The following is a 72,089-nucleotide window of genomic DNA, read 5'->3' on the forward strand; positions in this document are numbered from 1 at the left end:
TCAGGAAAAAGATTGTTTTAACCATAGAAATCAGAGCTGAGAGTGAAATAGGTTGCGTCATCCAATTATCTAGATCTCTATTATACTTTTCGAAAAAGGGTATAAAATTTAAATTGTACCAATAAGCTGGATCCTTTTGGATTTTAATACCTAAATAGTTTAGTGCTTCTACTATTTTAAATGGACAGGTATATCTTGTGCACTTATCTTCAACAATCCATAAAATTTCTGATTCATCTGTGTTGATTTTATATCCTGAGAAGGAACCAAATTGCGCTGCAAGTGTTAAAAATTGTGGAATCGAATTATCAGTATCACTTAAAAATAGTAGTAACTCATCCAATCCTAATCCCTGCCAATTCTTGTCATAGTCTAATTGCAAAGGGTTCTAGCGATAAATTAAACAAAAGGGGTGAGAGAGGACAACCCTGTCTAGTGCCTTTTTTCTAGTATAATATCATTAGTGGTCTCAAAATTGATTAACAGATCAGACATCGGGTTAATGTATACTGCTTGAATTAGATTTACGAAATTCCCCTTAAACCCGAATTAGGAAAGTGAAGTAAACAAATGATTCCAATTTATAAGGTCAAAAGCCTTTTCGGCATCAACCGCTAATAGTGCTAGGTTCAGTTCCTTTATTTTTTTCCTTGTCTTTATATTTGGTCCAAAAATATTAAAAACCGTTAAAACCCTACAAATAATTTTGGCTATATTTCTACCCGTCATAAACTCCACTTGGTCTTCGTGGATTATTTTCCCCAGATATTTTTTTAGTCTATTTACTACAATAGACATAAGGATTTTGTAATCACTATTGAGAAGTGATATCGGCCTAAAGGATGACACATTTTCTGGGTCTTTATCTTTCTTGGGTATCAAGGTAATCGTAGAGGCCGAAAAGTATTTTGAGGGCTTTTTATTTTTTACAAAATATACATTAAAAAGGTTCACTAGGGTACCTGTTATATGGTCTTTTAAGATTTTGTACTGTTCAATCGGGAGTTTGTCTGGTCCAGGCGATTTATTTGTTTTGCCTATTTTAATCTGAGCTACCACCTCTTCCGCTGAGATTGGAAAATTTATTCCTCTAAATCTTGCTCCGAAATCTTAGGGACCCTACAATTGTTCCAAAAAGTTTATTTATTCTGTATATTATCATCGTCCCTTGTATAGATCTTCTTATAGTGATTATAAAAGATTTCTCTGATCTCACAAGGGTTAGTAACGACTCTACCTTCATTCCTAATTTTTTTTATTGTTTTATTACTTTGTCTACTCTTAATCAAGGCTGAAAGATATTTGGCTGACTTTCCATAGTTTCCGTGAAATTTCGCTTTCTGTTTTAAATCCTCTTCTATAACTTTTCGTCTAAGAAATAGATCTCTCTCCTGTTTTTTTTCCTATATATTTATCCCAGCATCATTTAGAGGGGGTAGAAATGTATACTTCATAGCTGTTTCTGACTTGATTAGTCAGTTGAATTTCTCTTGCTTTATATTTCCTCTTCCATTTACACAGATAGCCCCTTATCTCCCCCCTTATAAATGCCTTAAAGGCTTCCCAAAGCACCTCTGGTTTAGTTGTATATTCTCTATTGTTATAGAAGTATTCATTCCACTTGGCTATCAACCAGTTCTTAAATTGTATGTTATTCATTAAATAGGTGGGGAAGGAAAGTCTGACAAAATTTGACCCAAAATTTGGACCAATCTTAATCTGAAGCGATATAACCGCATGATTAAGAACCGCTGTTTCTTAATTTCTGTTTCAGGCAAGCCTAAAACTATGGGCGTAGAATGCATCATCTGTTATAAGCAGCAGATTTTGTTTTGATAAATTTATTTTTTCTCCCATTTTCTGGCCCCCTGTATCATGTGACAGACATCAGCCAATCACAGACTTCTTAGATCATCTTGTCTGAGCAGAGATCTTTAGATCATCGGACCTTTTGTGAGCATTGTGGGATTGCTTGTAGAACTGAGCAAGAAACCATGGGGCAATGCATTAGTATAAGATGCATCTGGGATTTTGCTTTATGCAGCTGGAACAAGTTTTCTACACATGAAGCTACCAGTGGTGTTCCTGGAAATGTCTTCTTCTTGGGGGGGGGCACTTCCAGGAGGCCCCACATTACAAGTTATAAGAATTTACATTCAAAGTACCCTGTGTTTTTGTTTTGTTTGTTTTTTTGTGCTGGATTTTCTGATTTAAACCCATTCCAGTTAATTTATTAACTCTGTGATAATTCACTTATCACAAGTTTTTCAAATATTTTACAAGAGGAAAAACTGACAGCATTATTATTGTCTATAATGTACCAGATGTGACCTTTTGAAAACTTATCACAAGTTTTATTTATTTTTTAAATATTGCACTTTGTTTTCTGACTACAGTATCCCTCTAAGGAAAATTTATTTACAAATTGGAATAATAAAATGCACATTAAAGCATTTTCACTTATGTCCCTTTAAATCATATCTTTAAAAGTATTTATCCATTGAGACAAAAAAAGTATTGTTTTATAGAAAAGACACTGTAGTATGAACTATGTTAAATGCCCTTCTGCCTTTGTATAAATGTATTCTTCCTGACCATGTCTGATGGACATCGCTTTCATTTCTCTAGGTCAGTGATTCTCAACTACGAGATCCCAGCTCAAAACTAAGGATGCCACACAGTGTATCTAGATGTAACAGACAGATTTCTTAAGAGATTGACAAATAGATAATTAACAGATGCTTAACAGTTTATAGATCATTATCTCTCTCATGAAACTTCGAGGACCCCCAAAAAACATTCTAGCCTTAACACTCAAACAGCCCTAGGGCAAGGTTTAACTGGATGATTCTAAACACTACCTCATTATCTGTAAGAGTGAGCTGTGAAAGGAATGTATAAAAAATATCAACAGCACTATATAAATACTGAGAAGTTAACTTTACTCTGCTTCACCCAGAATGAGGGCTGATAATAAAAACAACTCTTACTTTCCTTTGTTTTTGTTTTTTCTGAAATTAAAATCCTCCATGTCTCAAAATTAAATCAATGTAAATATTTGCATAGGAAATTAGGACATCTAGGCAAGATTCTGCATAAACTGGAACGCACTCACCGGTCTTGCAAATAAAACACCTTTATTCAAGTGTCATACCTGAATGTTTTCGGGTCTTACCCCATCATCAGATTTATATATATATATATATATATATATGTGTGTGTGTGTGTATGCATCTATATATTAATTTTGTTATTATTATTTTTCCTGCCATATAACTTTATGAGGTTAATGCTGCATTTGGGGCATCACTTGGTAAATAAAATAAGTCATTGATGTAGCATTGATATTACAGATATATCAGTTGTATCCCAAAACAAAGGAGATTGGGAACTGCTAATCTAGTCCTTGTTTTCACAATACGTTTTGCCCATAAAAATGTACACACCAGCAGACCTAATAGGTTATTTTGCACACTTGAGCACAATACCCATAGAAACCTGCCTAGAGGGCAAAATAATAAATATGGCCTTATTCCTATGTCTTTGTTTTGATTTAGTTTGTTTGTTTGTTCTTTTTTAAGGAAAGGAAATTATACAAAACAGGGACTTATAAAATACTACTAAGGCTGCATCAGATAAGGCATACAATATTAAAAAGCTTTTTTAATCTAATTCTATAATCAAACATACCTATTTCTCTAGTCATTTTGGGAAGAAACTTAGTTCCTTTGCATAAAGGCATACTGAGATAGGCTCAGGAGTGTGCATATGTTTTGAAAACTATGAGGGTCAATCAGAATCTTTAAAAAAAAGTTTATCTTATGATTAATATAGAAAAATCAGATTTTTGTATGTAAATCATTTGATAAGCTTTACTAAAAGATTGTGATTAACTCCTACATGTAAAACATTCTTACAAACATTGTTGCAAACAGAGCCACCACATCATTTTAACAAAGGATACCAAGAGAAATTTGGTAAATGTATAATAGAAATACATTTTGACTTTGAAGTTCTTTTAATTGCATGGACAAGTTTGCTCCAAAATGTTCTGATTTCCATTTATTTGCATTGAAACTGAATAATTTAGATGTAGAAACAAACATTATATTTACTTGAATTGATTAGCTGCCAGCTACATAAGTTAAGGCATAACAGTTATAATTATCCATATATAATCACATTTAATTACACAAGATTTAAAGGGACGTGAAACCCCAACATTTTCATCATTCCGATAATATATTTCAAACAACTTTCTAATTTAATTCCATTATCAAATTTGTATTTGTTCTCTTGGTATCCTTTACTGCGAACAGAGCCACCACTTAATTTAACCAAAGTATACCGATATTTTTATGTATATTAATTAATTAGTTAATATATATTATATAAACTTGAACTGATTAACTGTCAGTTGCATAAGTGAAGGCATAACAGTTATCATTATCAATCTTTAAGCATATGTAATTACACAAGATTTAAAGGAACATGGAACCCAAACATTTTCTTTCATGGTTCAGAAAGAGCCCACAATTTTAATTCTAATTTACTTCTGTTACCAACTTTTCTTAATTCTCTTGGTAATGAAACAAATTTGATAATTGAAGTAAATTGGAAACTTTATTTTTTAAATTGTTTGCTCTGTTTGAATCACAAAAGAAAATGTTGGGTTTCCTATCCCTTTAAAGGGCCACTAAACCCAAAATCTTTCTTTCATGATTCAGATAGAGGATAGAAATTTAAACAACATTACAATTTACTTCCATTATTTATTTTGCTTCATTTTTTCAATTTTTTTAGTTGAAGAAAAAGCAATGCACATGGTGAGCCAATCACACGAGGCTTCTATGTGTAGCAACCAATCAGCAGCTAGTGAGCATATCTAGATATGCTTTTCATCAAAGAATATCAAGAGAATAAAACAAATTAGATAATATAAGTAAATTAGAAAGATGTTTAAAATTGCATTCTCTTTCTAAATCATAAAAGAAAAAATGTGGGTGGCATGTCCCTTTAAGATTTGCTAAAATGCACTGCAAGCTCTGTAAGAATATTACTTGCGCTTTTTGCACGACTTGAAATAGAACTTCATATAACTTACAGATGTTTTTACTTCTTTATCCTATAGTGAACAAAATCCCATCTACAGGACTGAAGCACACAAGACCCTATAGTCTCTTGACAAAAGAATGAAACTGTCATCTGCCCTGTTCTCATTCCTAGTCTTTGACACCCACCCATCACAATAAGGTTATCTAGCTTGTATGGACAATTGAAGCTGCATGCATAGGCCAAGGGTCACTGATCCCCTGTATTGTCCAACACTGGCACTGCACACGCCTTCCCTTAACATCCACTTCGTCCTAGTTTTAAAACAAGAGGTTAAGAAGAAAGAATCACTAACGGAAGGGTCAGGACCACAGCTATTGTCATAGCCTTCGATAGTTGGCAATAGAGAGCCCGAAGAAGTCAATGAGTAGACCACTTCTGTCAAATTACTGTATAACTAATAGCTTTTCTGACCCCAGATGGGGAATAACAACTTTCCCCTAAACTAGAACATGCATCAAGCTATTGTATTTCCTGACAAGATGAACCTACTGAATGTTTTAGAAATGATCAAGGACCCAAGAGTCAAAGGGATAAATGCATTGGAGAAGACAAGTGTTTGGATGATTAAATGGATATCAGCAGCTGAAAAAGATGACATCATTCATCTGTAATTGTAAAAAATACATATGTTTGTATGTACATATATATGTGTATGTGCAGGGGTGTAGAGCGAAGGTAGCAGTGAGCAGGGGGGCACTTTAAAAAGTAAATACGGCAGCTAATTTATATCACATTACGCTGTTTTCTGTGTATAGCATCTTACAAATACCTATATTTTCGTGTGTATTTGTTTTTCTATTAGGGTTATTTTTGGTGTTTTGAGAAAAGTTAGCAACCTTGTAGTTTGCAAGAAAAAACTGTGAGATCTTTAGTTTTAAAATCTTTACAGAATTACGCTGAGATTATAGAGACAATTTCATATATGCTTATGGAACACCTATGTTCAGCCCATTTTACAAAAAAACAACAATTACGCTATTACAAATTTCTTTTTTGTTTTTTTGCACACCCAGTGTACTTAAATTACAATTCACGCTCTACATATTTAATACAATTTATTCCTGTGTAATGTTCATATACATTTTATAAAATATGGATTTTTGATGAAGAATTTAGTTATGATTTTTGATGCACCGTAACAATACATTTTTTTCCTGCCTATTTTTGTGTGAATGGTTCAATTATTAGTTTTGTAAGATTTTTAAAATACAAATTTAATTGTGCAGTTTTGTAATGAATGCATCCCCTCCCCATACAAAAATGCATTATACAAACCCTTAGCGAGACACCCTGTTTTCCGGGTAAAAAGTAGCTTTAGATCATTCCGCCAGGGAAATAGAAGTACTAGCGAGCATTCTTTAATAATCTCACCAGCCCAGAGACTTTTAGATCATCGGTTCCTTAGGGAGAGGGGGAGAAAGAGAGAGGGAGAGAGAGAGGTTTAAAGCATGAAACAATATTTAGTGATACATTGTAATTAAATTCTTAAAGGTAAAAGTTATAGGACAGATTCTTGTCAAAATAGTTACACCCAAAAAGTTTAACTTGCTGAACATAGTACTTTGTGAAAGGTAATTAGAATAAGACATAATAGTATTACGTACTATTTGAAATACACAGTCCATTAAGCGTTCAGCTTGCAATATGGATGCTGAAATCCTCACTTGAATTCCACAGGCTAAACAAGCTTCTAGTAAAAATATTACAGAACATAATATGGAATATGAGCACTGCACACCAAAAATCCATTGCAAGTGCTCCTTTCATTTAATAATTAGGTTTAAGGGGCAGGATTTCTTGGTATTTGGAGGTCTCCTTGTTAGTTTATTTTGTATAGCCTAAAAAAATTTGCTGTTGTACTGCTATTTTATGTGAATAAAGAAGCAATTGCTTTGGATTTTTCATTTGCAGTTCTTAAAGTATTACATTATTTTCTGTTGTATTTTTTTATTTTTTTGTGTGGCCAATAATACACACTCTTTTGCCAAAGCACTAACCAGGTATAAGCACCAATGGGCCAATAAAAAATGGTAAATTAATGCAAGGTATTCTGAAATTGTTGATGATTAAAAAAGCATTACTACTCAAATATCCTAAGAATAGATATATATAATTACACACTATGGGGCCGATTTATCATGGCTCGAATGGTGCCAAATGCCACTGTTTACGACTGGAGTTAAGAACCGCTGCTCCTTAACCCTTTGAGTGCTAAGCACTTTCCCACCTGGGTGCTAAGCTGGATTTGAGGGGTTTTTATTTTTTACTTTTTTAAATAATTTTTTTTTTAACTTTTTTTTTCTTTCAGATACCCATTACTTATATGATTACTTAGGTGATTACCTTTACAATGGTGGGTCTTGGGGGTCTGTAGCTGCTTAAATGCCTGAGATACAGGCTTATAAGCAGCGTGCCCCATTTCCTTATACTGTCTATTGTATTTTTTAAATAAAGTTGAATGTCACCACACGAAATGTGAAGCCCCGGCGATGTCTGTCACTATGCAGGCCAGATCGCTGGGGTAGGAGTGAGTGGGAGCCCCCAGATCTCCCTCAAGGTGGCAGAGTGCTAGCGACGGCTTTGAGCCGTCGTTAGCACCTGACTGAGACAATTTGCAACGTCTCAGAGCCGTTGTTAGCACTCAAGGGGTTATGGACCGCTGCTCCTTAACTCATCAGCTGCCTCTGAGGCAGCGGATATTAATCCGCTGATCTCATTTGATCGGGTTGATTGACACCCCCTTCTAGCGGCCGATTGGCCACAAATCTGCAGAGGGCAGCATTGCACAAACATTTCACCAGAACTGCTTGTGCAATGCTAAATGCCGACAAAGTATGCTGTCGGCATTCAGCGATGTCTGGCGAACATGATCCACTATAGCGGATGATGTCCTCCAGACATTGATAAATCAGCCCCTATGTGTTTTTTAACTGACCTGGGTGTTGGCTAGTTTCTACCAATTCTGCTACCTTTATTGAACTGGCAAACACAAAAAGTACAAACCTACTATAACAAAACAACACTGATATGATGTACTAATCCACTTGGTTCTCTTATAACTAGATTATCATTACTATAAGTGTATCTAAAGAAATTATCAGGCTGGCATATGTGTGTAATTGAAAAATCAGTACTCTTTAAAAAAAACAAAAAAACTGTTAAAACAACCCTTTAAATATCCTCATACATTTTTTTCTTATTATTATTATTTTAGGAGGGACAAGAGTAATAAAAGGGGTGGATGATTCTGCATGTATATTAAACCTAACCTTAAACCTACAATAAGGGAAGATATGTATGATGATACAGGTGATAATGTAGACACCCTGTGCGTTGAAATAAGAAGTGGGGGAAAAATCCTAAATAAATATTACTAGGAACAGGCTACAAGCCCCCTAACATTAGTGACATGGAGTAAACTTAACTACTACTGCAAATAAGAAAGGCTGCTAATAATAACAGTGCTTTAATTATGGGATATTTTAACTACCCTTATATAAACTGGGTCAATGAAACTAGTAATTCAGCTAAGGGGGATAGATTTCAGGGATAACATTGTCACAATTAATAGAGGAGCCAACTAGGAGTAAAGCTATATTGGATTTAGTGCTATCAAACGATACAGATATAATATCAAACATAGAAGTTTTGGGTCTCAGCGATCATAACATGGTCACATTTGAAATCACTTTCCATAAGCAGTGTCTTAAAGGTTTAACCCTTTGAGTGCTAAGCACTTTCCCACCTGGGTGCTAAGATTTTTTTTTTTTTTTTTTTTTTTTTATTTCAAAAGTTTATTGAAATCCAAACATTTACATAGAAATAAACATACAAAACAAAATCAATTACACTTTTGAATCCTTTTACATCTGACTTTTTTAGAGGTATAAAGTAAGGGGATGGGGAGATGGGGGAGAGATCAGAGTACGGTTACAGTAAATACCAGGATTAAGAAGAAGAGATACTGTATAGCATACCATCCGGACCTGCATGTTTCCTTCATTTCACCAAGGGATTTTTGTAAGACTTTTTCTATTCTAGGGCTTATTTAAGCTGCGTAAGATGAGAGTTAGACACTTGTTTCTGTATATAGGTTTCTCACATAAAGAGCATCTGAGCATATACGTCTATATTTTTATTTTTCATGTAGGAGTATTCCTCCAACGAAATTGTGCGGTGACATTCTGAGTGTCATTGTACAAGGGAGGGTTATCTTATCTGACTACCAGTTCCTTGCTATCATAATTTTAAAGCTATTGCTCAGAATATAAAATAATGTTTTTGATGGAGTAGGAAGTTTGTTCGGAACCTTATTAAAAAGCCACAAACAGGGGTCAAGGGGGGTGGGCACTCCTAGAATTTTACTGGAATCCTGAGCTATCTCATTCCAAATAGGTGTTATTTTGCTGCATTGCCACCATAGGTGGGACATATGACATTCCCCAGAGCCACATCTCCAGCATGGTGCTGATTTGAGTTTATATAATATTTTTACACCTCTCTGGAGTTAGGTACCATCTCTGTAGTATTTTTAAGTTGAGCTCAACAAACTTGCGTGAAAATGAGGTTTTTTTAATGTTGGCAAAAATTTGTAGAGCATCCGCATATGTGATGTCTATACCTAGTTCGGAATTCCATCTGTCAAAATAATATGGAAGAGATCCATGTGGTTGTTGTGATAGGAGTGCATGAGTGATGGATAGAGCATGTCTGGTTGGAGTGTTTCTATGTCAAAGAGATTCGAAAGGTGTCATTGACCTAATCATGTTGCTAGATTGGGGGTGAGATGTGATGTAAGAATGACACTGTCTATAGAAAAGCCACTCTTTGAATACAAAAAAAACCTGTGGAAATTAGTTTGTCTATGCTGGGGGAATAATGTTCGCTTCCTAGATGATGGATCTGCAAGGATCTAACAGGGGTGCCTGCAAATGTAGACATTATCGAAAGACCAGGACGGAATTCGTTGTTGTGTGTCAGGGGCGTTAAAGGTGAAAATGTTGATGATATATTGGGATATTCGGTCAGTGTCTTATCCCAGACTCTGAAAGTTTCTTATATAATGTGTGAGGAGAACCTTAAGAATTTATCTCTATCTTTTGGTGACCAGCATAGTTGACCCAAATGCTGATTTTAGGCCATATCATGCTCTAGTTGGACCCATGTTTTGTCGTTCAAATTAGAGTACCAGTCTATAATTCGCTGCAGGAAGGTAGCTTGTCTATACCAATGAAAATCAGGGACACCGAGGCCTCCCATAATAATGGGGAGAAGCATTATCTTTTTGCTGATTTTCGCTCTGTTGTTGAACCAAATAAAGTCTAGAGTATTTGATTGTAAAGTACTTATGTAGTTTAAAGGGAGAGGGATGGGTAAGGTCTGAAAAAGATAAAGGAGTCTAGGGAGAATGTTGATTTTAATAACGTTGATCCTCCCTAACCAGGAGATATGTTTTCTTTTCCAAGAGGAAAGGTCTGTAATTATCCCTGCGAGAAGAGGTTTGTAATTGAGGGTGAAAATTTGATGGGGTGCTAAGATTTTTTAATGCTTTTTTTTATTTTTTTAACAATTTTTTTTTCAGACCCCCAATACTTACACTGTTGAAAGGTTAGGCAATTACCTTTCCAATGGTGGGTCTTGGGGGTCTGTAGCTGCTTAGATGCCTGAGATACAGGCTTCTAAGCAGCATGCCCCCTACTCCTATACTTAACATTGTTAAGTATAAATAAAGTTGCGCGGTGACGTCATCACGTTATTGCGCATGATGTCACCACGCAAAACGGATGTTATGTCACCACGCAAAAATCCCGGTGATGCCTGTCACTCTACAGGAACGATCGCCAGGGTAGGAGCGGGTGGGAGCCCCCAGATCTCCCTCAAGGTGGGAGAGTGCTAGTAATGGCTCTGAGCCGTCATTAGCACCAGAGTGGGAAACTCTGTGATGGCTAAGAGCCATCATTAGCACTCAAAGGGTTAAAGGACACTAAGCTCAATTTTTCTTTCTTTCATGATTCAGATAGAGCATGCAATTTTAAGCGACTTTCTAATTTACTCTTACTATAAATTTGTCTTTATTTTCTTGCTATTTTTATTTAAAATGCAAATAAGTAGATTTCCAGCCTCCAGGGAAAAAATAAAAGACCTTGGGCGCGATCCGATATAGATCGCAGTTTGCGGCGCAAGCGAGGGAACCCGCGTCGCCCGCAGTTTCAGCTTGCAACTCGAGCTATCCCATATACTGCGCCGTCAGATGCTAACGTGCCGTAAGTCTGACAAACCAGCGATGTCCAGAAATCTGCGCAAGTACAAATTTCTGGCGTCGCCAGTAACTTGCGGCACGTTAGAAACTGCTGGCGCCTACAAAACCTGACTAAAGTCTAAATCACCCGCACTGTCTAACACGCCTCCCTAACATAGCCCGACACGTCTAACACGCCTCCCTAACATAGCCCGACACGTCTAACCCTCTATCCGCTATCCCCCCTCACTATCCTAACAATAAAATATGTATTAACCCCTAAACCGCCGCTCCCAGAGCCCGCCGTAACCTAATAAAATTATTAACCCCTAAACCGCCGCCAGCTATATTAAATCTATAACCCCCTAAAGTGTGCCCCTAACACCGCCGCCGCCATCTACCTTACCTACCCCCTAAAGTGAGCCCCTACCCCGCCGCTATTTATTTTAAAATTATTAACCCCTAATCTAATCCCCCTACCCCGCCGCCATCTATATTAAATTATTTAACCCCTAAAATACTAAACTATCCCTACCACTAAACCTAAGTCTAACCCTACAAATAGCCCTGAAAAGGGCTTTTTGCGTGGCATTGCCCCAAAGTAACAGCTCTTTTGCCAGCCCTTAAAAGGGCTTTTTGCGGGGCATGCCCCAAAGTAACAGCTCTTTTGCCAGCCCTTAAAAGGGCTTTTGGCGGGGCTTTGTCACAAAGTAAACTGCTCTTTTGCCTACAATCTACATCCCCCTACACCGCGGCCACCTATAATAAATGTATTAACCCCTAATCTAATCCCCCTACACCGCCGCCAGCTATATTAACTATATTAACCCTAATTATATTAGGGTTAATATAGTTAATATAGTTATTATATTATATATATTAACTATATTAACCCTAATTATATTAGGGTTCATATAGTTAATATCGTTATTATAATTATATATATATTAAGTATAATAACCCTATCTAACTCTAACATCCTAACTAAACTCTTATTAAAATAAATCTAATATTAATATTATTAATTAAAATATTCCTATTTAAATCTAAATACTTACCTATAAAATAAACCCTAAGATAGCTACAATATAATTAATAATTACATTATAGCTATGTTAGGGTTTATATTTATTTTACAGGTAAATTGTTAATTATTTTAACTAGGTATAATAGCTATTAAATAGTTATTACCTATTTAATAGCTACCTAGTTAATATAATTACCCAATTACCTGTAAAATAAATCCTAACCTAAGTTACAAATACACCTACACTATCAATAAATTAAATAAACTACAAATATCTATCTAAAAATACAATTAAATAAAATAAACTAAATTACAAAAAAAACCAAACACTAAATTACAAAAAATAAAAAAAAGATTACAAGATTTTTAAGCTAATTACACCTATTCTAAGCCCCCTAATAAAATAATAAAGCCCCCCAAAATAAAAAAAATTCCCTACCCTATTCTAAATTAAAAAAAAGTTCAAAGCTCTTTTACCTTACCAGCCCTTAAAAGGGCCTTTTGTGGGGGCATGCCCCAAAGAAAACTGCTCTTTTGCCTGCAAAAAAAAAACACAATACCATCCCCCAACATTACAACCCACCACCCACATACCCCTAATCTAACCCAAACCCCCCTTAAATAAACCTAACACTACCCCCCTGAAGATCTCCCTACCTTGTATTCACCCAGCCGGGCCAAACTGATCCAGGCGATGTGTTCCAGCAAGCGGCAGTGAAGTCTTCATCCATCCGGGCGATGTCTTGAAGCAAGCGGCAGAGAGTCTTCTTCCATCGGCGACGTCTTCAAGCAAATCGGCATCTTCAATCTTCTTACTTCGCCAATCGGATTGAACTTGAATCTGATTGGCTGATTCAATCAGCCAATCAGATTTCTTTCATGTAATTAACAAGAGTCCATGAGCTAGTGACGTATGGGATATACATTCCTACCAGGAGGGGCAAAGTTTCCCAAACCTTAAAATGCCTATAAATACACCCCTCACCACACCCACAAATCAGTTTTACAAACTTTGCCTCCAAGGGAGGTGGTGAAGTAAGTTTGTGCTAGATTCTACGTTGATATGCGCTCCGCAGCAAGTTGGAGCCCGGTTTTCCTCTCAGCGTGCAGTGAATGTCAGAGGGATGTGAGGAGAGTATTGCCTATTGAATGCAGTGATCTCCTTCTACGGGGTCTATTTCATAAGGTTCTCTGTTATCGGTCGTAGAGATTCATCTCTTACCTCCCTTTTCAGATCGACGATATACTCTTATATTTACCATTTCCTCTACTGATTCTCGTTTCAGTACTGGTTTGGCTTTCTACAAACATGTAGATGAGTGTCCTGGGGTAAGTAAGTCTTATTTTCTGTGACACTCTAAGCTATGGTTGGGCACTTTATTTATAAAGTTCTAAATATATGTATTCAAACATTTATTTGCCTTGACTCAGAATGTTCAACTTTCCTTATTTCCAGACAGTCAGTTTCATATTTGGGATTATGCTTTAATTATCATATTTTTTCTTACCTCAAAAATTTGACTTTTTCCCTGTGGGCCGTTAGGCTCGCGGGGGCTGAAAATGCTTCATTTTATTGCGTCATTTTTGGCGCGGACTTTTTTGGCGCAAAAATTCATTTCCGTTTCCGGCGTCATACGTGTCGCCGGAAGTTGCGTCATTTTTTGACGTTATTTTGCGCCAAAAATGTCGGCGTTCCGGATGTTGCGTCATTTTTGGCGCAAAAAGCATTTAGGCGCCAAATAATGTGGGCGTCTTTTTTGGCGCCAAAAAATATGGGCGTCGCTTTTGTCTCCACATTATTTCAGTCTCATTTTTCATTTGCTTCTGGTTGCTAGAAGCTTGATGTTTGGCATTTTTTTCCCATTCCTGAAACTGTCTTATAAGGAATTTGATCTATTTTGCTTTATATGTTGTTTTTTCTCTTACATATTGCAAGATGTCTCACGTTGCATCTGAGCCAGAAGATACTACAGGAAAACCTCTGCCTGCTGGATCTACCAAAGCTAAGTGTATCTGCTGTAAACTTTTGGTAGCTATTCCTCCAGCTGTTGTTTGTATTAAATGTCATGACAAACTTGTTAATGCAGATAATATTTCCTTTAGTGATGTACCATTGCCTGTTGCAGTTCCCTCAACATCTAAGGTGCAGAATGTTCCTGATAACATAAGAGATTTTGTTTCTGAATCCATAAAGAAGGCTTTGTCTGTTATTTCTCCTTCTAGTAAACGTAAAAAGTCTTTTAAATCTTCTCTTTCTACAGATGAATTTTTAAATGAACACCATCATTCTGATTCTTTGGTCTCTTCTGGTTCAGAGGATTCTGTCTCAGAGATTGATGCTGATAAATCTTCATATTTATTTAAGATGGAATTTATTCGCTCTTTACTTAAAGAAGTACTAATTGCTTTAGAAATAGAGGATTCTAGTCCTCTTGATACTAATTCTATACGTTTAGATAAGGTTTTTAAAGCTCCTGCGGTTATTCCAGAAGTCTTTCCTGTTCCTAATGCTATTTCTGCAGTAATTGCTAAGGAATGGGATAGATTGGGTAATTCATTTACTCCTTCTAAACGTTTTAAGCAATTATATCCTGTTCCGCCTGACAGGTTAGAATTTTGGGACAAAATCCCTAAAGTTGATGGGGCTATTTCTACCCTTGCTAAACGTACTACCATTCCTACATCAGATGGTACCTCGTTTAAGGATCCTTTAGATAGAAAAATTGAATCTTTTCTAAGAAAAGCTTATCTATGTTCAGGTAATCTTCTTAGACCTGCTATATCATTGGCTGATGTTGCTGCAGCTTCAACTTTTTGGTTGGAAACTCTAGCGCAACAAGTAACAAATCGTGATTCTCATGATATTATTATTCTTCTCCAGCATGCTAATAATTTCATCTGTGATGCCATTTTTGATATTATTAGAGTTGATGTTAGATTTATGTCTCTGGCTATCTTAGCCAGAAGAGCTTTATGGCTTAAGACTTGGAATGCTGATATTGCTTCTAAATCAACTCTACTTTCCATTTCTTTCCAGGGAAACAAATTATTTGGTTCTCAGTTGGATTCTATTATTTCAACTGTTACTGGTGGGAAAGGAACTTTTTTACCACAGGATAAAAAGTCTAAAGGTGAAAACAGGGCTAACAATCGTTTTCGATCCTTTCGTTTCAACAAAGAACAAAAGCCTGATCCTTCGTCCTCAGGAGCAGTTTCAGTTTGGAAACCATCTCCAGTCTGGAATAAATCCAAGCCTGCTAGAAAGGCAAAGCCTGCTTCTAAGTTCACATGAAGGTACGGCCCTCATTCCAGTTCCGCTGGTAGGGGGCAGGTTACGTTTTTTCAAAGAAATTTGGATCAATTCTGTTCACAATCTTTGGATTCAGAACATTGTTTCAGAAGGGTACAGAATTGGTTTCAAGATGAGACCTCCTGCAAAGAGATTTTTTCTTTCCCATGTCCCAGTAAATCCAGTGAAAGCTCAAGCATTTCTGAATTGTGTTTCAGATCTAGAGTTGGCTGGAGTAATTATGCCAGTTCCAGTTCCGGAACAGGGGATGGGGTTTTATTCAAATCTCTTCATTGTACCAAAGAAGGAGAATTCCTTCAGACCAGTTCTGGATCTAAAATTATTGAATCGCTATGTAAGGATACCAACGTTCAAGATGGTAACTGTAAGGACTATATTGCCTTTTGTTCAGCAAGGGAATTATATGTCCACAATAGATTTACAGGATGCATATCTGCATATTCCGATTCATCCAGATCATTATCAGTTCCTGAGATTCTCTTTTCTAGACAAGCATTACCAATTTGTGGCTCTACCGTTTGGCCTTGCTACAGCTCCAAGAATTTTCACAAAGATTCTCGGTGCCCTTCTGTCTGTAATCAGAGAACAGGGTATTGTGGTATTTCCTTATTTGGACGATATCTTGGTACTTGCTCCGTCTTTACATTTAGCAGAGTCTCATACGAATCGACTTGTGTTGTTTCTTCAAGATCATGGTTGGAGGATCAATTTACTAAAAAGTTCTTTGATTCCTCAAACAAGGGTAACCTTTCTGGGTTTCCAGATAGATTCAGTGTCCATGACTCTGTCTTTAACAGACAAGAGACGTCTAAAATTGTTTACAGCTTGTCGAAACCTTCAGTCACAATCATTCCCTTCGGTAGCCTTATGCATGGAAATTCTAGGTCTTATGACTGCTGCATCGGACGCGATCCCCTTTGCTCGTTTTCACATGCGACCTCTTCAGCTCTGTATGCTGAACCAATGGTGCAGGGATTACACGAAGATATCTCAATTAATATCTTTAAAACCGATTGTTCGACACTCTCTAACGTGGTGGACAGATCACCATCGTTTAATTCAGGGGGCTTCTTTTGTTCTTCCGACCTGGACTGTAATTTCAACAGATGCAAGTCTCACAGGTTGGGGAGCTGTGTGGGGATCTCTGACGGCACAAGGAGTTTGGGAATCTCAGGAGGTGAGATTACCGATCAATATTTTGGAACTCCGTGCAATTTTCAGAGCTCTTCAGTTTTGGCCTCTTCTGAAGAGAGAATCGTTCATTTGTTTTCAGACAGACAATGTCACAACTGTGGCATACATCAATCATCAAGGAGGGACTCACAGTCCTCTGGCTATGAAAGAAGTATCTCGAATTTTGGTTTGGGCGGAATCCAGCTCCTGTCTAATCTCTGCGGTTCATATCCCAGGTGTAGACAATTGGGAAGCGGATTATCTCAGTCGCCAAACGTTGCATCCGGGCGAATGGTCTCTTCACCCAGAGGTATTTCTTCAGATTGTTCAATTGTGGGGGCTCCCAGAGATAGATCTGATGGCCTCTCATCTAAACAAGAAACTTCCCAGGTATCTGTCCAGATCCCGGGATCCTCAGGCGGAGGCAGTGGATGCATTATCACTTCCTTGGAAGTATCATCCTGCCTATATCTTTCCGCCTCTAGTTCTTCTTCCAAGAGTAATCTCCAAGATTCTGAGGGAATGCTCGTTTGTTCTGCTAATAGCTCCGGCATGGCCTCACCGGTTTTGGTATGCGGATCTTGTCCGGATGGCATCTTGCCAGCCATGGACTCTTCCGTTAAGACCAGACCTTCTGTCACAAGGTCCTTTTTTCCATCCGGATCTGAAATCCTTAAATTTAAAGGTATGGAGATTGAACGCTTGATTCTTGGTCATAGAGGTTTCTCTGACTCCGTGATTAATACTATGTTACAGGCTCGTAAATCTGTATCTCGAGAGATATATTATAGAGTCTGGAAGACTTATATTTCTTGGTGTCTTTCTCATCATTTTTCTTGGCATTCTTTTAGAATACCGAGAATTTTACAATTTCTTCAGGATGGTTTGGATAAGGGTTTGTCCGCAAGTTCTTTGAAAGGACAAATCTCTGCTCTTTCTGTTCTTTTTCACAGAAAGATTGCTATTCTTCCTGATATTCATTGTTTTGTACAAGCTTTGGTTCGTATAAAACCTGTCATTAAGTCAATTTCTCCTCCTTGGAGTTTGAATTTGGTTCTGGGAGCTCTTCAAGCTCCTCCGTTTGAACCTATGCATTCATTGGACATTAAATTACTTTCTTGGAAAGTTTTGTTCCTTTTGGCTATCTCTTCTGCTAGAAGAGTTTCTGATTTATCTGCTCTTTCATGTGAGTCTCCTTTTCTGATTTTTCATCAGGATAAGGCAGTGTTGCGAACTTCTTTTGAATTTTTACCTAAAGTTGTGAATTCCAACAACATTAGTAGAGAAATTGTGGTTCCTTCATTATGTCCTAATCCTAAGAATTCTAAGGAGAAATCATTGCATTCTTTGGATGTTGTTAGAGCTTTGAAATATTATGTTGAAGCTACGAAATCTTTCCGTAAGACTTCTAGTCTATTTGTTATCTTTTCCGGTTCTAGGAAAGGCCAGAAAGCTTCTGCCATTTCTTTGGCATCTTGGTTGAAATCTTTAATTCATCTTGCCTATGTTGAGTCGGGTAAAACTCCGCCTCAAAGAATTACAGCTCATTCTACTAGGTCAGTATCTACTTCCTGGGCGTTTAGGAATGAAGCTTCGGTTGACCAGATCTGCAAAGCAGCAACTTGGTCTTCTTTGCATACTTTTACTAAATTCTACCATTTTGATGTATTTTCTTCTTCTGAAGCAGTTTTTGGTAGAAAAGTTCTTCAGGCAGCGGTTTCAGTTTGAATCTTCTGCTTATGTTTTTTGTTAAACTTTATTTTGGGTGTGGATTATTTTCAGCAGGAATTGGCTGTCTTTATTTTATCCCTCCCTCTCTAGTGACTCTTGTGTGGAAAGATCCACATCTTGGGTAGTCATTATCCCATACGTCACTAGCTCATGGACTCTTGTTAATTACATGAAAGAAAACATAATTTATGTAAGAACTTACCTGATAAATTCATTTCTTTCATATTAACAAGAGTCCATGAGGCCCACCCTTTTTTGTGGTGGTTATGATTTTTTTGTATAAAGCACAATTATTCCAATTCCTTATTTTATATGCTTCGCACTTTTTCTTATCACCCCACTTCTTGGCTATTCGTTAAACTGATTTGTGGGTGTGGTGAGGGGTGTATTTATAGGCATTTTAAGGTTTGGGAAACTTTGCCCCTCCTGGTAGGAATGTATATCCCATACGTCACTAGCTCATGGACTCTTGTTAATATGAAAGAAATGAATTTATCAGGTAAGTTCTTACATAAATTATGTTTTTTCTACCTTAATTTCGATTGGCTGATAGAATCCTATCAGCCAATCGGAATTCGGCGGACGCCATCTTGGATGACGTCATTTAAAGGAACCTCATTCGTCGGGAAGTCGTCGTGCCGGAAGGATGCTCCGCGGCGGAGGAGCGAAGTAAGAAGATTGAAGATGCCGATTTGCTTGAAGACGTCGCCCGGATGGATGAAGACTTCACTGCCGCTTGCTGGAACACATCGCCTGGATCGGTTCGGCCCGGCTGGGTGAATACAAGGTAGGGAGATCTTCAGGGGGGTAGTGTTAGGTTTATTTAAGGGGGGTTTGGGTTAGATTAGGGGTATGTGGGTGGTGGGTTGTAATGTTGGGGGGTGGTATTGTGTTTTTTTTTGCAGGCAAAAGAGCAGTTTTCTTTGGGGCATGCCCCCACAAAAGGCCCTTTTAAGGGCTGGTAAGGTAAAAGAGCTTTGAACTTTTTTAAATTTAGAATAGGGTAGGGAATTTTTTTATTTTGGGGGGCTTTATTATTTTATTAGGGGGCTTAGAATAGGTGTAATTAGCTTAAAAATCTTGTAATCTTTTTTTTATTTTTTGTAATTTAGTGTTTGTTTTTTTTTGTAATTTAGTTTAGTTTATTTAATTGTATTTTTAGATAGATATTTGTAGTTTATTTAATATATTGATAGTGTAGGTGTATTTGTAACTTAGGTTAGGATTTATTTTACAGGTAATTGGGTAATTATTTTAACTAGGTAGCTATTAAATAGGTAATAACTATTTAATAGCTATTATACCTAGTTAAAATAATTAACAATTTACCTGTAAAATAAATATAAACCCTAACATAGCTATAATGTAATTATTAATTACATTGTAGCTATCTTAGGGTTTATTTTATAGGTAAGTATTTAGATTTAAATAGGAATATTTTAGTTTATAATATGAATTAGATTTATTTAATAAGAATTTAGTTAGGGGTGTTAGGGTTAGAGAGAGTTAATATAGTTTATATAAATACTATAGTAACTATATTAACTATATTAACCCTAATATAATTAGGGTTAATATAGTTAATATATATAATGTAATAACTATATTAACTATAATATACTTAGGGTTAATATAGATAATATAGCTGGCGGTGGGGTAGGTAGATTAAATTAGGGGTTAATAATTTTAATATAGATGGCGGCGGTGTAAGGGGTTCACATTAGGGGATAGATCAGTTAGATGGTGGCGGTTTTAGGGGCTCACAGTAGGGGGTTAGTTTATGTAGATGGCGACGGTTTAGGGGTTAAATACTTTATTATGGATTGCGGCGGGGGATCGCGGTTGACAGGGAGATAGACATTGCGCATGCGTTAGGTGTTAGGTTTATTTTAGCAGCCAGTTTAGGGAGTTACGGGGCTCCAATAGTCAGCGTAAGGCTTCTTATGGCTGCTTTTTGTGGCGAGGTGAAAATGGAGTAAGATTTCTCCATTTTCGCCACATAAGTCCTTACGCTGTATATTGGATACCAAACTGCGCGGGTTTGGTATACCTGCCTATGGCCCAAAAAACTACGGGCGACGGCAGAAATATACGCGTGTAACTTCTAGGTTACGCCGTATATAGGATACCAAACCCGCGCAAATATTGGCATCGCCGACTTTTGCGGGCGACGATTTTTATCGGATCGACCCCCAAAATGTCTTTTTCACAGGGTCCATGAAACAAACAACAACGTTTCAAACCACACACTGGTTCTTAGTCATGACTAAGAACCAGTGTGTGGTTTGAAGAACCAGTGTGTGGTTTGAAACGTTGTTCTTTTTTTCATGGACCCTGTGAAAAAGAAATAAAGGTCTTTTAATTTTTCCCTGGAGGCTGGAAATCTACTTATTTGCATTTATACATTGGGACCTGGTTATTCCTACTCCTTGCCACAGGAAAGAACAGATAAAGGTGCTGTATCCCATACTAATATTTTTATTTAAAATGCAGGAATTGAAAGCTTAGGAGCCAGCCCATTTCAGGTGCAGCAACCTGGATAGTGATTGCTTATTGGGGGCTACATTTAGCAAAACGATAATCAAACATAAGCCAGGTTCTGAACCAAAAATGGTCCGGCTCTTAAGCTTTAAATTCCTGCTTTTTAAATAAATATAGCAAGATAAACGAAGAAAAATTGATAATAGGAGTAAATTAGAAAAAAAATGGGTTTAGTGTCTATTTAACTAAGACCTTTAATTTTTTTTTTATTTTAAATAAGTTTTTATTAATAAGTGGGGTACATAAACCAAAAAACAACACAAATAGCATTTGACATAAATCGAAATGAGGTTACACGCTGTCAAGTAGAGGAGGAATGAGTTACGATCAGGAACAATGCATCTAGGATAAAACTCATAAACATAATAAAGATATTGCCTAATGCGTGCCGAATATATCTGTTGTGATGTTTTGGTCATTCTAAGGAACCATTAAAGTTTCATATTTTAATTAAAGTATCGCAGTGTATGCCATACTTAAGATGTCTGACAGTCATGTGCGAAAACTAATAGGTGTTCATAATAAATATGTATGATAGGTGGAGTGCGAGGATCTACTCTATATATCCTCACATGAAAAAGGGGGGGGGGGGGGTAGGGGAAAGGGAAGGAATCAGAGGTGGGAGGGGGGGGGGGGGGAATTTTGTGTCTCGGTATCTCAGCTCAGTAACAGCGGGGCACATCCCGCAGGACGACTAGGGACCCAGCCAGAACAGGCCAACAATGGCCAAGGGAAGGGGGAGTTACGTAGCCAATTTAAGGAGTGTTTCCCAAGGTTCCCATATCTGACTAAAGATAGCAGATTGGTTGTGTATGCGGAAGACATAGTCTTCCATTGATTTGATGTAGTGCAAGTGGTCAACCACTGCTTGCCATCGTGGGGGCTGTTGTTTCTTCCAGTTTCTGGCTATCAGCATCTTTACAGATGTCAGCAGGTAGACCAACAGATATCTCTTATATTTCGGAATCTTTTTTATCCCTATATGTAAAAGGGCTAGGCTCGGGGCATCAGGTGTCGGGAGCTCCAGTGCTGCGCAAATCGCAGAGGTCTTAGACCAGAGCGGTCTCAGTCGATCACACGACCACCACACATGTAGTGGTGTGCCAATCTCGCCACATTCTCTCCAACACAGGGGAGAGTGGCTAGGGTATATAGTGCGAAGCTTGGTCGGCACCAGGTGCCATCTGGTAATGATCTTGAAGTAAAGTTCGTATAGAGTGACACAATGGAGAGCAGCTTTGGTTAGTTGTATAGCCCTAGACCAGTCCAACGGAGTGAAGGTCAATCCCAATTCAGTTTCCCAGGAGATCATATGCCTTGTCTTTACAAGGGTAGGGAGCCCTAGAAGAGATTGGTAGTGAGCAGTCAGGGGTTTGTATAGTTGTTGGTTAGTTTTCCATCTTATCTCCCAGATGGTGGGGGCCCTAATCTTGTCAGTCAGAAATCCCCAAGCCTTCATAAGGGATCTAAGTCTCGTGAGGTCAAAGTCTAGCTGACGAGGGATGCCAAATCTGGCTATCATATCTTGGTTTGTGAGGAGGGTTTCATTCTGGTAAAAGTCACCCAGGGAGGTAATCTCATGGGTTCTCCAGAGAGCTAGCTTGACATTAGGTAGTTCCCGTAGGAGTGACAGGACAGGATGAATGGGGGACGGATGCGGGGCTATCAATTGGTTGTGTCTCAGTTGGAACCAAGTTGTTTGGCAACCTTTGATAAGCTGGTTTGAGACTGGTATTCGAGTAGCTAAATGTTGGGGGACCCAGAGTAGGTCTGAAAGATCAATGTATGCCGGGAGGGAAGCTTGTTCTAGTTCCCTCCACCTAGTAGGAGGTAAGGTAGGTCCCCACGCTGAGACATGCGTAAGCATGGCCGCCTGATGATATAGCTGAACGTTAGGTAGGCCCAGCCCACCTCTGGTTACTGGGGCCTGCAACGTGGCTGCCGCTACTCTCTGTCTCTTGCCTTCCCAAACATATGAGTTGAATAAGGTTTGGAAACCGCGTAAGATCCGTTCTGGGACTGGGATGGGGATGCACCTCATGATGTAGGTTAATTTGGGGAGGATCATCATTTTAAGGGCAGCTATTCTGCCCATCCATGAGATTTCCTCGTATTTCTTAGACTTCAGCTTAGGGTCTAATCTCTTTAGTAGAGTTGCATAATTCTCCTGTATCACTGTGTCCTTTACATGGGACAGAAATATCCCTAAGTGTTTGATACCGATCGTAGACCACTTAAATGAATAAGACCTCCTAAGATGTCTCTGTTCCTTCTCTCCAACAAATATCGTGTAGGCCTCTGTTTTAGCGACATTAATTTTGTAGTTTGATATTTTACCAAAGGTATCAATAATTTCAAGGAGAGGGGGCAAAGAGTCTAGCGGGTTTGTTAAGAAGAGGGTGAGGTCATCGGCGAAAAGCGCTACCTTCTGCAGGGTATCATGTATCTGAAGGCCTTGGACTCCTATATTTTCCCTAATTGCCTCTGCTAGCGGCTCCATAACTAGGGCGAAAAGAAGCGGGGACAGGGGGCACCCCTGCCTGGTCCCGTTGCTAATGGGAAATTTAGGTGAACAGAAACCCAATCCTTTAACCACCGCCGTCGGGCAGGTGTAGAGGGCTGCGACAGCAGTCTGGAACACTCTGGGGAGCCCAAAACGCTCCATAGTGCAGAACATGTATTCCCACCTCACCCTGTCAAACGCTTTTTCTGCATCCAGGGACAGGGTGAGGAGGGGCAATTCCATATCAGCTGCTTCCATAAATATATTTAGGAGTCTACGGGTGTTATCAGTACCTTGCCTGCCCTGGATAAATCCCACTTGGTCCAAATGGATAAGTGAGGGTAGATGTTTTCCAAGTCTAGTTGCCAAGACTTTGGCATAGACCTTGACGTCGACATTAATTAGCGAAATTGGTCTGTAGCTCTCGCAGAGCGAGGGATCTTTCCCATCTTTGGGAATGGCCAGAATGCTAGCCTCCAGGTATTCGGGAAGGAAAGTTCCAGTTTCTGCAACTTCCTGGTAGAGGCGTAGTAGAACCGGGGATAAGAGGTGGACAAGATTACGGTAGAATAGACCCGTGAACCCATCGGGGCCAGGTGCTTTATGAGGCTTCAAAGCGAGGATAGCCGCCTTTACCTCCTCTATGTCAAACGGGGCGAGTAGATCATCAACTGATTCTACATTCAAAGAAGGGAGGTTTAATTTTGCCAGGAACTGCTGGATAGCCAGTCTGTCTACCTCAATCCTTGAGGATTCATTTTTTAAATTGTATAGGGATGTGTAATAGGCAGCAAATGCCTTCCCTATGGCTTTTGGAGAACGAACTACGCCCGCAGGTGTGGTTATCCGGGGGATTCTAGCTTGAACCGCACGGTCTCGAAGTTTACGGGCAAGTAACCTGTCAGCTCTATTCCCTTTGTAGAAATATAACTGTTTAAGTCTCACTAGATTGGCTTGGACCCGAAGCTGCTCTCTCTTGTTGATTTGTTCTCTGATGGAACCTATCTGTTCAGCTAGGGTAGGCAAAGGAGCATTTTTGTTACTCAATTCGGTTTGCCTCAATTCAGCATATAATTTTGCAAGGGGGAGTTTGTTTTTAGCCTTCTGGATTGAGCTCATTTTAATAAAGTGACCCCTAAGATAGGCTTTAAATGAGGCCCACAATATTTCCTGGCTTGTGTCGCCCGTGTCGTTGAGTCTTAGAAAGTCTGAGACGGTCTCAATAATTTGAGGGATTTCTGTTTCAGAGAGAAAGTGGTCTGGGAGTTTCCAGGAGGGCCTACTGTCGGGGGGGCGCAAGTCCAAGCATCCAACACTTACCAAATCATGGTCAGACCATGGGCACGGTCGTATACGTGGGGTGCAGAATTGGTCTAACGTCCAGGAGTCACAAAGCAAGTAATCAATCCTGGAGTAGGAGTTGTGTGGTTTAGAGTGATGGGTGTAGTCCCTGTTAGTTGGGGCGAGGCAGCGCCAGATGTCGTAGAGACCATGTTGGTACATGAGCTTGCGCAGTGCATTGGATTGAGTATTAAGGTTGCGGTCAGTAGGATAAGCTTTAGGAGTCTTTTTGTCTAAGATGGGGTCCCAAACCAAGTTCAGGTCCCCTCCTATCAACAGGTGGCCTCTCCTAACTTCACTCAATCTCCTTAGAAACTTTCTCAAAAAGGGTATCTGCTTAACGTTTGGGGTATAGATTGAAGCCAGGGTATATAAGATACCGTTTAGGGTACAAATCAAAATCAGATATCTACCTTCGGGGTCACGTTCTATGTACTCCGTAGTACAGCAGACATCTCTGTGAAGTAGGATCGCTACTCCTCTTTTTTTTTCAGTGAAAGATGCAGTTTCACATATGGGATAGTGAGCTGGGTTACGATAAGGTCTAAGTTCTTTATTCCAGTGTGTCTCTTGGAGAAAAACAATGTGTAATCTATGGGCATTCAAAAAATTGGACAGGAGACTTCGCTTAGTAGGGGAATTTAAGCCCTGGACATTCAGGGTGGCTACAGTGATAGGAGCCATAGGGTTCGCAGAGTAGAGGTCTCTTTTGGGTAGAGGAGAGGGGAGGGGGGGTAAGGAGGGAAAAGCAGGTTGCAGGAGGGGGAGTAGTTGTGGGGAAGGAGGTAGATAAGGTGTTGAAAGGAAGATAAGCTTCGCTCTCCTACTTAAGGGTAATGTATAGTGTCACAAAGACTGTCAAGACTTAGTGTGATGTGTATATTACACTATCTCAATGAGTGCTCTTGCTAGCGATAGCAAGGGAACACAACTATCAAGGTGGGGGGGGAGGCCAAGTGTGAGGCCTAACCCCAGTCAGCCATTTGTGGCTCGTGCTTCTGATCTAAACTAGCATTGGGGTTCTTCTACCGGCGTCTAATAAATCTTATTACTTGGAGTGTGTGATGGCTCAAGCATAGTAAATACATAACTCAAGATAGGTCAAGCATTGGTGAAATTCAATATACCTAAACATGGCAGTCCAACTATAAACAAATAACAATCATTGGTAAAGGTAATATGGTAAGAATGGAGCTCATGCAAGACCCTATAACGTGGTGAAGGGAGGGCGGGGAGGACGAAGTCAGATAGTAACAAACGGTGGACCAAAGTCCAATTTCGTCTGATTACCCCCCGCATTCCCCACCACCCATAGTGTGTGGCAGCCCTCAGATGACAAGAGCAAAATTCCTAGAGAAAGGAAACATAAAATGAAAAAAAAAAAAAAAAAAAAAGAAAAAAAACAAACAATAGTGACATTACAAAGTTCTCAGGACATCTGAATATGCATTTGGGAATGGCGAAAAAGTCATAAACAGTGGCGGTAAGGACATCCTGAATAATAGCAAATTACGTTACTTCTGAACCGGTTGGTAAAACTGTAAATACATAACAATCAACGAAGGGGTAGTATCCCAACAGATCAACACTTGAGTGACACTTCAGCGTGGCGAGGGGAGCATGGGGAGGACAAAGTTAGGTGGTGATACGACTAAATTATAGTCAAGCTTCGTCTAATTACACCCCAGGCCCCACATCGCCTACGATGCGTGGCAGTCAACTTGCGGATAGAGCAAAGCTTAGGGAAAGCAAACTCTCTAAAATGTCAGTATGTTTGAATATGTTATCAAAATAGGGAACAATCCACAATCAATAGTAATGATATCATTTTGACACTCTAAGGCAGTAATTGAAATATGAAGGTAGAGAAACCTGATAAACAAAATTTTGCTGAAATTATCCATGAGCAGTCGTGAAGGTGGCTTTAGAGGGGGAAGATAGCCCCTAGAGGGGATATCTAAACTCTCAAAGGAAAGTACAGTAACTCCCTACACAGGGTGCGGGAGGAAGAGCTTAGTAAAGGGGATCTTAAGTTGTGTGAGGCTCATCAGTGGCACTACTGGTAGACGGGGTCTGGCCCGATCGCTGTTGATGTTTCTTCTGGGTGTTGTTTAGTCTCTGGGGAAGGGGCCGCCACTCAGGGGCCGAGGCTCTCAGTCCTCTGGTGGGATCTTTGTCGTGATGATCTCCAGGCGGATCTGGTGGTAACAATTCCCACCTCTGCATGAGTTCTCTAGCTTGTTGTGGAGTGGATACTGTATATTGGTGGCCATCCTTAGTGACGTGAAGCTTAACAGGAAATCCCCATCTATATTTTATGGCTTTGTCTCTCAACAATCTAGTGTAGGGCTGATAGTGGCGCCTTAATTGGAGAGTGTGTGGGGAGAGGTCTTGATAGACTTGTAGGTCAGAGTACTGTTCTGGGAGGTTTCTGCCACCTACTAATGCTCGGAGTAGTTTATCTCTAAAGGTGTAATAGTGTAGCCGCGCTACAACGTCTCTCGGCTTATCTCCTTCTGCTGACCTGGGTCTCAGTGCCCTGTGTGCCCTATCAATCAGCATTTCCTGACCTTCCTCTGGGCCAACAATAGTGGTGAAAAACTCTCGTAGGTATTTGTCTAGGTCCTGAGGGAGGACAGACTCCGGAATACCCTTCACTCGGATGTTATTGCGTCGGGTGCGGTCTTCGAGGTCGGCTAGCTTGACCTCTAGATCGGAGATTTGTTCAGCTAGGCACTGAGAGTAGCCAAGCAGGTTGGTATGGTCGATCATTAAATCTTCTTGCTTACGTTCAATGGTGTCAGTGCGTTCTCCAATAGAAGCTATATCACGTTTCAGATCTGCATGGCTCTTCTCGAATTTCTTAGAGAGGGAGTCGTGGTGAGAGGCCAAGAATGTGGTAATAGAATCCATAAGGTTGTTGTTAACCTCTTGACCAGTGCGTAGGGATCGCCCCACTGATTGGAGCAGGGCAGTCTCATTAGGGGTTTCAGCAGAATCACTGACATCTGTGAGTTCTTCATCTGTGCCAGCTAGGGATCTAGAGAGGGGTTTACTGAAATGATCCACCACTGTACGTTTAGGTGTATTAGAGGGCTTTTGTTTTCTTTTGAAAGTTTGGGGCATTTTTCGGCTCTGCATGGACATTCAGCAAAATTGAGGATAGTGATAGCACTATAGTGGTCTGCTTAAATCAGGCTGACTGGGGTCACGGCATCAAGGAGCTACCTACATAGTTAAAGGATATTTTACATCAAAACAGAATTGTTGTGGCCTGTGCTGCTATGAGGGGTAGTTAGCATACACTACTCCATCAGCAATGTTGTGGGGCTAACTGCACCAGAAACCAATATTCCCTTTCGACTCGGGGAAGAGGGATACGACCCAAGGGAAGGGGAAAAGGGAAGTGGAGGTGACCAGCCTGGACAAGCCAGGCCGGAAAGGGTGAGTCTTGAGGGATTTCTCTAGCTCAGCTACACGTATATATCTAAACACAATACAAATTAATTATGAGGAGAGCAACCTGTAAAGAAAAATAGCAGTTAGGCAAGCAGTAAGACAGAGCAGCTATTAATTGCAATTTTGTGTGTCCAGTATATCTACGATGTCTGAGGGCCTGAAAAGGATTAAGGTTGTTAGGCAGATTAAAATAACACTCCACCTTAAGCTGATGCTCAAGGACACCTGTGCTGACGCAGCAGCAATAAATGAACAACAACAGTACACTGATAGTTGGAAGTTCTTCTGTATAAAGTGTGGCCTTAGGTATATGTGAGAGTACAACTGTAAGGTCCGTTTAGCGTGGGTAATGAGTAAGTCCCAACAAAGTTACTTTCTTTGGGAAGGTATGGTTGAGAGAAAAAGTCTCTATAGCAGGGGTGCTTCTTATTGTATCTGCTGCCGTGTGACAAAGTTACATGTATGCTGGCTACTCACCGGGGTCAGAGGAGATAGAGAAGGATGTCAGCTGAACAAGCTGGCTCTTACCCGGTCTTGCAGTGGAGCACTTATGGAAAAGCTGATGGATAGTATATCTCAGGGGCCGTGAGCCGTGTAAACAGCCGGGCACTCTGCGGAGGAGCCGTAAAGGTGAGAGGGCCCCAAGATGGCGGGTCTTCGCGCCTTTTCTTAAGGCCTGCTGGAAAAGGATCGCAGTTGGTCCCCAGGGACCACAGAAATCTGACAGATCTTCAGGGTCACCGGACCCACCGGGAGTTAAGGATGGTCAGTATAGCGGTCAACCACAGGTCCGGTAACTTCAGTTATTTCAGAGGTAGTTCAGGAGAGCTCCCAAATGCCGGGCAGCCCCACTCGCGAGGGAGAGAACAGCAGCGAAGCACTCCGGAGCGGATCCCCGACCCTCCGGAGTGATGCGGTAGGATGAGGCTCAATCAGAGGCTGGACAGGCTAAGGCGGGTTGAGCGGTTACTCCGGAGCGGAGCCCCGACCCTCCGGAGTAGGTGGAGAGCTGCCGCACTAGCTGCGGGACCAGTTAGGAGTCTGTCCGTTGCTGGTGGTAAGTGGCGTTAGTGGCACGAGAGGCAGGCCAGTTGGTCTGGGTGGTAAGGGAGTCGGCAGTCTCACTCGGGGTACCTCTCTGGCAAGTTCGGCAATGAGCGGTGAAAGGCTGGTCTGTATACCGCAGCGGTGTAGCAGAGAGTTTCTGCGTAGGGGAGCCCAAAAGATCAAGTTGGGTATAATATTTTGCCCCTATTTAGTGTCCACGGTGCTTCTGATAGCAAGTTGGGCAAAGGAACCCAAAAATAAATCTTTATATAGCGTTTTATGGTTTTAGGGCTCAGGAGCTCAGCACATGCACGTCTGAACAGTTCAGTGGCTAACTCCGCCCCCCCAAGACCTTTAATTTTAAGAAAGCAAAATTCAATGATTTAAAAACATCATTAAATAACATTAATAAATAATAAAAATACAGAGGATAAATAGATAACATTTAAAATTACGTTAAATAAATATACACATGAACACATACCACATGGTTATAAAAGTTAAAGAAAATCCAAGCCAATATGGCTAAATAAAAATGTGTTAAGAGAAATTAGGAAAAATTGTAGGGCATTTCAAATATTCAATTAAAATAGTACAGACTCAACATACAAAATATATAAGGAATGTAACAAAGCATGCAAAAAAACAATCAAATTATCCAAAAATAAAGATTAATTGCAAAGGATTCTAAGTCAAACCCTAAAAGGATTTTTAAGTACATAAATGGCAAAAAAATCTAAGAAGGACAATATAGGTACATTAAAATGTGTGAAGGGTAGCATGATTAATAGTGACAGGGAGAAGGATGAGGTACTAAACCAATTATTTTCTTCAGTATACACAAGAGAGGAACCCATGGGGGACACTTTAAAACAAACTAGAACATACAAGCCCATACCATTAACTGGGTTATGTCTAGAGAATATCAGGAAAAAAATGGATAATATTAAGGTAAATAAAACTCCAGGCCCAGATGGAATACACCAAAGGGTTTTACGTGAATTTAGCACTGTTATAGACAAACCTCTAATCTTATTTTTTCAAGACTCATTATTAGGGATGGGCGAATGTGTTTATATCCGAATTCGAATGTTAGAACGAATGTTATTGTAGAAATTCAATTTACATAATACAATGTTGATAAGAACAAATATTCTTAAAAATTCGATTTTCGAATGTTATTTACAGTTTTCGAATGTCACATTCGAATTCGAATGTCACATTCAAATTCGAATGTTACATTCGAATATCACATTCGAATTCGAATATTACATTTATAAAACACAATTGTAGATTAGAAACACTATTTCGAATGTCACATTCGAATCGAATATCACATTCGAATTCGAATATTACATTTATAAAACACAATTGTAGATTAGAAACACTATTTCGAATGTCACATTCGAATCGAATGTCACATTAGAATCGAATGTCACATTCGAATTCGAATATTACATTTATAAAACACAGTATTAGACTAGAAATACTATTTTGAATTCGAATGTCACATTCGAATCGAATATCACATTTAAAACACAGTATTAGACTAGAAATACTATTTCAAATTCGAATGTGACATTCGAATTCGAATGTAGCATTCAAATTCGAATGTAGCATTCGAATTCGAATATTACATTTATTAAACACAGTTGTAGACTAGAAATACTATTTCAAATTTGAATGTCACATTCAAATTCGAATATTATTATTATTCGAATGAATATTTCCGAATTTTATTGAAAAATTCGAAAACAAAAATTCGAAAATAGAATGTTAGAATGTTATATAAACATTCGAAATTTGATTCGAACGAACGAATGTATCAAAATTCGTTTTAAATTTCGAATTTTTAGAAACATTCGCCCATCCCTACTCATTATCCTCAGGCATAGTACCCCAGGACTGGCGTAAAGCTGATGTGGTGCATCTAAACACTGTAATAATGGTGGGCAGGTTTTTGATCTTGAAATACTGGAAATCCACCAAGGCCCCTAATTTGGCAGAATTTAGGCACAAGCTTAAAAATCAGCTTATCATGGAGCAGATGGATACTTCAGTAAATACCGAGGCACAAATCAAACGCTTCTTGTTTAAATGGTTGAACGTCATTATCAGTTTCCCTAAAGAAATTCAAGTGCTGTTAATTCTACCTTTTCGGGGTACAGAGACACTAGAACTCGCTATTGCAAATAAAGAATTCCCAGATTTGTAGTTGGATTAGTGTTATCCTTATTGAAGGCCATGTACAGTGGTGGGGAGGGTGTGTGTGTTGGGTGCCCTTTTTTTTGTGTGTGTTGTTTTGTCTGCTTCAGTGCAATTATTTTTTTATTTTTTTTATTTTTTTTATCCAAATATAAAATGTGGAAATTCCAACACAGCTATGAATAAGAATTTAAGATAATTCAAATAATATGAGTAGCAAGTTTGAGTGTACATGCTATATAATATTTGATTATATGCAGCCCTGCGTGGCATGTTTCTTTTGTTTGTGATATTGTATCTTGACTTCATGCAGCCTGCATATACTTGGCATTGTTTTTCTTTTGTGTTGGACTCAAATAAAGAGAAAAAAAAAGCTGATGTGGTGCCACTCTTCAAAAAGGGAGGCAGGGCTGATACAGGAAGCTATAGACCAGTTAGTCTCACATCAATAGTGGGGAAGATACTTGAAGGGATTATAAGGGATTATATTGATGAGTATATTCCTGTAAACAAGATTATGAGTTTAAATCAGCATGGTTTTATAAGAAATAGATCATGTCAAACTAATCTAGTTAGATTCTATGAGGAAGGAAGAACAAATATAGATAAAGGGAATCAGTTGATGTGATATACTTGGTATTTGCAAAGGCATTTAAAACAGTGCCATATGAGAATTTAAAGAGATACTAAACCCCAATTTTTTCTTTCATGATTCAGATAGAGCATGTAATTTTAAGCAACTTTCTAATTTACTCCTATTTTATTTTTTTCTTTGTTCTTTTGCTATCTTTATTTTTAAAAGCAAATATGTAAGCTTTAAAGCCAGCCCATTTTGGTTCAGAATATAGGTAGCACTTGCTGATTAGTGGCTAAATGTAGCCACCAATCAGCAAGCACTACCCAGGTGCTGAACTAAAAATGGTCTGGCTCCTAACCTTACATTTCTGCTTTTTCAAGTAAAGATATTAAAAGAACAAAGACAATTTTATAATAGGAGTAAATTAGAAAGTTTCTTAAAATTGCATGCTCTATCTGACTCATGAAAAAAAAATTGGGTTTAGTATCCCTTTAATGTACAAAATTAAGGGACTGGGAATAGCTAATAATCAGCTGGATTACGAGTTGTGCGTTCGTGTTTTAACGCTGAAAAAATGGTAATTTCAGCGTTAAAACAGCACCGCAGCCATTACAAGTCTTGTTGATATAGCTGTACCGCAAGCCTTTTAGCCTGTGCCACAACGTCAGTCCCGCACACGTAAAAATTACGTTTTTTCATGGGACTTCCATAGCGCTGCCATTACGAGTTTTGCAGTGAGGCTAAAAAGCTTGCGTTCCAGCCTATACCGACAAGATCCGTTCCGCAATCTTAAAGCAGTAGTTATGAGTTTTACGCTACAAAACTGTAACATAAAACTCATAACTAAAGTGATACAAAGTGCACTAAACACCCATAAACTACCTATTAACCCCTAAAATGAGGCCCTCCCCCATTGCAAATACTATATTAAAGTTATTAACCCCTAATCTGATGCTCCCGACATCGCTGGCACTAATAAAATTTATTAACCCCTATTCCGCCGCTCCCCGACATCGTCACCATTATAATAAAGTTATTAATCCCTAAACCGCCACCCTGCCGCATCGCAAACACTATTTAAATATTATTAACCCCTAATCTGCCATCCGCCCACATCGCCCCCACTGTACTAAAGTTATTAAGCCCTACATTGCAATAAACTAAAATAAACTAGTAACCCCTAAACCTAACCATAACCCTAACGTAACCCTAAACCCTAACACTTTATATTAAAATTACAATTTCCCTAGTTTAAATTAAATAAAAATTTACCTGTCAAATTAAAAGAACTAAGTTTAAACTAATATAATTATTAAACTAAAATTAAACTAACTACCAATTAAATAAAAGTAAACTACACATTAAAAAAATCCTAAAACTACTATAAAAATTACAAACTAATTACAAAAAATAAAAATACTAAATTACGAAAAATAACAAACGAAATTATCCAAAATAAAAAAGAATTACATCTAATCTAATAGCCCTATAAAAATAAAAATGCACTGCCCCAAAGATATCAGTTCTTTTCCATGAAATAAAATACAAAGAACCCCCAACAGTAAAACCCACCACCCAACCAACCCCCCAAAATAAAAAACCTAATTCTAAAAAATCCTAATCTACCCATTGTCTTGAAAAGGGCATCTGTATGGGCATTGCCCTTAAAAGGGCATTTAGCTCTTTTGCTGCCCAAACCCTAATCTAAAAAAAAACCCACCCAGAATACTCTTAAATAAACCTAACACTAACCCCCGATGATCCACTTACAGTTTTTGAAGTCCCGCTTGAACGATCTTCATCCAGGCGGCGAGAAGTCTTTTTTCATTCCAGGCGGCGAGAAGTCTTCATCCAGACGGCCTCTTCTATCTTCATCCAGGCGACATCTTCTATCTTCATCCAGGCGACATCTTCTATCTTCATCCAGGCGACATCTTCTATCTTCATCCAGGCGACATCTTCTATCTTCATCCAGGCGACATCTTCTATCTTAATATCGGTGGCCTGGAGTGGGTCCATCCTGAAGACATCCGGCGTGGAGCATCATATGGTCGACGCCGTACACTGAATCTTCAATGCAAGGGAGCCGTTTCAAAATGGCGTCCCTTGCATTCCTATTGGCTGAAAATTTTGAATCAGCCAATAGGAATTAGAGCTGCTAAAATCCTATTGACTGTTCAAATCAGCCAATAGGATTTAAGCAGCTCTTATTCTATTGGATGATGAATCCAGGTAAAGGAGCAATACAATTGTGGAACTCATTACCAGAGGAATAAGTGAATGCCAATACCTTAGATACATTTTAAATGGTTTGGATTAATTTCTGGCTTAAAACAGAATTCAGGGATATCACTGCTTGTGTTAAATGGGTCACCTTTTTAGTGGGATTAATTTAGGCTCAACTGCAGCTTTTTTGTAAGTATATTAGATTTGCATAGCTTGAACATGATGGACTTTTGTGTTTTTCAACCTCATCTACTATGTTACTATGTATGTACTGTATGTATTAGCAGATGTAAACCAGGTGGCAATTATAACACTATGGTCTAGATTAAGAGTGGAGTAATAGTGTTTGCAAGCGATATCAGGTTTTTGAAGCCGTTTGCACACAAGTTTAATTCCGCCCGTATTACAAGTTGAAAGTAAATGTGACTGTATGAGCGCAATTGCAATTTACTCTAAAATTATTACTGCGACTTCAGAGCTCTTGTTAACTGTAGCGTGAATAAAAAAAATGGCACAAAACACATCAAAAATACATTTAAAAGTACAGTTACACTCATAATAACAATATCTAATACAATTTATTTTAAAACATTGCATAAAAAAGTTATAAGGGTTCAAAGATATGAGGTCTCAGGTGTTAAAAAAAAAGAAATGTAAAGGACTTTAACATAGAAATACATACATAGAAATATGTATTTAGATGTGTATATATGTATTTACAGACATTTATACACATATAAACACATAAATACATATGTCCACCTGTATACATATATATTTTATGGTGCTCGGACAAAATTCCGACGGACAAAATGCCGAAACACATTCGTCCGTCAGACATATGTCCGATATACACTGCTTCCGACTGCACGCCGAACAGCACAATCACGCAATCACGTAATTGCATAATTGTCATCAGTATAAAAGCGGAAAATTTAAATATATATTGTGGCTACTGAGGTAAAAAAAACAACACAAACACTTAAATAAATAAATTTAAAAAAAACATCAAATTAAAAAAATGGAGTTCATAAAGACGTGTAAAGGAGGAAGAAAAATGTTATATGAAGGTTATGCATACATTGTAGACAAAAAAAAAGAAAATGTCACATATTGGAGATGTGAAAAAAAAGGTTTTTGTGGAGGAAGGCTAAAAACCATTAATGATATAATTGAAAAAGATGCATCAAATCATTCACATCCACCTAATGCAGCAAGAATTTTATCTATGAAAACAATTGAAAAAATAAAAGAAGTTGCTAAAAATTCAGAAGAAGTAACATCAAGCATAATACAAAATTGCACATCTAATTTCCCCCTTGAAGCAGCAGGAGCTCTACCTAAAAAAGAAACTCTTGCCAGAATGGTACGTCGACATCGAACAACACCAAATGGAAACATTTTAAATGATGATTTAAGAAAAACAACCAGAGGAGAAAATTTCATCATGCACGAAAGTGAAAATTTAATCATTCTGTCTACTAAAAAAAATGTAGATCTTCTTTCAAAAAAACAACACTGGCTCTGTGACGGAACATTTGACTCAGCTCCTTTAGGTTTTCAGTTGTATACAATACATGTTTTAATAGAAGATAACCATACCATACCATTAGTATACTGCATATCAAAAAATAAAAATCAGGAAACTTATAATTTAATTTTTAGTATTATAAAAGAAAAAAATCCAGATATCAATCCTATATCAATTACTGTAGATTTTGAAAGAGCAGCAATAAATTGCATGACAAATTTTTTACAAAATACAATAATTTATGGATGCTTTTTCCATTTTTCCCAATGCCTGTGGAGAAAAATACAATCTTTGGGCTTAAAAATATGGTATAATAATGAAAAAAATGCTCTGATCATAAAATGCTTAGAAGCATTAGCATTTGTGCCAGTGGAAGATGTAGTTGAAACATTTAATGACTTTGTAAAATCAATAGAAAAACAAAACAGTAACATTTTATCTGAATTTTTAAATTATTTTGAAAAAACCTGGATTGGCGAACTACAAGAAGGTACAAGAAGAAAACCTACTTTCGATATTACGATGTGGAACACTTTTGAAAGAACAAAACTAGGGTTACCTAGAACAAACAACTCTCTAGAAGGATGGCACAGAGCATTTGACCAACGAATGTCAATAACCCACCCAAGCATTTGCAGACTAGTTTCAAAAATAAGAAAAGAACAAGCAGAATGGGAGTTAACAATTGAAAAAATTGATTCTGGAGTTGAACTGAGAAAACCCAAAAAAAAATATGAAATCATAAACAACAGGATAATGAAAGTTTTAGAAAAATACAGTGAATACTCAAGATTAGACTTTTTAAAGGCAATAGCACATAATATATAAGATTTACTTAAATAAATCAAGATACATTCGGCCGAGGGCAGATACGATCCAAAATTTTCTGTTACAATCAGTGACTCGGGCGCCGCAACCGCCTCTGGGAACCTATCCATGGGTCCCTACCCTCACGATGTACTTTTAACACATAATATAATTATTATAATTATAATATTATAATTAATATGTTATATATAAGTTGATTTAATTGTCTTTTGTCAGTCCACTATTAAAAATGTTATAAATGTTATATATAAGTTGATTTAATTGTCTTTTGTCAGTCCACTATTAAAAATGTTATAAAACCGTGATTTTTAAGCTTCATTCCCACCCAGCAGCCGGATAAATGTCTTTCGGAATATTGTCCGTCGGACAAATGTCCGTCGGAAAAGCGTCATTCGGATAACAGTCCGGCCACGTATTTTATTATATATAAATAAATATATATATATATATATATATATATATATGTGTGTGCATTGGAGCCCTTTGCAGTCAAGTAGATGAAAACATGAAAGATCACATTTATACAATATTCATATTTAATATTAGTGTTATACTATACATGTTCTGTAAATGTCACATTTCTAAGTTCTTCGCATAGGTGATTATGTTCTATGTATTTTTAAATTGATATTCCTATATATATCTGTATATATCTATACATATATATCATCATCTATGTATATATACATTATATATATATATATATGAATGAGGTAAGAGATTTTGGAAAGAACAGCGTTTGCAATGCAAGAAGCTGAACCGGAGGCGCACAGCTGTGTAGGTAAAAGGGAGGAGCTGCTGGAGTGAACAGTTTTATGTGTGTAGAGATTACCCTCTAATGTCTACACACAGGTGAAGGAATGTAAGAGGAAGATTCAGTAGACTGCACAGCGCTAATCCCTAATCTGGTGAGATGAAAATAAAAGCCTATGCAGAATGCAACAGCAATTATACATCTATTTCTAGGTGAATAAACTAATTCATATGAAGAGGATCCATCTAAAGGATAAATACAATATATAAATAAGTAAATAACAGTCCTTCACAATACCAGCGTTACGCTAATACACAGTATCGGATAGAAAATGAGAAAAAGGTTGAACAGCCCCAATTATTGTAAATAATAACAAAGTAAAATGAGGTAGATAGTAAGGTCAGTAGTAAGGTACAAATGGCTTATGCGTCCATAAAAATGATTGGAAGGTTAATTTGAAACAATATATATATACACACTAACGACCTCTAGCCTAATATATGTATATGTATAGTAACCGGTGTAACATAGAATCTAATGGAGTGAAGACAATGCTCAAAGTTCATTTACAGAGTTTCATCCACACAGTCTATACAGTGTCTAGCGATATTCAAACGTAAATGTTTCAGGGACTCTTCTAGTAAAATATCCTTAACCGGTCTCACAGTTCACTTACTTCTGTGCCCCCAATCATATGAGGTAAGTGGTGGGTGTTCAGAGAAGCCCGGTGTGGGAGTGATTTCCTCAGATTCAATAGAGTCCATTCTCCTGTCATCAGCGTTAGTCAGCGTTTCCCTGCTTCCTCTCAGTTGCACGGTTGGTTCACCTTCCACTGTACCTCCGGTGTATGTAGTTAGGGATAAAGAAGGAGACCGGACATAGTGTAATACGTTGAACCAGAGGTATATTTATTAGGGTAAAACTGATACTCACAAGTCTGCCCTCAATATTATATGAGGTATCAAAGCAGTGAATAAAATTAATTGCTGTACAACCGGAACTCAGTGCCCGCGGGACACCACAAAAGGACCGAGTAGCACACAGCGTTATGGAACAGCCAGATTCAACACCCGGGTAGCCTGACGCGTTTCAAAGTCTATAATGACTTCTTCATCAGAGGCGGTGTTGAATCAGACATATCGTAAGATATTTGTATTCTCCCGCCTTTGCTTGGAGTGGGTGTGTGAAGCTGGCTGTTCCCTGATTGGTTACTACAGTAGTTCTTTGTATCCAATCAGGCTTATTTGAATACGAACATTATAAAAAATGCAAATACAAATTTGTTATAGCTATTGCAAGGCTAGTAAATCTTGATTGAACATTTAAAAAAAGAAAACAGAAAAACAATTTTTATATACATATATACACATTCTGCTATAGCTAAAAAATGCTGGGCTAAAATATTTGTATTAAAAACAAAAATACAAAAATAGGAAAAATAATAAATTCTGCTCTAATGGGGTGCATAAACCTTATGAACCACCGTGTCCTTATTGGACAAAATTTAAGGCAGCAGCACTCTCACAGACTCCAGAGCGTATTTACACCAGGGTGCATAATAAGTTGATACAGGTAAACAAAGTAGTTGCACTCACTGGATTTATGTAAGCACAAACAATTTATTTTGTGACGTTTCAAGGTATTTACCTCTTCCTCAAACAACAAGCAGTGAACAATGAAACAATATAAAGGCATACAGGAAGTCCCTCCCCAGGTGACCCACCAATCACAGAATAGACAATTAAAGGACCAGTCAACACATTAGATTTGCATAATCAACAAATGCAAGATAACAAGACAATGCAATAGCACTTAGTCTGAACTTCAAATGAGTAGTAGATTTTTTTATAACAAATTTCAAAGTTATGTATATTTCCACTCCCCTTGTACCATGTGATAGCAATCAGCCAATCACAAATGCATATACGTATAGTCTGTGAATTCTTGCACATGCTCAGTAGGATCTGGTGACTCAAAAAGTGTAAATATAAAAGACTGTGCACATTTTTTTTAATGGAAGTAAATTGGAAAGTTGTTTAAAATGACATGCTGTATCTGAATCATGAACATTTAATTTAACCTGAGTGTCCCTTTAACATCATACACGTAATACAAAATATCAACCTCAATCCCTAAAGTGACAACCATGTAATGTAATCCTATCTCTTGCTATTTAATTCTATAGAATAAGGAACCCACTCATGTACATGGCAAACCAAATCCTGTTACACAACATAACTGCAAATCCCAATGTGAGTGTGTTAAAACATATATATACAGAAAATGTATACAAAAATTTAATGACAACTGAACCATTGTATGGGACAGCCAGCTAAGGGTGATGTGATCATGTTAAACTAGGCAATATATATAGGATACAAGGGTATTCAAGAACGACAAGAGATTTGCTACAAAATTATACCAAAAGCCCACAGATCGCAACTCGATTCTAGTAGCAACCAGTAATCACCCAAGGTCATTGATCAGAGTAATCCCCAAGGCACAGTTGACAAGAGTAATTAGGAATAATACACTACCATATTTGGCTTCCACTCAGGTACAAGAGATGGCAGACAAATTCCTCAAGAGAGTATATGCCAAACAAATGATAACTACTGTTGCAGAAGAGGTCAAGACAATGAATCAAGCAGCTTTACTGAAGGACAAGGAAACACAGATCAGTAAGGACAAGGTGACAGTAGTCACTAAGTTTGGGCCTACATCTCATCATTTGTCCAGCATTAAGAATAATTGGTGGTTAATACAAACGGACCCCAGTCTACCATTTACAGACACCACAATACCAAGAATGGGGTACAAAAGGAGCAGTAGCCTAAAGGATCTGCTTATGAGAACTGATCCAGTGCACTGCTATAAACAGGAACAGTGGCTAAAGACCAGGAAACAAGGATCCTACAGGTGTCCGAGCTGCACGACCTGTAGTGCCATGATACAAGGTTCCATATTCAGGCACCCACATAAGAATAAACAGTACAAGATCCGGCACTACATGACCGGCACAACTAAGTTTGTGGTATACCTGTTAAGCTGTGTGTGTGGGAAATATTATGTTGGGAAAACTGATGATGACATCAGAAAAAGAATGGCTATCCACTATCCAAACTGATCAGGCGGTGGCACGGCACTTTTTGGATGCCCAACTTATAGTCAAAGATCTTAGATTCATTTTGATTGACCATGCTCCCCCCTTAATCGAGGTGGCGATAGGAGAAAGAAGTTGCTGCAGGTTGATGCCAGATGGATCTTTAGACTAGATACTTTATATCCCAATGCGAACATTGACTGGCATTGTTTTATGTAATACCTTAGCCTGACTCTCAAAATGAGTATACATACATAAGGTCATGATAGTGACTTTTTTCCCATTTTTTAGCTCCCCTTTATTGATGTTCATAGGTATATTTCCATAATTATTAATGTTTGTATTTATTTTTTGTATTTATTTATGTTCTTGTTATCAGTTGCAGAAGCTGTATTTTAGAGCAGAATTATGAACATTTAGCATTCACCATTTTTCATCAGGATAAGGATACATTTTGTGCTTAGACTGGGTGTTTTTGTGATCTTTGTGATCTTTTCAGGTAAGTACTATGTAGTTAATAATATTGGATTCATTTTCACCCTGGGTTTGGGTATAATTGGTTTCCCATAATTGTATTCAGGTATCTCTTAAATAGAATATAGGGGGTTTAATAGCACTATTTTGCTCTATATATTTCACACACAGCTGGGGCTATCTGTGTCCCCATACACAGCTGTTTGTGTCTGTCTAGTGCGGTGCAACCGTGCCCTCCCCATACCGCTATTGGTGTGGTGAGGGGGCGGTTCTAGCATGATAGAAGCAACACGCTTACTTATCTCCGCTCCCTTTTAGCCTGCGAAAACAGCTGGGTACGTGTCTCTACGTCTGTCAACATTTTCCAATGTTTTCTGGTAGCCTGCACAACATTGGGTTACATAGATTTACATACACCACTGAGTTTTTACAGCGTATTTGGCGATTTTTTTAGCCCTCCTGTATTCAGCTATTGGCCTGTTAGGTAAGCGTTGCAGCCATACATGATATATCATGCTGATTAAGCCCCACCCCCTGGAGCCTGTGAAAACAGATCTCTTTCCAGCAATACACTTGTCAAAGCAGCCTGGGCTATAACTGAAATTATAGTGGTTAGTATATACAGTGGGGCAAAAAAGTATTTAGTCAGCCACCAATTGTGCAAGTTCTACCACTTAAGAAGGTGAGAGAAACCTGTAATTTTCATCATAGGTATACCTCAACTATGAGAGACAAAATGTGGAAACAAATCCAGACAATCACATTGTCTGATTTGGAAAGAATTTATTTGCATATTATGGTGGAAAATAAGTATGTGGTCACCTACAAACAAGCAAGATTTCTGGCTCTCACAGACCTATATCTTCTTCTTTAAGAGGCTCCTCTGTCCTCCACTCATTACTTGTATTAATGGCACCTGTTTGAACTTGTTAGCAGTATAAAAGACACCTGTCCACAACCTCAAACAGTCACACTCCAAACTCCACTATGGTGAAGACCAAAGAGCTATCGAAGCACACCAGAAACAAAATTGTAGACCTGCACCAGGCTGGGAAGACTGAATCTGCAATAGGCAAACAGCTTGGTGTGAAGAAATCAACTGTGGGAGCAATAATTAGAAAATGGAAGACATACAAGACCACTGATAATCTCCCTCGATCTGGGGCTCCACGCAAGATCTCACCCCGTGGGGTCAAAATGATCACAGGAACGGTAAGCAAACATCCCAGAACCACATGGGGGGACCTAGTGAATGACCTGCAGAGTGCTGGGACCAACTTAACAAAGGTTACCATCAGTAACACACTACGCCGCCAGGGACTCAGATCCTGCAGTGCCAGACGTGTCCCCCTGCTTAAGCTAGTACATGTCCGGGCCCGTCTGAAGTATGCTAGAGAGCATTTGGATGATCCAGAAGTGGATTGGGAGAATGTCATATGGTTAGATGAAACCAAAGTAGAACTGTTTGGTAGAAACACAACTCGTCGTGTTTGGAGGAGAGAGAATGCTGAGTTGCAACCAAAGTACACCATACCTACTGTGAAGCATGGGGGTGGCAACATCATGTTTTGGGGCTGTTTATCTGCAAAGGGAACAGGACTACTGTCCGTGTACATGAAAGAATGAATGGGGCCATGTATAGTGAGATTTTGAGTGCAAACCTCCTTCCATCAGCAAGGGCATTGAAGATAAAACATGGCTGAGTCTTTCAGCATGAAAATGATCCCAAAAACACCACCCGGGCAACGAAGGTGTGGCTTTGTAAGAAGCATTTCAAGGTCCTGGAGTGGCCTAGCCAGTCTCCAGATCTCAACCCCATAGAAAACCTTTGGAGGGAGTTGAAAGTCAGTGTTGCCCAGCGACAGCCCCAAAACATCACTGCTCTAGAGGAGATCTGCATGCAGGAATGGGCCAACATACCAGCAACAGTGTGTGACAACCTTGTGAAGACATACAGAAAACGTTTGACCTCTGTCATTGCCAACAAAGGATATATAACAAAGTATTGAGATGAACTTTTGATATTGACCAAATACTTATTTTCCACCATAATTTGCAAATAAATTCTTTCCATATCAGACAATGTGATTGTCTGGATTTATTTCCACATTTTGTCTCTCATAGTTGAGGTATACCTATGATGAAAATTACAGGCCTCTCTCATCTTCTTAAGTGGGAGAACTTGCACAATTGGTGGCTGACTAAATACTTTTTTGCTCCACTATACATTACATCTTTATGACCCTGTTAGAAAAGGACATGCAGTACTATTATGGGGTCCCCTTGTATCCTATATATATTGCCTAGTTTAACACGATCACATCACCATTAGCTGGCTGTCCCATACAATGGTTCAGTTGTCATTACATTTTGTATACATTTTATGTATATATATTTAAACACACTCACATTGGGATTTGCAGTTATGTTGTGTAACAGGATTTGGTTTGTCATGTACATGAGTGGGTTCCTTATTCTTTAGAATTAAATAGCAAGGGATAGGATTACATTACATGGTTGTCACTTTAGGGATTAAGGTTGATATTTTGTATTACGTGTATTATGTTAATTGTCTATTCTGTGATTGGTGCAAATAGCCATCAATGCAGAACATTGGATTATGAAATATGCAATATTATTTTCTTATGTTGCGCTTTTAAATAACTGCAATTGTGTTTGTGCGACTTGTGTGTTTTTCAACTTTTTCAGCTCCATTGAAGTCTATGGGGTCAATTTATTAAAGTGCGGATGAACATGATACGATGTAGCGTATCATGTCCGCCGCACATCGATATACGCTGTCGGCATTTATCATTGCACCAGCAGTTCTTGTGAACTGCTGTTGCAATGCTGCAATGCCGCCCCCCAATCGGCCGCTAGCAGTGGGTGTCAATCAACCCGATCGTATTTGATCGGGTTGATTTATGTCCACCACCTCAGAGCAGGCAGACAGGTTATGAAGCAGCGGTCTTTAGACCACTGCTTCATAACTTCTGTTTCCGGCGAGCCAAACACCTAAAGTGGAATTATTTTTCAGATAAATTTACCCCTATAGGGGAATGTGATTTTGCATTTGTAAATTTTCAAAGTCTATTTGTTACCGTGACTTTGCGAATGTGAGAGCGCTAACTTTTTACTTTCAACTCGTAATACGAGTTTGAACCGCTGAGCACAAAAACAATCATTCTAGTAGTTATGATGCTCGAACACGAGCGCAAACTACTGCTCCAGTCATAATCTAGCTCTATGTCAGTTTACAAGAGAATGAATGCTAAAGTGCCACACTCATACATAGATAATATAAGTGTTTTTATTTCCTTCACAATAAAACATACATTTATTTACTGAATATTGGGCACTGGGCAGAAGAATATGAGTTGAAAAAAAACCACATCACAATCCCTTTCTTTTAAAGGGACAGTCTACAATAGAATTGTTATTGTTTTAAAAGCTAGATCATCCCTTTATTACCCATTCCCCAGTTTTGCATAACCAACACTGTTATATTAATACACTTTTTACTTCTACTTACTACTTTGTATCTAAGAACCTTCTTCCAGCCCCATGATCACATGACTATGACTGTTTATTATCTATTGTCTTGCATTTAGCATTGTGTTGTGCTAAATCTTAAATAAACTGAACACAGTGCTATCTATATGGCCCACGTGTACTTTCAGTCTCTTTGTGTTGAAAATAAATTTAAAAAGCATGTGATAAGAGGCAGCCCTCAAGGGCTTAGAAATTAGCATATGAGCCTACCTAGGTTTAGTTTAAACTAAGAATACCAAGAGAAAAAAGCAAATTTGATGATAAAAGTAAATTGGAAAGTTGATAAAAACTACATGTCCTATCTGAATCATGAACGTTTAATTTTTTACCAGACTGTCCCTTTAAAGGGACAGTCTAGGCCAAAATAAACTTTAATGATTCAGATAGAGCATGTCATTTTAAACAATTTTCCAATTTACTTTTATCACCAATTTTGCTTTGTTCTCTTGGTATTCTTAGTTGAAAGCTTAACCTAGGAGGTTCATATGCTAATTTCTTAGACCTTGAAGGCCGCCTCTTTTCAGAATGCATTTTAACAGTTTTTCACCACTAGAGGGTGTTAGTTCACGTATTTCATATAGATAACACTGTGCTTGTGCACGTGAAGTTATCTGGGAGAAGGCATTGATTGGCTAAACTGCAAGTCTGTCAAAAGAACTGAAATAAAGGGGCAGTTTGAAGAGGCTTAGATACAAGATAATCACAGAGGTTAAAAGTATATTAATATTACTTTGTTGGTTATACAAAACTGGGGAATGGGTAATAAAGGGATTATCTATCTTTTAAAACAAATAAAATTCTGGTGTAGACTGTCCCTTTAAAGTCTACCTGGCTACTCATGTCCCCTGTACGGATATAAGGCTGTTTCAGAGGGACAGCAGGAGGGAGCTCAGAATCAGAGACTTTCCTTCTCAAATTGGGACAGTTGGGAGATCTGATATTACAATGTCCTATTGTTAATGATACCAAGAAAAATATGACACATAATGCTCCCTCCTTTGTACAATCATTATTTTATTTTCTAAAATGTTTTGAATTCTATTGGCAAACTTGGTTAGATTTGGAACTATGCACTGATATAATCATGTCATGTCCAGAAAACAAAAAAATGAAATCAGAAATTATAGTTCCTAAAAAGTAGCAGTGTTGAAGTCAGAACAGGGTCAAACAAATCCCTATATCACTATTATCTCAGCTGAGACTCTGCCACACAGCCAGGATTACTCTGTGTAGCCTGCAGCAGTGTTGTATAGTTAGCAGGATTATCTTTAATATAAAGTGTAGAGGAAGGAGGGAGGCTGACAGGAGCCGGGAGGGTATTTCCATTTTCTTACCTAAAGTGGAATTATTTTTCAGATTTTTATTTTAATAATATCATTGCTAGTACAGGATGCAATTTAAAGGGACACTAAACCCAAATGTTTTCTTTAATGATTCAGATACAGCATGCAATTTTAAGCAACTTTCTAATTTACTCCTACTATCAATTTTTCTTTGTTGCTATCTTTATTTAAAAAGCAGGAATGTAAAGTTTAGGAGGCAGCCCATTTTAGGTTCAGCACCCTGGATAGCGCTTGCTTAATGGTGGCTACATTTAGCAAACCAATTAGCAAGCAAAACCCTGGTACTCAACCAAAATTGGGCTGGCTCTTAAGCTTTACATTCCCGCTTTTTAAATAACGATAGCAAGAGAACGAATAAAAATTAATAATAGTAGCAAATTATAAAGTTGTTTAACCCCTTAATGACCACAGCACTTTTCCATTTTCTGTCCGTTTGGGACCAAGGCTATTTTTACATTTCTGCGGTGTTTGTGTTTAGCTGTAATTTTCCTCTTACTCATTTACTGTACCCACACATATTATATACCGTTTTTCTCGCCATTAAATGGACTTTCTAAAGATACCATTATTTTCATCATATCTTATAATTTACTATAAAAAAAATTATAAAATATGAGGAAAAAATGGAAAAAAACACACTTTTTCTAACTTTGACCCCAAAAATCTGTTACACATCTATGACCACCAAAAAACACCCATGCTAAATAGTTTCTAAATTTTGTCCTGAGTTTAGAAATACCCAATGTTTACATGTTATTTGCTTTTTTTGCAAGTTATAGGGCCATAAATACAAGTAGCACTTTGCTATTTCCAAACCACTTTTTTTCAAAATTAGCGCTAGTTACATTGGAACACTGATATCTTTCAGGAATACCTGAATATCCATTGACATGTGTATATTTTTTTTTAGAAGACAACCCAAAGTATTGATTTAGGCCCATTTTGGTATATTTCATGCCACCATTTCACCGCCAAATGCGATCAAATAAAAAAAATCGTTCACTTTTTCACAAATTTTTTCACAAACTTTAGGTTTCTCACTGAAATTATTTACAAACAGCTTGTGCAAATATGGCACAAATGGTTGTAAATTCTTCTCTGGGATCCCCTTTGTTCATAAATAGCAGACTTATATGGCTTTGGTGTTGCTTTTTGGTAATTAGAATGCCACTAAATGCCACTGCGCACCACACGTGTATTATGCCCAGCAGTGTAGGGGTTAATTAGGGAGCATGTAGGGAGCTTTTTGGGGTAATTTTAGCTTTAGTGTAGTGTAGTAGACAACCCCAAGTATTGATCTAGGCCCATTTTGGTATATTTCATGCCACCATTTCACCGCCAAATGTGATCAAATAAAAAAAAAAGTTACATTTTTCACAATTTTAGGTTTCTCACTGAAATAATTTACAAACAGCTTGTGCAGTTATGGCACAAATGGTTGTAAATGCATCTCTGGGATCCCCTTTGTTCAGAAATAGCAGACATATATGGCTTTGGCATTGCTTTTTGGTATTTAGAAGGCCGCTAAATGCCGCTGCGCATCACACGTGTATTATGGCTAGCAGTGAAGGGGTTAATTAGGTAGCTTGTAGGGAGCTTGCAGGGTTAATATTAGATTTAGTGTAGAGCTCAGCCTCCCACCTGAAACATCAGACCCCCTGATCCCTCCCAAACAGCTCTCTTCCCTCCCCCACCCCACAATTGTCCCCGCCATCTTAAGTACTGGCAGAAACTCTGCCAGTACTAAAATAAAAGGTATTTGGCCCTTTTTAAAAAAAAAAAAAAGAAGCATATTTACATATGCTGATGTGTACGATCCCCCCTTAGACCCCAACCTCACTGATCCCCCCTAAAAAGCTCTATAACCCTCCCACTCTAACTTAATGGGCGCCATCTTGGGTACTGGCAGCTGTCTGCCAGTACCCAGTTTAGAAGAAAAAAATGTTTTTTTTTAACATTTATTAAAGGTTTCTGTAGTGTAGCTTCCCCCCACACAAAACCAACCCCCCACCCCTCCATGATCACTTTTTGTGCTTTTGCACAAACAAGATTAGGTCTTAATTATTAAAACATTTTCCGTAGTGTAGCGGTTCCCACCCGCTCCCGCCCCGTGCACGCGCCCGCCCGCCACCCTCCGTGCACGCGCGCGCGCCCGTGCGCGCCCCCCGACGATCGCGCCCCCGATCCCGCCCCCCTTGACGTCATGCGGCACACCGATGGCCGCCCACCCGCCTCCCAAGTCGGCTCCCACCCACCAACGAAACCGGCCATCGATGTCCGGTGCAGAGAGGGCCACAGAGTGGCTCTCTCTGCATCGGATGGCCGTAAAAGGTTATTGCAGGATGCCTCCATATCGAGGCATCACTGCAATAACCGGAAAGCAGCTGGAAGCGAGCAGGATCGCTTCCAGCTGCTTTCCACACCGAGGACGTGCAGGGTACGTCCTCAGGCATTAACTGCCTTTTTTTTGAGGACGTACCCTGCACGTCCTCGGTCATTAAGGGGTTAAAATTGCATGCTCTATCTGAATAAATAAAGAAAAAATGTGGGTTTAGTGTCCCTTTAATTTAATTTTTGTTAACTTTACTTCATTACAAAGCCATTATTACAAATTATTATAATTGTGCAACATTGTTTTAACCAGCAGCTATGCAATCCACTGAAAACCTGTTATTGTTTTATCTTAACATGACACATTATCAAAGAGTTCATTTTACATTATGAAAATTTGTAGTGATGTACAAAATAATATTTATACAACAAACCTCTGTTTAAAGTATCTTCTAACTTTGTACATCTTCTAAATTTGTACATCCTCAGAATTCTAAAAATCAATATTTTCTATATTATTAATCATTCAGTATTGCAAGTTCTCAATCTCACTATCCTCTCCTGTGTCATCAGGAATATAGCTTAGTCCTAAAAAGATCAGTGACTGGGGGGCGGAGATGGCGCTCATGAGAGATGGCCCCATGTCATGACTGCCTAAGTTCTTTGCTTTATCCTTTGTATAGCTGTGTCTTTTCACACTTACATAATCTCCTCCCCATCAAGCTGTTTAAATTTCCCTCCTACTCATACCAAATTGCTTGATTGTTGAATCCAGCTTCTCACCCTCAAACTTCCTTGCAACCTTTGAGACAGACGCAGCTCAGCTCTCTACCAAACACTGGACCGGAACCGGCAAGCGGTGACGTCACACGCCATCGCACACGCTGCAAATCCCCAGACTCTGCAGGGGAACTACTCTGTGTCCGGACACCACTCACCCATTACTTCTATAGTAACTTTAAAAAGCGCTTCCTTCACTCCTGTACCGCAGTAAGTTACCATTATTCAACATTTACTCCAGACATGTCTCAGAACCTTTAGTTAAGATGCCTTCGTATTCAAATGCGCTAATATTTACCTAACTTCGTTATTTGTCAGTCTCAGTACCTTAAAAAGCTCAAGTGTCATTAGCTGTATTTTGCCTTTTTCTTGTACTATTTTCTGTGCTGCCAATTATGATCAGATACTATCTGTTTAACTCTTTAACCTTGCAATTGCATGTTATTATTTAAGTGGGAACCAGTTTGTCAATACTGAGTGGGGCTATATGCTCTGTGGTCTCAGCCATTGTCTCACCTATCCTTATAATAAAAGTGAACTGTATCCATTGATTCTGAACCTTGCTGCCTCCCTTCACCTATACAGAATCATTGATACTTTCACAACACTTTTAAAGCTGCAGTTGTGGTCCTAAAATTCCCTCTCTCCTTTACAGGGGTGAGATTACCTTCCACAGGCTGACACCCCACTATAGATGAGCTCCATAGTTCCAGCTCAATATAAACAAAATAAAGCACTGAAAAATGCATTACTAACTCAACTAAGACATGGACCTGAATTACCCTAGCTAAAGATGCAACATCTGATAAGCCGATCGCTCGGATACTCACTACACAGAGCACTTAATGCCTTTGTTGCTGGACGGACATTGCGGCCTGCTAAACTATGGAGACACAGACGTGTACACAGATCAGTTTCGGCAAGGCGACGAGGCGAACAGGCTAATGAACAGGCTTGCTAAACCGAGGTAAGTCAGCCATAATATAACACCACGCAAAGACCTTGGGAAAGCAGAAGCTGTAAATCACTAACATAAACATGTGGCGGTCGCCATTTTAAGGACTAATAGGAAGGGCGCATCGGAAGACACAACAGATTACAGCAGCTGTAATAAATATACTTTAAAGAGTTCACGGATACTACCACAAACAGAAGAGATTGTGGTAGTATTTGTGTACAATCACAAAACAGATTACAGCAGCTGTAATAAATATACTCTAAAGGGTTCACGGATACTTCCACAAACAGAGGAGTTAATAAATATCTGTCTCATTAATCCCTGGAGTCTCAGCAGGGGGAATGAGCCAATGTTTCTGGTGATACATAATTGAAGAGACTGTAAAACTACTGTAATCATCTTCCTTGTATTTGGAAACTACACCCAACACTTTTTATCTGCATCTACATTGGAGTTTGAGTTGCAGGAGGGGGTTGACAATAAAGCTCACAACCTCACTTTATAATAGCAGAACACCATCCTCTTCAGAGTCAGAGTCAGATAGGGAAAAAGATATGATCGCTGTTCCCAAGTCTATATTATCCTCCATGCACAATTTCGAGCAGCCGCTCCAAACCAGCCATCCAGCACACAACCAACGGCTCAAAGTGATGACGTCAAACGCCAACCAGCAGCAATACCATCGATACCGCACAAGGCAGGGTGCAATGCCACAATGCAGCGAACCAACTGCAGATAAACGTTTTGAATAAAAGGTCCAGCAGCACTTAGCAGTGAGATTAAAAAGAAGTTTATTCCAACATATAGGTAAAAAATACAAACATGGACAGGGGCCTGAGGCATTTCGCGCCCCCTAGTGGTGATTGCTCATAGACTGAGGATAACACATATATGACCCTCTTTTATACCGGTCACAGATGTTAACATATTAACTCTTTAATGCAAAAACCCTATCAATACTTAAAACATTAAAATAATACGATATGTCACGGTTACTCTCCAGATAATGATGTACAGAGAAACCCTTCCAGAAAGTTTCACTATTAAACATTCATTTGTTGAGATTGCATGAAGTAAGCACCATTGATTGATTATTAAAGAACCTTAAGATGAGGATTTTATATGACAAATGACTGCATATTAGTGGTGAGTGACTTCCATTACATCCTGAATGACAGATTATTGTTCTAAACAACATATTATTTTGAACAATGTTATGCTAGTCAACTGTCTTTGGACATATTATCATAAATCGAGATAAGTGAATAACTAACTAAGGCCTCGCTTCCATTGAGTCGTTAAAAATGGAGCCGTAAGCTACCGAAGCGGCCGACAGCTAAAAGTAATTTACGGCACCATTTTAGTACCAGGTTTCCATTGAAATATTTTGCGGATAGCGTGCAGTCGCTCTTTTCGTGTAGCTGTACGTTAACGTTGATTCCATCTGACGTCGGATTTCTTGAAAATTAATTAGTTGCTAAGGTAACCCGACCTTACGCTATAGAATTTACGTTTAACGTCATCTTACCTACATATTGAACATGGCAAATATTGCACTCTAATAAATATACTGCAAAAGCAGTCTTACAGTTTGCATAAAATCCAATATCATAAGTCAACTCATCCACAGACGATCTGAATACATTTGTCACTTCCATCATACTACATGTCAAGCAAGTTCTTGCTCCACATCTGAAGCATCCTCTCCTTCTTAGCCATTGATCACCCCTGGTGGTTATTACCTTCGAAACCCTACTAGGGGCCAATCTGGATGCCAAGGTTACTGGTTTCTTTGGAACAAATTTACATTTATCAACATACTTTTGTAGTATGCTGTCACCTAAAAGTATTGGTAAATTTCTCTTAAGGATTTTTACTATCTGTGGGAATTGGTTAGTGTATTCTGTAGTGAATACAATATTCTCGCTAAAAGAGCTACCAACACTTCTTTCTACCTTATTCTGTACTGTCATTATGCTGATTTCTAATTTAGTTTTTTCTAACTCATTTAGCTCATATCCCCTAGCTACCAATCTCTTAATTAATTCATCAGCCTGCTGCATGCATACCACATTGTCATTGGTGTTACGCCTCAATCTAATAAACTGTCCCCTTGGTATGGCATGAACAAGATGTGGAGGGTGACACAAACTTGCATGGAGAATAGTATTCCCCGCTATCGGTTTTCTAAAGGTTTTCAACACTATTTTCTTATTCTCCACATCACCCTCCAATGTCACATCCAAGAAGTCAGTTTTCAGAGAGTGATAACCTCCAACAAATATCAAATACATGTCATTGTCATTAAGAAAGGCAAGAAAAGTGTCAAAACTTGTTTCATCAAATGTCTCACCGATGATCAATATGAGATCATCAATGAATCTCCTATAGTACAGCACATTTTTGGTGTGCTCACTATAATTAATGTTGTACATATATCTTAATTCCCAAAAGCCTACATACAAGTTTGCAAAATAGGGAGCAAATTTCGCCCCCATTGCCGTTCCACAACACTGTAAATAGAATTTGTCATCGAACATTAGAAAATTAAGGGTTAAGGCAAATTCCAAAATGGAGCAAATATATACCTTAACATCCTCATCCATCCCATCTAAACAGGATTTTAGCTCACTCATCACACAAGTCAAACAATGTATAAAAGACAAAATATCAAAATTGAAAAAGGACATCCAAGAAATTGGCAACAAAGTCAACAAATTAGACACATATTTCTCAGAAACCACAAAAATTAAAAACCATGTAGAGGAACATGACACTTCCATACAACAATTGAAAGACAAAATAGAGGATTTGGAGAACAGATCCAGAAGACACAATATTAGAATAAGAGGCATACCAGAAATGGTAACGACTGCAGATTTGACATTGTACTTGCAATCTCTATAAACAGCTATAAGAAACTCAGAAGACTCCACTCCTATTAGTATAGATAGAGCACATACAGCTCTGAGACCTCCACCGCCAGAGGGAGCTCCTCCTAAAGACGTTATAGTCAAGATATCAAATAAAATAAGAAATAATGAGAGGAGCTAGGGAGAAAAGCCCCATACAAAAAGATGGGTCTGCCCTACAATTCTACGCTGACTTATCAGCAAGGACACTATTTCGAAGAAAGGAACTTTCACCGCTAACTCAACACCTGAGAGAGATGCATATAAATTATAAATAGGGCCACCCATTCCAATTGATCATAACAAGGAAAAATAGAAAGGCGATATGCTCTTCACCAGCTGAGATCATGGAATGCTGTCGCAAACTAGAGATTCCCCCTCCAAATCTCACCCCAGAAACTAACTCAGAGATGACAACAAGAAAGAAGATGACCCTCATATCAAAAGAACAGATCGGCTCCAAAACAATCTTCTAAACACAAATTATCTAAATCATAATATTTCCACTAGATGATGTCGTCAAACATACATTTTATATCCCAAAATGTAAAGGAATTCAATGCACCTAATAAACACAGCAGTGAGAGATATCTTCAAGAGGAAAGGGGATATAATAGGTTTACAAGAAACTCACTTCCAAAGAGGCTCAGTCCCAAAATACATTCACCACACATACACGCAACACTTCTTCAGTGCAAACTTCAAGGAAAAAAAGAATGGGGTAAGTGTCCTGATACACAAAACAATCCCTTTCACCCTTATAAATCAGACAAAAGATGCAGAGGGCAGATTCATTGCAATTAGTGACCTCCTATTCAATAAACCGGTAACAATAATAAATGTATATGTCCCAAATAAAAAACAAACTTCCTTTTTCAGATCCATTGTTCCCCTGATTAAGGATATTCAGACACGCCCACTGATAATGCTAGGAGATTTCAATATACCCTTGAACCCCAAACTAGACAGCTATAATCCCAATTCATGTATAGCACAAAAAACCCTCAAAGCAATTTATTAAAATATTTGGTTTACACGACCCCTGGAGAATAGACAACCCAGAGAAAAAAGACTTCACATTTTTCTTAGCTCCTTATAAAACATATTCTAGATTTGACCATGTACTGGTAGACCATTTAGTATTAACACATGTTAGAGAAATGGTTATATCTCACACAACATGGTCGGATCACTCAACGGTGAAATGTAATATTCAGTGGCCATCGTCTCCTCTCAGAGATTAAAACTGGAGATTGGATTAAACAATTCTAACAGACCCTAAAGTATTTGACTCCCTAATGTCAGAAATAAAAGAATTATTTTCTATCAATGCTCAAGGAGATATCTCAGCCACTACAATTTGGGAAACCCCCAAAAGCTTTGTAAGAGGAATACTAATCAAAACTAAGGCCATTAGAGACAAAACCCGAAGGGAAGAATATGATCACATAATTAAAAACTATCCCAACAGATGAAAAACTGACACAACAATTAAAGTTCTATAGGGATAAGATGAACACATATCTACAACAAATGGAGAGGTGAAGGAGCGCCTATAGCTAAGGCTTAAGTATACTGTAGAGAATGCTGTAGTGCAAGTAAGATAGAGGGGGGAAAATTAATAATAGAGACAGTGAATCTTGTGTAGTAAGAATAAGTGCAGGAGTAGGATAAGGAGTAGTATTAAAACAGTTACTCGGGCTGGTATGTCAATAAGCAACGGATGTCTACGCATTTCAGCCTATAGTAAGGCCTTTATCAAGACTAGTCACTATAGGCTGAAACGCGTAGACATCCGTTGCTTATTGACATACCAGCCCCAGTAACTGTTTTAATACAGGGAGCCTATTTCTAATCTCAGCTTTCTTATTGTGAACACTTTGTGCAGTATTTTTTGCTCTTTCTTTACAGGCCTCACTACCACTTATCTCTTTTTGGATCTCTACACTTGGATATACTTTGGATTCTAGTATTTATTTTTTCCACTATATCAAGGATACCATCTCTTCGATATTTTGGATTTTCTCTAGGGACATTGTATTTTTTCCCTTCTCGCATATTAGAATCTATTCATGGGACTCTATTCGTAAACTTTTTTCACCTTTTTTTGGGGACCCGCAAATTTACTTATACATTCTGTATGATTGGCCAATCACTTTTACTTTAACGACTTGCAGTCATGTTTGTATTATATGTATATATTGTATTTGTCTCTCTTACTATTAGGCGTATTTAAGCCATTTTTTGTATATTAAACATCCTCTCTTCACTTACAAATTAGTCTCTTGTTTTTCACATAGGGAAACATCCACACTCCACCTTTATATATGTTTAGTAATTTTTAGCTCAGATCGCTAAATCTACTGCATCTTAGGATATCCCTTTCCCCTGTTCTAACCTCACTCTTTCAATGCCTAAACAAAGGTTGTGCATCACATAGGATAATACTAATAATCAATACACATAGCTAATATTAGCGATATCCACATTTTGTTTTTGTTATTTGCTTTCCCCTTAAGTTTTTTCTCTACTCAGCTCCTACTGTTATATCCTTAGTATCTAATTCATACACACTTATCACAGCTATATTGTTGCAATATTTGTTGGAATCACTGCCTTATAAACTATATTATATATTATCCTACTCCTTCTGCACTTATTCTTACTACACCAGATTTACTGTCTCTATTATTAATTTAATTTTTCCCCCTCTATCTTACTTGCACTACACCATTCTCTACAGTATACTTAAGCCTTAGCTATAGGCGCTCCTTCACCTATCCATTTGTTATATATGTTCTGAACGATTATTTTAGGCAATTGTTCTCCTATGAAGTGAGCTCGTATGCATTCCTAAATAATTGGCGCTGTCCTCTATGCATTTTTTCTATATGAGCACACATCTACACCTCAAAGCAAAAACAACGTCACTTACTACTCCGAGGCAGATAAGCCAGGAAGATTATTAGCAAGATCACTTAAGACTAAGCAGGCTAAAACATATATTCATTCTATAACTAACCAAGAGGGTAAAAAAGTAGAAGATACAAAACAAATTGCTGAGGTTTTTAAAAACTATTACCACTCATTATATAACCTATTTCCAAATAGGACTCACACATCACACACTGTAGAATGCAACAACTATGTAGATAAGGTGCAATTACCATCTGTAACAGATGATGAAAGTAGAATGCTAAACCTACCGATTAGGGCTTCAGAAATATCAGAGGCCATCAAGACACTAAAACTAGATAAAGCGGCAGGTCCTGATGGCTTTTCCGGACAATACTATAAACTATACAACCATATTCTTACTCCACATTTGTTAAAAGCCTTTCTTCAAATAGACGAAATGGGATACTTACCAGAAACAATGCTTCAGGTCTATATTACGGTACTCCCCAAACCAGGGAAAAAAGGAGACAATTCCACCAATTATAGACCTATTTCCCTCCAGAATATTGACATAAACATTTATGCTAAAATCCTCGCCACGAGACTCAACAGAATTTTACCATCCTTAATTTCCCCTGACCAGGTGGGATTCATGCTGCAGAGAGAGGCAAGGGATAACACAGTAAAAATCCTTGACTTACTAGAATATACTAATACGTTTAACACCCCAACTATATTATTATCTACAGATGCTGAAAAAGCATTTGACAGATTAGATTAGTCATTTCTAGAAACCACATTAAACAAATTTCAATTCCCGACACTATTCGTTCAGAGAATAATGGCATTATATTCCTTTCCATCGGAACAAATACAAGTTAATGGTACACTATCGGATCAATTTGAAATAAGAAACGGTACTAGGCAGGGATGCCCCTATCCCCTTTATTATTCATATTGTCCCTAGAGTTGCTAGTCACCAAAATTAGAATAAATGAGAATATCAAAGGAATCACTATCAAAGTACCTATAATCTTTTGATGCTTGCAGACGATATCCTAATGACCTTAACCTCTCCCCTACGCTCTCTCTCCGTGGTAATGGATGAACTTCAGGAATATGGAAACATTTCAAACTTCCTAGTGAACATGTCCAAATCTGAATTACTCCCCATAAATACATCACACCAAATTCTTGCCAAAATCAAAGGGAATAGCAAATTTACAATACAACCCCAATATCTCAAATATCTAGGAGTACAAATTACAGCCCATACAAATAACACATGTAAGCGTAATTACAATAACCTCATCACAGAAATTTCCAAATTAACATCATCATGCCCATCAAAACATACTTCTTGGATAGTTAGGATAAACACTGTAAAAATTATTATTTTACCTAAAGTGTTATATGTTTTACAGACACTCCCATTACCAAATAGAGAAGTATTTTTACTCCAGCTACAAAAGATTATATATAGTAATGTCTGGAGAAACAAGCCTCCTAGAATAAGCAACCCAATTATGTATTTACCAAAAGAGATGGGAGGATTAGGGGTGCCAAATCTCAAATTATACAAGAAAGCAATTTCATTACAAAGAATTATAGAATGGAGTAGACATAGTGTAGCATAAAATACCCAAAACACTGGATTCAAATTGAAGATGACATAACCAATGCCACTCAGCTAGGAGGAGTGTGTTGGACTCCCAGAGCATTTCCCATCATTAGAGATAAGGGGACATCTATAGTGGTGGAGACTTTGGAAGACTGGTCATATATATGTAAAACATGTAAGGGCATTTCTTGCTCGACTACACCGCTAACACCTCTCTTGTCCAACCCTGATTTCCCAGAAGGCATAAAACATACACCTGATCATGAATTAAATATAAACAGAAATATACCGCTATATTTATTAAGCAACTCACAAAAAAATAAAGCCTAAACAAGAAATAGAACATTTGGGACAGGCATTTATGAAACCATCAGGAAATGCCACCAGGTAAACCATTATATAGTTACACACAGGGAGAGACATAATATTTTACGACCCCTTATTAACTTTGAATAAAATGTGTTGCACAGAACAACCACAAAGGAGATTATTTCCTATATATACAAAATGCTATTTGAAACCACATCCCCTAATCCGCATAAATATGTAAGAGTCTGGAATCAGAATTAGGAGAGACATACAACAAAAAAGAATGGAACGTTATATTTAGAGACACAGCTCATTCAACACATTCTATTCAGGAGTTAGAAACAAATTATAAAGTATTGCTGCGGTGGTACCTGGCACCACAGAGATTAGAAACAAATTATAAAGTATTGCTGCGGTGGTACCTGACACCACAGAGACTAAAACATATGTTTAAATATGCCTCTGATAGATGTTGGAGATGCAAACTACATGCAGGGCACATATTTGGTGGTCGTGTCATAACATAAAGCATTATTGGGAAAATAAATTAATGTGATCCTTTCTAGCAATCTCTTACTAACACCTCATATCTGTTTATTTAATGGATTAACAGAGATCACATGTGCAATAAAGAAAAAAAATTAGGACTTACACTGTTCAACGCTGCAAAACAATTAATAGCATCAAATTGGAAAGTATCTGGGAGTCCTAATGTAACAAGTGATCAAGTGCAAAACACACTACTATTAGAAATAGACCACTATCTTAAATCTAATGTATACAAATGTATCATGATATGTTGTTCTTTGGGATTCAAATATAGGTGGTTTAAATACGCAAATTGGCAAATAGATCTTAGTACTTTAAAAGGGTTTACCTTTATAACTTACACAAGGTACTTAGTTTAAATTAAATAAGAAAAAGTGACAACATATGTTAATTATTTCTATTGTTGTTTATTATCTTTGTTGCTCTTGAGTTATGTTACTTGACCTAGAATCAAAGCTTCCACATAGGAATCATTTTGCATATTACATGTAGAAGTTCATACCTGCAAAATTAATACCCCAGTATGGAGGAACTTATGATATAATTCTGGACATTGGACTGAGCAAATTAGGGGTCAAACAAAGACTATAACACTCACTCGAATATACCTGGACTTCTCGTCTAACCTCATAGCCTAATCAAAGTGGAGATTTGTACTATAAATATGTCTTGAGATGCTTATTTTTCATGTAAGTTTATTGGAAAAAAAAGATCAGTGACTAGAGCTTAATACAAAATCCAGTGGTCTCTAATGGTTCTTAAATGGATATAATGTGCATTATTGCACTGCTGCATGCCCATGGGGTTTATTCCAGTCAATAAGAATTCCTTTGCAAAGTACATGTTAATTTTTTGTTACGGGTTTCAAATTCAAATACATTTCAAATTACTTGAAAACTCCATCATTACCCTTTTATCATATGCTTTTCAAATGTATAATCTACCTATAATGTATCTACTGTATATCTGATCTCTCTCTCTCTCTCTCTCTCTCTCTCTCTCTCTCTCTCTCTCTCTCTCTCTCTCTCTCTCTCTTTCTCTGTGTAATGAAAGAAAAATTTAGGGATTCGTGCCCCTTTAACCTGCTCTCGAAATCTATGTTTAACCACAATTATAGTACAAAAAGTACAAAGTCCTTTACCGTTAGATATACTAGGTATGTCAATCACATTATCCAGTAAACACCAAATAACATCCTGCATGAGGACACCAGGAGTTTATTTGGTGTTTACTGGATAATGTGATTCACATACATTGTATATCTAACGATACCAGACTTTGTCCTAAACTTTTTTACAATACTTATTGTAAGTGAACATAGTTTGAGAGAGTAGGTTAAGTCCATTAATTTCCTACTTTTGTAGGTCTCACAAAATCATAGTCTGCTTATAACACACTATGGGCTACAATATGCTGTCTAGTCCACTTGTAAGGTATCTGTGAATACATTGTTGATATGTTTGTTATAGTTTTTTATATAGCATATTCACTGGGTATCTCTGTGGTGTAATTTGTCTTGTCTTTTCTTATTTTAAATGTTTTTATCTGGGCAGCAGTTTTATAGAGTATGTCATTAAAAGTTAAGTTTTATTTTGTGTAACATTCCATTAACTGGATTGTTGAAGGTGTGTGCCAAAAAGGTATAATCCTTTACTTTTTTCACTATTTTATCATTGATATATATTAATCCCTATTTTACCAATTATATATATAAATATATCATTGCAACTGGCACCCCCCCCCCCCCCCCAGACAAGTTTTTTTTTTTACTGCAGGTAAATCTGGGTTGATTCTAGATGTAATTATGTAATCATGTTGTCCTTGTAAATGCACACACATTTTTGAACATGAGAGATATTGTCATACAATAGCGCTAATATTTTTGCTCCATTTGTAGTCTAGCCTATTATATATAGAGAACAAAAAAATGTCTGTTTAATTTACTTCCCTTAATAGCTGTGGACATATCCTCAAAATTACAGTATTCTGAAAAGATTCAGCACAGTTCTTATGTATATTTAGCAAAAGCTCAACAATATAGTTTTCATTCAAATACATATACATAAATTTTTTTAATTAACTTTGAATTGTAGTGTCAAGTGTTCTAGCTGCTATCTTCTTGTTCCACCTACCTACCACAGGCAAAGATTTTGCCTCATTGTAACTGAGAAATTCTCAAAGTAGTGATGGATGCATAATGAGCACTAAGCTTAATAAAAATATATCATTATTATCTATCCTTTAAGCCTGGCTTTGACCTATGTCTGATCTGGTATGGTCACTTCCATCACTTAGTCTGGATATTTTATTTTCTTTATCTCCCTTGCGTTCCTTTTTAGGTTTTCTGCATTGTGAAAATGGCTTGGTTTTCTCCATCTGATGGATTTAAGTCACTCTTGCATTGAAACGTCAAAGCATTAGAAACAGTATCTTTTCATGCTCCAACTTGGAAAGACACGGCTCTCTCTGTTCTACTCTGCTTGTGAAAAAGTTCTCACACTGAATGACCTGCCGTGCTCTCCAAAGAAAGTGCCTCTCCATTAAAAATTTCCTATTGAAGTTGGGTGAATGAAAATTGTGCCGAGGAATTCACTCTGGCTGAATGGCAAGGGTCTTCATGAAATGTAAAGGGCCCAGTAGATTTCCCACAATATTTGTACACCTCCCTTTGTAAGGATTTTTTTCTCCATTGAACCAGAAATCGTTAACACATCCGCTGCAAGGCGTCGTTCTACTGCTCATTAAGGGGGCGGAGAGGAGGGAAAAAAAGAGGGTACAGGAGAGGCAGCCCCTTCACAATGCTTTCCAAAGGGTTCTCATGTATTCATAAGAGGAATTACAGGAGATATAATGACCACCTGCTTATATTCATTCTTCATGCTGCACACACAGCCTAGCTGTCAGGCTTAACCATGTCTATAAATTGGTGCTTAACAGCCTGGTAAGGGTAGAACTGGAAGACAATTTATGAACATTAAAAAAAAAAAAAACATTTCCAGTGTAAACATAGTAATTTCTTTTGTCTTGTGTGAAGCCTCTGCACATAGGATAGCATTTTATTGCAATGACCGTGGTGCCAGGAAAATTCTTAGACAACCCTTTTAATTGGGGGAGACAGCAGGGTATTGGAGTATTTCTATAATGCATGAGGATCTCTTTAAATTGAATTGCAAAATAATTGTGCTGCCTTTTGAAATCCATCCTCATCTTGTATTGATGCAAAAATGAAATTATATCATATCATAACAAGGGATGTTTCAGCACATAGGTTTTTTGTTTTGTTTTTTAAAGTAAACTTTTCCTTTGTAAAGTGAAACATTTAATTTGATTATTGAATGTAAAATATGTTACATTTATAACATAAGCGTGATCTTAATGGAAATCACTATCCACATTTGTAATTTAAAAGCTATTTTCAAAATATTATGCAGTGCAGAATATTTTTGTTGCAAATTAGAATTTTGGATAATGACAAGAAAATGATACACTCAAGACCAGATTCAAAGATTCAATTAATTTTATTCTAAAGTTAAATGATTCAGATAGGGCATGTAATTTTAAATGACTTTTCCATTTACTTTTATCATCAAATTTACTTTGTTCTCTTGGTATTCTTTATTGAAAGCTAAACCTAGGTAGGCTCATATGCTAATTTCTAAGCCCTTGAAGGCTGACACTTATATCAGTGCATTTGGACAGTTGTTCCCAGTTAGCCAGCGCTAGTAGTTCATGTGTGTCATACTGTGCTCACTCCCGTAGAGTTACTTATGATTGGCTAAAATGCAAGTCAGTCTAAAGAACTTAGATTAGAGGGCAGTCTGCAGAGGCTTAGATACAAGGTAATCACAGAGGTAAATAGTATATTACTATAATGGTGTTGGTTATGCAAAACTGGGCAATGGGTAATAAAGAGATTATCAATCTTTGTAAACAATATATTTTCTTAAAGTAGACTGTGCCTTTAAGAAGGATGTTCATTTTTTTATGCTATTATGTTTCAAAAAGGCATGGGGGACAATTTATCAAGCTCCGAGATCTAAAGACCGTTGCTCCATAACTTGTCCGTCTGCTGTGAGGCAGCGGACAGAAATCAACCTGATCGAATACGATCGGGTTGATTGATACCCCCTTCTAGCTGCCGATTGGCTGCAAATCTGCAGGGGGCAGCATTGCACCAGCAGTTCACAAGAACTGCTGGTGCAATGATAAATGCCGACAGGATATGCTGTCGGCATTTATCGATGTGCAGTGGACATGATACGCTACATCGTATCATGTCCACTCGCTTTTACATAAATAGGCCCCATAAGGTAAATTTTCAGATCTTAGGGAATCAGTATCAGATCCATAGGATAACAAAAATTAGAAAGATCACCTGTGACTTTTTTAAGTAGCAAATCTACGGGGGAAAAAGTATATCAAGTGTTTGTTTCTTCCCATTTGTTTAATGCTTTTGAGATATATTCAAAGTTACACATGGGCACAAAAATGACTTGTAAAAAATAATTTAAAATAATATAATAGGTACATTTTGCTAAGAGATTATTTTATTATAGGGTCCATTCCAATCAATCAGAATTCCTGTGTGAAGAGCAAAGCATTGGGTTTTTATGGGGTTTTTCAATTGTGTGTGTGTGTTTAGATAAATTTAGATGCTCTAACGGTTTCTAATTCAATAATGAAATAATCTGCTTTCTTATTTTTTTTTTAATGATTTAAAAAGTTTGACACCTGAACTACTGCACCAAATAAATGAACAAATAATAAAACCTACATGTAAACTAATAGTTTGCAGAAAAAAAGCTCACCACATCATTGCATGTCAAAATTGCAGAATTTATAATGATTTGTACCCACACCTTGTTCAAGCCACAAGTTGTGAGTTAAAGGGATATGAAACAGTGCTCCTTAAGTAAGAAAAAAAAAAGGTTAGATAAAACAGATTGTGTTAAAAAAAATCTAACAACTTATTTTCTTGCAAAATTAGCACTAAGAAATTCCCAGTGCAGTGTAGTCATTGCCCTTTGGGAGTTGAGGGAGCTGACATGCTGAGAAATTAAGTTGTATTTTGCCTCTTTTGAAGATGGAAAAGAGACTGACTTCCTGTTTCACTTGCATTAATTGAACAGTAAGCCAGCTCATATTGCTATAGAAGATTTATGACGTCAAGCTATATATGCCTTCCGGTAGAGACCCCAGCACCCTTGTGGGGCTGTGATGGGAAGTAATGGACCCTGCACAAATGAAGTTAAAAAATGAATAAAAGGTAAAATAATTTTCAAATGATAAATTATACATATTGCTATGATTTCTGTTCAGTTTAATCCACTGCTTAGTGCTTTTCATTAAAACAGTTTTTTATATCCCTTTAATCTCCATTATAATCAATGGAATTGCCTCCTAACATTTCAAAGTTCTCAGTAGAGATGTGCATTCAGACTTTGGACAAATGCAAATTTGTCTGAATTTTGCTGACTCTTTGGGGTAGATTTACTAAGTAAGGGATGCTGCAATCTACCCCCGTAGTTTGCGGCTCGCCGGAAACTTAAGTTAAGAAGCAGAGGTCGTAAGACCGCTACTCCCTAATTTGTCCGCCACCTTTTAGGTACAATCGGGATGATTGACACCCCCTGCTAGCGGCCGATTGGCTGCGAATGTGCTGGGGGCGGCATTGCACAAGCATTTCACAAAAAATTATTCCAGTAAAAGTTATTACTATTTTTATTGTGAGCTTTTACTGTGCATTGACGCATATCTAAATATGCTTCATGCATCAGCATTTTAACCAGTGTGTCTGCTCGTGTCTTGTATCATGTAAATCAAGTTATAACAAGGGCAATACAAGGCACCGACAGCTCTCTGACCAGACAAACCGTTCAAAAGGTTGCCGCATGAAGCATATCTAGATATGCTTCGCATGCACAGTAAAAAAAAAAAACATAACAACATTTACTAGGAGCCTTTTTGCTCATGCAAGTATACTTCAAAAATATTTATATTCAAAAGTGGAATGCACAGATATTCATTTCAGTTTGGGCTGGAATGTGTATTTGCTATGCTCCAACAGCTGATTTCAATTTTTGTACCAATAGTACAATAAAGAGAAAACATACATATAATTTAGAAAATTAATTACAGTAGTGCTTTTATATATATATATATATATATATATATATATATATATATATATATATATATATATATATATATGTGTGTGTGTGATAGCAGACAGCACTCACTGGTCTTAGAGTTGGCAAAAACTGCTTTTATTTAAGTGACGTTTCGGGACAGCTCCCCTTCATCAGACCAATGGTGGTTGGTCTGATGAAGGGGAGCTGTGTCCGAAACGTCACTTAAATAAAAGCAGTTGTTGCTAACTCTAAGACCAGTGAGTGCTGTCTGCTATTACCTGTATCTTAACCTGCATTCAGCACCCTGGCATCAGGATATCTGTTAGTGAGAGTGCATCAGTCTCTTTGAATATATATTATATATTATATATATATATATATATATATATATATATATATATATATATATACAGTATATATACTGTATATTACAAAGTAGCGAATATTCTCAGACGCTTGCAGTAGCTGGAGGGCTCACAGGACTAAATCATGTTTATAGATGCACACATCATGTCATAATATAGGTGTATTAAGTCTCCTTCCTAAAGAGATTAAGTTTGGTTTTGTACCTGAGGCCAGAGAGTGTAAATATATGTAACACATTCACTACAAATTGCTTACCTGTGTTGTTCCACTGAGGTAGTAATGGAGCTTTTATATACAGCACATCCTTTTTTCTTTTTTTTTTTAACCAAATAGCGGTGAAACAAGTTTTGGAATTTTTGAGAATTTGAATATAGTGGCCGATTTAACATGCTGCGAATGCAGCTGTTTCTGCGCGAGCCTTCAGGCTCACCAGAAATGTAAGTTAAGAAGCAGTGGTCTTAAAGGGATTTGTAAACCCCAAAATGTCCTTTTATGATTCAGATAGAACATAGAATTTTAAACAACTTTCCAATTTAATTATATTATCAAATTGTCTTAATTCTCTTGTTATCCATTGCTGAAAGGGACAGGAAGCTGAAAATATCTATTTAGCCAATCACAAGAGACAAATGTGTGAAGGCACCAATTAGCAGCAGCTCCCACTAGTGTATGATATGTTCGTATTCATTTTTTAACAAGGGATACTAAGAGAACGAAGCACAGTTGAAAATAGAAGTGAATTTAAAAGTGTCTTAAAATTACATGCTCTATCTGACTTATGCAAGTTTAATTTTGACTTTCCTATCCCTTTAAGACCGCTGCTTCTAATATTGTCCGCCACCTCTGAGGTGGCGGACAGCAATCATCCCGATCAAATACGATTGGGATAATTGACACCTCCTGCTAGTGGCCTATGGGTCACGAATGTGCAGGGGGCGGCATTGTACAAGCATTTCACTAGAAATGCTTGTGCAATGTTAAATGCCGACAGCGTATGCTGTCAGCATTTAGCGATGTCAGGCGGACATGATCTGCTACAGCGGATCATTTATGCCAGACACTTGATAAATCTACCCCATAATATCTGTCATGTGACTTATTTGACAGACAAATTAAATTTTGTTCAGACTCATTGGAAGAACCATGAAAAGTGGTTTGCACATATTTTTGCAGGGCTTTGAATCTAACTGCTTTTTCAATCTTTAAAATAATATGATTTCCGCAAATATTGTATTTTTTTTTCTAAATCACTCCACATAACTCAACTCATCAAATATGTTTTATTGCGAAGACAAACTAACTGTATTCCAATCCATCAGAAAATACTTTGTTTGCACCTGTTTATAACTTAAAGGGACAGTCTACACCTTGGTCATCTTAAAGTCTTACCTTAGATTAAGCTGCAAATAGCCTCCTGCACCTTTTCTATATCATGCAGCAGATATGGTAAAAAAGTTATTTTAAAATGAATATTGTTTCTGTCTACTTTGAAATGGCTGCCAAGCTCCACTCACTGATGACATCACGATCTTTGAGTAAAGGGCTCAAAGATGTGAGATCTCAGGTGTTAGAAAAAAAAGGCAGGCAAAGGGCTTTAACATTGAGATACATACATATACATGTCTATATATGTTATCAATATATGTATTTATATGTGTATATATGTATTTATATGTGTATATATGTATTTATATGTGTATATATGTATTTATATGTGTATATATGTATTTATATGTGTATATATGTATTTACAGGCATATATATACACATATAAACACAAAAATACATATGCACACACATAAGACATATATACATGCATTGGAGCCCTTTGCAGTTAAGTAAATTAAAATATGACATAAAAACCTTTATGCAATATTCATTTTTAATAAAGGTTTTAACTATGTATTTACTGTAAATATTTCCCATTCCAATGTTCTGCTCATAGCAGAATATGTTTAAAGTAAAAATGGACTGGACAATATTTTTGGCACCCTTAATTTAATATTTGGGGCTGTATTCTTTTCTTTAAAAGCCTCGTTTCTTTTTATGATAACAGGAAAATGATGGGCTTTACCAAAAAACTGTAATTTTGTTTTGTCTGTCCACAGCACATTCTCGCAAAAAGGATTTTGGTTTCCTCAGGTAAGTTTTTGGCAAACTCCAATCTGGCTTTTTTATGTTTCTGTGTCAGCAGTGGGGTCCTCCTTGGTCTCCTAACATAGCGTCCCATTTAATTCATATGGTGATGTGTAGTGCGAGCTGACACATTTGTACCCTGTGTCTGAAGGTCAGCTTGAATTTGTCTGGAAGTTGATCGAGGTTCTTTATCCATTATTCGAACAATTCTTCATTGCAATCTTTGATTGATTTTTTCTTTCATCCACGTCCAGAGAGATTAGCTACAGTTCCATGAGCTTTTAACTTCTTGACAATGTTGCGCACAATGGACACAGCCAGGAACATCTCTCTGGAGATGGACTTGTAACCTTGAGATTGTCCATACTTTTCCACAATTTTTGATCTCAAATCCTCAGACAATTCTTTGCTGCTCTTTCTCTTCTCCATGCTCAGCGTGGCACACATAGATACACAACAGAAAGGTTGAGTCAAAATTTCACCATTTTAACTGGTTGCCGGTGTGATTTTTATATTGTCAGCACCTGTTAATTGATACCGGTGAGTTTCATTACAAATTACAGGAGCATCACAAACTTAGAATGCAATTATTTCTTACATAGAAACATAGATATTGATGGCAGATAAGAGCCATAGGCCCAGCAAGTCTGCTCAAAATTGGCAATTTTGAGAAGGTGCCAATAATTTTGTCCAGTTTATTCTTAGAGTTTTGCGTGGAATGTGTCAGATTTGGCTTTTTTTCTCCACTTTTTTATGTCATACCAATACAAGCAAAAGAAATAAACATGAGAATGCCTAAACATTGGTAATTGCATCAATAATGGATTGGAATGCCTTTCAAAGTTGAATTCAAATTTTTCAAATGCAATCTCTTAATGAAATGGAATATTATCAAATAAGACCACCTGCAGGATCTTACATATTTCAAAATATATATTGATTCTTTGGGGCCTATTTATAATGTGCAAGCAGACATTATACAATGTAGCGTATCATGTCCGCCGCACATCAATAAATACCGACAGCATGCGCTGTCAGCATTTATCATTACACAAGCAGTTCTTGTGAACTGCTTGTGCAATGCTGCCCCCTGCAGATTTGCAGGGGGTGTCAATTAGCCCGATCGTATGAGATCGGACAGATTGATGTCCGCGGCCTCAGAGGCTGCAGACAAGTTATGGAGCAGCGTTCATTAGGGGCATCAATCTCCATTCGGATCTTGATCACAGTTTAAAGGGGATCAGATTGAGAGATAAAAAAATGTAATAACTAAGATAAATATACATTCAAATGAAATTAAAATAAATAAAACATACTTTTTAATAAAAGTTAGGACCTATTGGTTTCCTTGATCATGTTTTTGATAAGTCAAAGTAATGTTTTTTTACTGTCGACTACCATATTCAGGTAATACTCTTCTCAGATTGGGAATAACTATCATCCACATTAACCAAAAATGGCATGACAGGAGGGCAATTTCTTTGCTCCAAAGAGATTATCACATTTTGTTGAACCATTTAGAGGAGTTATCTATAAGGTGTCAGTATTGAGTTTCTAAAGCAATAGTTTCGGATGAGGTCTGTCTAAGGATCTAAAATCTGTCAGCATGACGAGAAGTATAACGCCAACCCTTGCGTGCGCAGACCTAATGGAATTGATCTAAGAAAAGGGGCTAAACCTGGAATTCCATGTGATTTGGGAGCTTACCTCCATAGAAAGTAATAAAGATCACTAGAATGCAGATTCTCACAGGGGAGAGCGAATGTGACAGGGAGCACATCAATGTGTACAATTTTCACCATCATATACTGAAATGTAGGTAAAGCTCGTTAGCAGGAGACACAGCTAGATTATCTTCCTAAATGAAGAGATTTAGGCTATTAGGCCCTCAGGGAGCAAGAATAGGTGCAATAACAAAAATATAGACATGCAAAGGATATGCTCTCAAAATGAACCAATAAAACAATTAAATAAAAAACTAAAAAAAACGTTTAAAGACTCTTACTTTTTTTATTGATTTTTTTTTAATACAAACAATACATATAATACACTAGAAATTCTTATAATACATAACACTGCATGCAGACCCACATATGTAAACATTTGTGTTCATATATCACAATAATATATCTTTATATACAGTCTATAAACCTCAGAATGTATCATATTTATAGAGGGCCTTTCTTGGACTCCCCTTTTACAATAGTAAAACTAAAGGAATGGAATGGTAAGGCATAACACACAGCAGATTAAACATAGATGAGTCCAATAAAACGAAAAAGGGAAGAAATAACTGATACACCAGGCCCTATGTAAAAAAGCATGAACAGACAAGGTTCCTAAATAGGGAACATGTCTACTTGTGTTTGCTGCGAACAGGCATGAGGCATTATTTTGTCTGCTAATCCTTCTGCAGTCTTACCCCTGCTCTCACATGATTTGTCAATCAACATGAGTAGAAAAGAAAAAAAAAAGGAATATGAATAAATAAAACAGACTTAATTATTATTATTATTATTGTTGTTGTTAATTATTGAATTGAATAATTGAAAAATATACAATAAAAAGACTTGAAATGAGCAGTATAATGTTTTTTTGCAGAAATTGAAAAGTTTATCCTATTTTCCCTCCCCTGTATCATGTGACAGCCATCAGCTAATCACAAAATGCATATACTGTGCACTTTTTGCACATGCTCAGTAGAAACAGAAACCTCAGAAAATGTGTATACAAAAATAATACATGTTTTGATAATACAAGTATATTGAAATGTTTTTATACATTGCATGCTTTACCTGAATCATAAAAGTTTAGTTTGACTTTAATGGACCTTTAAATTTGTTTATAAATAATACACGAGTAAAAAGGACCTGCTCCGAAGAGTTTGAAATCTACAGATTTTATAACTAGTACCTGCTGTGTTTTTGCAGTGTACTATTTTTAGTGATACCCTACTAATAATTTGCCACAATGTTATAGACCATAATACCACCACAGGAACTTTGAAGATATTAATCTCCTTCCAGCAAGAATTGTTGTCCTCCTATTCTCTTTGGTAAAAGGCATTGGATCTCTCATTAGGACACTTTGGGAATAGTTGTCCTCCTATTCTCCTTGGTAAAAGGCATTGGATCTCTCATTAGGACACTTTGGGAATAGTTACAGATTGAGATTAGGATTAGCGACTGGGAATATAAATTTGAAACTGATATTAAGGGGGCCGATTTATTAATGAACGGATGACATGATCCTCTGTAGTATATGCATTTGGCATTTATCATTGCACAAGCATTTAGTGTGAAATGCTTATGCAATGCTGCCCCCTGCACATTCGTGGAAAATCGGCCACTAGCAGGGGGTGTCAATCATCCCGATTTTATGACCGCGGCTGCTTCTTAACTTAAGTTTGCATACGCTGCTTCTTAAATCGGCCCCTAAGTCTAAACTTTTGGCCCTACTCATCAAATTACCAAGTAGCATAAGCGATGAACCTTAGTTTCTAGAAGTAGATTATGGTCAACTAATCGCAACATTGATTCCATCCGTGTATAGATTCCTCAGGCATTAAGACTTAGGGCCCAATGATCTAAAAGTCTCTGGGCTGGCGAGATTATTAAAGAATGCTCGCTAGTCCTTCTATTTCCCTGGTGGAATGATCTAACGCTACTTTTTACCCTGAAAACAAGGTGTTTCACTAAGGGTCGTATACAGCATTTTCGTACGGGGAGGAGACGCATACATTACAAAACTGCACAATAAAATTTGTATTTTAAAAGTCTTACAAAACTAATAATTGAAGCATTTGCACAAAAATACACAGGAAAAATTGTATTGCATCAAAAATCATAACAAAATTCTTCACCAAAAATCGTATTTTATTAAAATGTAAAATGTGTATGTATATTACACAGGAAAGAACTATATTAAATATGCACATCTTAAATCGCAATTTAAGTATACAGGAAGTGCACAATATTGCCATCATGATATATAGAACAATGAAAGGGGTTGTCTAGTTGTTAACATATGAAAAAAATATAAAGTCAGATATTATTTACTATTGTTTTTATTAACTATAAAAACAAATATGTGAATTGAGAGATTAAAATATGTTTCAACATATGTGTAAATTGAAAAGTTGTTTAAAATGGCATGTTCCATTTGATCCATGAAAGCTTTATTTGGAATTTACTGTCCCTTTAACAGTTTTCTTTCCTTCTTTAGTTGCTTGGGTATATTTGGTTTTATTTAACGTGTCAAATTTAGTTTTTTTGTTTATTTTTGATTATTTAAAAAAAATCTACCTCTATACTGGTGCAATGAGGCAGATGTTGTGTGTTGATATAACGTCCCTGCTATCTTCTGACTATCAGTTTACCATAATCCATAAGTGTGTACACTACAGTATGCCTTTGAGTGTTCCCGCTAAAGCTAGTTTTGTGTGTAGCCCAGCAGTGAAACAGTTAATTAGGTAAGCCCACCCTGCAATTAGCAAACACTGCACAATGCATATTGCAAGGTATGGTTCCCTTATTAACTGTTTCTCTGCTGGGTCGCACACAAAACATGTCTTTAAGGGAACACTGATGCCTTTTCAATGCCATCTTTTGGTAATCTTTGTGTGTGCCAGCTATAGTAAATCTTTTCCATGCCATTTTACAGTAATCCCTGCTCCATCTACAGTGTGCCTTCTAAACTTCCTGTTGATACTGGCCCTGGTGATACTAGGAGTTAGCAACATACTGGCAACATTATCCGATTGGTTGTGCATCCGGTGCGTCACGGACACACGGACCAAACAGATAATGCAATAACGGCCAAGGGCAAATACGCTCCAGAGCACTCTGTTCTAATCAGAGACTCGAGCGCTGCAACCGCCTCTGGGAACCTAACCATGGGTCCCACCCCCCACGGCATGCTTTTAAAGGTTCTTGGACAGACCAAGAACCTGTAAAAGCACGCAGTGGGGGTGGGACCCATGGTTAGGTTCCCAGAGGCGGCTGCGGTGCCCGAGGCTCGT

The sequence above is a fragment of the Bombina bombina genome, chromosome 8, assembly GCF_027579735.1.
Source record: "Bombina bombina isolate aBomBom1 chromosome 8, aBomBom1.pri, whole genome shotgun sequence".
NCBI lineage: Eukaryota > Metazoa > Chordata > Amphibia > Anura > Bombinatoridae > Bombina > Bombina bombina.